The sequence below is a fragment of the Taurulus bubalis genome (assembly GCF_910589615.1).
Source record: "Taurulus bubalis genome assembly, chromosome: 1".
Lineage (NCBI taxonomy): Eukaryota > Metazoa > Chordata > Actinopteri > Perciformes > Cottidae > Taurulus > Taurulus bubalis.
Window position 1 is genome coordinate 17,502,757 of NC_136589.1, and position 72,089 is coordinate 17,574,845.

Here is a 72,089-nt window from a genome sequence, read left to right on the forward strand (position 1 = left end):
ATGGAAACTTGTAGTTTTGTACAAAGAGAGTAGAAAAAAAACACCTGGATGAACAGGCGCCGATTAAAATACCAAAGTACATGTATAGAAGAGAAGAGAAGAACATCAGTGTGATAGAAAGCAATGCCCTTTTTTCTTTTTTTGCGATACGACTAACAACCTTTATGGAAACGTGTGTGAGCGTTGACCACATGCACCGTCCTGTAACTCGTAGCCGGCTTGTTCTGGATGTTTACACCGAGGTGAAAAAGAGAGATACAAATGCTGTATATCAAAAAAGAGCTCACTGACCGGCAGAGGTTCAGTGACCGGATAGTGCACATTCACAGGAAATATTTACGCACACAAAATATACATTCGATCAAAATATGTATATATATTTTTTTTTTTTAAGACTAAAAACACATCAACAGTAGAGGAAAAAAAATACCTCACAACAGTACTTTCCGTTTGTTTTTTAATCCTTTTTAGTTGTTTCCTTCTCGCCATCTTTGGAGGAGGGGCATTAAAGGTTCAGTCCCAGTTAGTCTCTTTCAGCCCGTCACCCCTCTAAGGTCGTTTCCATGACCCCTCGGTTGGCGAAGATGTAATCTGTCGGTTGCACCGATGGACAGTTGTCCCCGGCGTGTTGTGACCATGGCTCTGGGTGGATGTAACTGGGAGGGAAGTTGTCACAGTTATGATTCATTGGGAACCAGTTTGACTTCTTTTCATCAACAACGTTTTTCGCCAAATATTTTCAATATTATTTGCTTTCATTCCATCTTTCCTTTCTTTTCCTTCCAACCTAATTTTTTCTTATGTTCTTTTCCTCCTGTCCTTATTAGCCTTCATTCCTTTCCTTCCTCTATACCATCATCTTTTTCTATCCTTCCTTTATTCCTACCTCCTTTTATTCGTCTTAATTTATTTCCTTGCTACTTTTCTTCTCATCTGCTCTTCTTCCCTTTTCCTTCTCCCTCTTTCCCCACAATTCTTTCCCGCATTCCCTTCTTTTCTTTTGGCTTTCCTTCATTCCCTCTTTTCCTCCCTTGCCATAGTACTCTCCTTATTTCCTTCATTCTATCCTCCCTCCTTTCTTTACCCTCTACTTTCTTTTCCATCATTCTTTAACTGATCCGAAAGCATGAAAATCCCCAAAATTCGTACTAATGAGTTTTTACCTCAAACTAAAACTCTTCTTCTCTTCACAAAGGCCGTGGTTACAGTCGTCTTTTCAATAAGATGTATTCAAACGGTAACGTCAGATCGGACGACACTTCTATAAAATCATCTCCATATTCCATTTCAAATCAAGTACAATGAAAACGTACAATGGCAGTAACTTACTCATTGCCGTCCATGTGAGACACCACTAAACTGGACGACTGGAGGGGTGGAGCCTGCAGGTGTCCGTCCAGCAGGACCGGGTCCTCGAGGGGTCCCCGCGGGCCGTCGGCAGCCGGCTGCTGGTGGGACGGGGTCTGGGCGTACTGGTTCTGGTCAGAGTAAGAGCTCGGTGAGGACGACGGCTGACTGCCGCTGCCGGTCATGTTGGCGTCCAGCATCTCCAGCAGGAGGTCGTACACCAGCACCACGTTCTTCCGCTTCATTGTGGAGAGGTGGTCCATGCCTTTGTTGCTGCGGAGGGAAGCGGAAGTTCAAGCATTTGGATTCACTTTAGTACAATACAGATGATGTGACAGGAAGTGGCTCGCACACAAGAAGCAGATTGCTCTGCAGCATCATTCAGCCTAGAACTCATTCGGACCGAGTCCTTCCACAACTTCTAGACTTATTTGTTCGTTAATCTCGAATCTACTTCTGGCTTTTGATTGAATTTATTAACTTGACATATTGTTACTTTGTTACTATGTTCATTATTTTTATGCTAGTGTGGTTTTGGGATGGATTGAGAGCTTTATCATCCTCGATTGAGAGCTTTATCAACTTTATCATTATAAAACAAGGACGGGTTTATTGCTTTCTTAAAAAGTCTTTACCTAAAGATCCTCCAATCGTTTCAGGCCAAGTATTCTTTGCTGGTATTCATGCTGGTTGAGCATTAATGTAGGAATATATGTTGTGGGAGCGTGCTAATCCCAAAGACAGACATAACGTTGGCCGCCGATTAATAAAAGCCTCTGTCTGCTTTCTCGATTCCCTCCTCCGTGCGGTTTGCACGGTTTCCTGCCGCCTGCTGGCTGTACCTGACGTGGCGGATGTGGGAGAGCAGCATGGTGAGGTGTCCCAGGCGAAGCGTCTGCTGCTGGTGAGACAGGCCCAGCTTGGAAATGGCCCAGACTAGAGCATCGATCACAGAGTCCAGCAGACGCAGCAGCTTGTTCCTGCTCTCCAGCTCCTCGGCCGTCTGAGGGGAGCTCGTACACAGATCTGCAACACACGGAGCATTCCTCATTTCTATTCCAGGAGACTAGTATGGACCTTTCATTTATCTTTGTACATCATCAGTTGTGTGTAGGCAGGGGCGGTTTTGGGAACGGGTGAACCGGGCATGTCACGTGGGGGGCGGCACGACCACTTAAAAAAATATCATCTGGGCCGCGAAGCGGTTTTCCATTATCTATCATATCACTGTGTGGGGAATTGGCAAATTGGCGCCCCCTGCAGCTGCAGGTGACCCTGCTTGGAGCCCTGAGCTTGTTTCTCTGCTACGAGCCGGTCCCATCTCGGGGTGACGGGAGAAAAAGACCGAGCCCCGATGTGTGTTTATGCCCAGTCTACTGACTGTACTCCGTAACTTAAACCTTTATGTGCACTCTGTAACTTCATTAAAACCCGCTTCACAAAGACAGGATGTTGAAATGGAGGCAGGGTTTCAGAGCTTTTTTGGCGATCTCAGTAACTCTGCCTTGATTTTAATCCAGAACACCGATTTGTAACGGACTTTTATGTTTCACTTTTGGGGTAACGTATCACGGAACCTCTTGACATGTGTTAAGAGGTTACTTTGAGGCTACGCACAGAAGGATGTATCCGGTCTTTTTTCAAAATAAAACATTTTTGCGACTTTTTTTTCTTCTTTTTTTCTTTATAAATTCTTTCTCTGCGGCCCGGTACCAAAGGACCCACGGCCCGGGGGTTGGGGACCGCTGCTCTAATGTAATTAGTGGGCTTAAGTCAGTAGATTTCATATGATGACATTATTGATGATTTTGCATCAAGGAAGGCCAGAAAGGTTAAGTTTTAGTTTCAGTTTTGGTTTGTGTTTTCTGTTCTTAGTGCAATAGTGTAATAATTAGATTTTCTTTAGTGTGTTTTTACATGTGTGTTTATTTATTCTATATTGTATTTGTATATAATTCTTAATATTTTATATTATTGTATCTCTGCTCTTGTTCATTTTTTTCTATATCTGATTGTATATATATATATATATATTTGGCACTTTTATGCAGAATTGTGTGCATTGATTCTCTTCAGTGTGTTATTCAAATGTTCTAGTGAAGGATTTGTGCAATTGAGAAATGTAAGTTTATAAGAAAAATCCCGGCGGGGGTCTCGCCCGGGGCGTAATTACATGTAATAGAAAACGTAATGGTTTCATGGTATATCACGGTATTTTTTTCCGAATAAACACATTCATTTATTGACGCCGAAAAGGACCGCCGCCATCGTTATTCACCACTCACTCGCACTGGCCAGCAGCTGTATGTATGTTGGTACATAGGTTGTGTTAGGAAGCTAAACTCAATGCGATGCAGAAACATTGATTCACGCATGTGTTACCTCAAGACTGGATTACTGTAACTCCGTATTATCAGGCTGCTCCGGTAAATCCCTTGGATCTCTCCAACTGATCCAGAATGCTGCAGCTTGAGTACTAACGAGGACGCGGAAGAGAGATCACATTACTCCTGTACTAGCTGTTCTCCACTGGCTTCCTGTAAGATCGAGAATCATGTTTAAAATCCTTCTCCTTACCTACAAAGCGTTAACTGGTGATGCACCATCATATCTTAAGGACCTTATAGTGCCATATTACCCCACGAGAGCATTACGCTCACTGAATGCAGGGTTAGTTGTGGTTCCCAGAGTGTAAAAAAGTAGGTTGGGGGCTAGAGCTTTCAGTTATCGGGCTCCTCTTCTGTGGAATCAGCTTCCACTTTCAGTACGGGGGGCAGGCACGGTCACCTCATTTAAGTGTAGACTTAAGACTTTCCTCTTTGATGGCGCTTATAGTTAGGGCTGTTTCAGGCTTATAGTTAGGGCTGGCTCAGGTTTGCCCTGGTCCAGCCCCTAGATATGCTGCTATAGGCCTAGACTGCTGGGGGACATCTTAGGATACACTGAGCTCCTCCTTTCCTTCTCTTCCTCATTCGCTCCTCCTCTCCTCCTCTCCTCTTCTTTCTCTCTTTCTGGATGAATGATTGTCTCTTCAATGCATATTACTAACTCTACTTTCTTTTTCCATGGATTCGTGGCTGCCTGGAACCTGCTGATGGAACCGGTCTGGAACCAGGCCTGCCAGCTGCCATGGCCCTGCTTTCTCCTCCCACTGCCCCTGGGATGCCCCTCCTCTCTACCTCCTTCTGCTTAATGGATCGTGGCCATCTGGATCATGGACCATGCCTACTACTCATTATATGAATAAATTCTGTCACATTCATTGAATGTGCTGTAACTCCGTTACGTTATTCATTCTGGCCACATGACATCTATTGCTTCTGTCCATCCGGGGAGAGGGATCCTCCTCTGTTGCTCTCCCTCAGGTTTCTTCCCCTTTTTTTCCCTGTGAAAGGGTTTTTACTATCTTTATTGGTGGAGTTTTTCCTGATCCGATGTGAGGTTCCGGGATAGGGATGTCATGTGTACAGATTGTAAAGCCCTCCGAGGCAAACTTGTATTTGTATTGTTGGGCTATATAAAATAAACTGAATTGAACATGGAGGGATTTAGGACCATGCGGAATGTAGTTCATTCATATTAGTGGTGCATGCGCAGCCATAATTGTCATTCTTCGTAATTGTCATTCTTCGGCAGGCAGCAACATTTAATGTTTATAGTTACAGCTGCGTGTACAGCGGTCTGGGCTACTTACGTCTCACGGATAGAAGTTGACTCATGGTTTGAAAGAAATGACATCGCCAAAATGCATGCTAAGTAAACCCGCCCACTCAGCCGCATAGGAAGAGACTTCTTCCTGCTCAAGAAGAGTCTTCCTGTGTGGGCGGGCTTTACCCAGCATACATTTTGGCGATGTCATTTCTTTCAAACCATGAGTGAAGTGAGTATGACGGTATATGACAAATCCATACCGTACGGAAATCAACCGGTATAGAGTTTAAAATGCCAACACTGCTCAATAAACGCCCCTATAAATGCTTTAAAAAATGCCATTTTAAATGATGAGATAACGTTGACATTTTAGCCTGAACGTGAGCTCAGGATGGTTTGTCCTCCAGAGTCCACAAAACACAAAAAACGATCTTGAATCGTTTGTTTTTGATATGCCTCTGAAGCGCCGATCCAAGGGAAGCGTTGGCCCGATAGAGCAGAGCCAGAGTTCAGCTATCGTCCACTGGAGATCGGCGATAGCCAAACCAAAAGGCTTCGGCAAAACCGTTGAGGTATCTGACTTTCAGGACTGGACCAAGCAACAAACAGACTCTTGTTGTTTGAGTTTCTTGTGCTGGAGGACAGAAAGCGTGACTTATTGGTCGAGATGCCAGAGTTCAGACTTCAGTAGAAACGGACCAGATCGAGCGAAAGGTGAATAAGAACACAGGATTTTCTCTGCAGGGTTCTTTTTCCAGGATGAGGTCCGTCCTCATCACTTTAGCGATGCCATCCTTCAAAACTGTCACAATTTATTTAAATAGTGTTAAATGTCTCTGCATATAATATAACGTTTGTGTCGCTTAAAACACAAACGTTTAAATGGTGCCGCCATTGTTCATGCATAGACTGTGGCAGTACCCCTCCCTTGACCAGGGGTCAGTGTTCCGTTAGCTGTCTCTCCTCCGTCTTTCTGGATGTTGATCGTAAAGCTTTAAAGTCTCTTCTCTGTTTCCACACATGGCGACATCGCAAATTACTTACACTTTATTACGTTTGGCATATTACATATTTACATTTTATATTTGTATATATTACATATTTCTCCGCATTTTTAACCCATCCGTAGCAATTTAGGAGCAGAAGGTGAGCAACTTGGATTCAGTGCCTTGCTCAAGGACACTTCAACGTGCAAACTTTGGATCAAAGACCAGGCATCGAACGGCTACCTTGTAGGACGACCACTCTACATGAGCCACAGCCGCCCTGACTTAATTAACATTACCCGTTAAATAAATGTGTGTATTTATGACTTTTCGATGCTGCAGCCTCGGAGTTGTAACAACGATGGAAACCCAATAAGCTTTCATGTGGCACCGCAACACAACCCGTGTAACAATCGCAAGTCGAGACGTTTACACACAAACAAAAACTAAATTACAAGTTTACGGTTGGAGTGTCTTTAATCCAACAGCGACCGCTACTCGTAAACATCTGGCTCATCGGGGACGCCAAATGACACTGTGATGGACATTCCAGATGAAGAAGACGGGGAAGCTGTAGATCACCCGTCCACCCACCGGGACCAGGACCGAGCCACGGCCTCCATCTGTCCAAATACATAAATCTTAGAATCCCTCCCTGTTCCCTTTGACGTTTTCAGACTCGATTTCACTTCTTTCGCAATTTGTTCTCTTTTTCTTTTTTTGTTCTTCTCCTAAGGCCAGCTGCATGGAGCAGAGTCAACAGAGAGAACAGAGTCTGGCAGAGAGCGAGCATCTGCCGTAGAACCGAGTTAAACTCTGCGGAAAGGTCGATCACCTCCACGAGATCGGCTGGTGTGTGAGGGGTCGACTGGGCGAGAGCTCAATTGGCCGACTGGGCGAGGATATGGTGAGCGCTTGGAACACTTGAAAGGTTTTAAAAAACAAAAAGCCGCACTGCAATAAAGCCTATCTTCAGAGGTCAGCCCATCCAAACGCTTCTCTATCTATAGAGAATGAACAAGCGGACAGTTCTGACATTGCAACTTCTGTGTGAGGGTCGCACGTTTATTAATGAAGATGTGCAACTCTGGAGCACGTGGCCTATATATATATATATATATATATATATATATATATATATATATATATATATATATATATATATATATATATATATATATATATATATATATAGGCCACGTGCTCCATATATATATATATATATATATATATATATATATATATATATATTATATACATATACACAAATATATATATATAAATAAATATGCACAAATATATATATCATTTTTATATATATATATATATATATATATGTATAAATACACACAAGTATATCAATATATATATATATATATATATATATATATATATATATATATATATATATATATATATAGTGACGGGCGAGTCATTGCCGAAGCTGACAAACTATGATCATTATGGGTTTTAATTCTTCTTTTGTCAATACCCAAGTGTATATATATATATATATATATATATATATATATATATATACATACACACACATACACTACCGTTCAAAATTTTGGGGTCACCCAGACAAATGTTTAGCAATTTCTCTCATGGAATAGTCTTCATCTCTAAGAACAAGAACAGACTGGCGAGTTTCACATGAAAGTTCTCTTTTTCTGGCCATTTTGAGAGTATAATGGAACCCACACATGTGATGCTATACATAGGAAAGCCAGTTGTAAAGCTTCTCTCACCAGCATAACTGTTTTAATATAATTTTAATTATAATTAAATATATAATATAATATAATTTAATAACATAATTTCACAAGGGTTTTCTAATCCTCCATTAGTCTTCTATGCGATGAGCAAACACAATGTACCATTAGAACACTGGGTGATAGTTGCTGGAAATAGGCCTCTATACACCTATGTAGATATTTCATTAAAAACCAGACGTTTTCACCCAGAATAGTCATTTACCACATTAACAATGCATAGTGTATTACTGATTAATTTAATGTTATCTTCATTGAAAAAAACAGTGCTTTTCTCTGAAAAATAAGGACATTTCTAAGTGACCCCAAACTTTTGAACGGTAGTGTGTGTGTATATATATTTTGTAGACTTAATACTTACAATATGCAATACTGCTGTACTATACTGAATATTGTTTTGCTACTACTACATTTCACTTCATAATATTACACTTATATGCCATAATATGTATAATGTACAAGCCTTTTTATTTGACCATATTATGTCATACTGTTATACCACTTTACTTTGAGGAGACGTCACTGTTAGTCTAGAATTATAATTAACTAGAGGATACACTTTTTCCTACACGTAGATCTTAAACCCTTAAATATAAACCCGGCCACCCTACGGAGGAAACTCATTTCGTTTTTTTTATTAAAATAAAAGTTTGATAAAATCTCCATTGTCCTCTCCTTAAATGTAGTGAGGTGTCAGTAGGTAGAACTGCAGTGCCGCTGACTCTCCTGCTCCTGACTAACGTCACACGCTGCCACGGACTCTCCGCTGCCAGTAATCTCACTCGCTGTCTCTCCAACAACGTTTGCGAACGTGTTAGCTAGCTGACTAGCTTGCTATTATTAAACTGGTGGGAGGGAAATGAAGCCGCTGTAGACATCTTAACGCTGATTGGCCAAGACTCGACACGTCAAAGATCTTCTATTGCTAATATGATCACGACCTCAGTTTTTTTTCCGTGTCCCACTCCAATCTCAGAAACGGCAGACAGTTGACCCCCCCCCCCAAACAAAAACTCTTCGGATCTATGTGATTCACGTGGATGACATATTTTGGTTTCAAAACGGCGAATTTCACCGAAAGGTGAGGGATTTTCATGTCTGTATAAGTTTCATTCAAGTGGCAATAGACATATTATATACATAAAGGTTTTGGCTGCCAGATAAGAAACCACTTGATCCTAAATAATGGTGTTTTATTTTGCTCTGGTCAGATTTGTTTCCTCATCAGATATGAGACGGGTGTCTTTGACCCACCTAGTTCCAGATCATAGTGGAAGTAACCACAACCAAGCAGAGGCACAAACTTATCCGGGTTACGCGAGAACCCAATGCATCGACTGGACAGGATCGACAGGATTTGTCGCTTGCTGCAAACTAACTCACCCGTCAGCAGAGAGGAATAAAAGCTGCGTCAGCAGAACTCACTGGAGTTGAGGAGGATCATGGCCTTGAGACAGACGTACTCCTCCCTCTGAAGCTTCAGCTCACGGAACCGGGAAGTGGCGGCCAGCAGCATGTCAAAAATCTCCATTATGCCCTCCACACACTGTCCCTCCTCCCTACAGACACAGAGAGATGGTGAGAGGAAAAGGAAAAGAGGAGGAGAACATCATGGAGGGGAAGAATAACTAGATCCCTAAAACACCTTTTTAGCTGAAAACCAGGGTATACTGTTTGAGTATTTAGGAGGCAGCAACCTCCGGTTCTGACGAGTGAAGCCGATGCTTCATGTGTTAAAGCTGCATTCTCTCTTCTGACCAACACGGGGGAGCGACTCCTCTGGTTGTATAGAAGTCTATAGAAAATTACTTCTCTCTTAATTTATTCCCTCAGTAAACATTGTAAACATGAGTTTATGTCAATCTCTAGTTTCAAGTCTTCTTCAATATAGCATGATGTTCATTTAGTAAATTATGGTAATGTAGAGTCAAACAGACAATACATTAGGGGATGCTTTATGGGCAGGGCTACGAGGTGATTGACAGGTCGACACAGACGTATACGGTGTCTCTACGTCACTCCTCCTTAGTCCTAATATGGTCATTTCCTGTTCACTGGTGGTAAAAAATAAGTTGCAAAAAATAGTCATACTTTGCGACGGCCAAATCACCAAACTCAAGTCTTCATAACATCTCCTCTTTACTCATCTGATAATATTCATAGTTACCACAGCAAGGCTTTCATGTTGGCACTAGAATAAAAACACTTGAAATGTACCCGGTACTCTACAACTTCCTGATTGGCAGCTGTGTAACACACCATTAAGTTTGCACAGAGAGAAAAGCGACCTGACGTCAGAGCTTTGCTTTGCTGCTGTTTATTATTTATTATTTTGATGGTTGAACAAAAGATGCAAAACAGACTCTGAGGCTCTGGATCACAACCTGCGATGCAAATATATGCGGCGAATTGGAGCCTCGTCAAACCGGTTCCCAAAGCTGCTTCCTACATGTTGATTGGCTACGACGACAGCCTCTCGAGGAGCCAGAGAATGGATTAGCATCCAGTATGTCTCCACAGAGGACACCGAGGCGTGTTATGAGAACACGTCAAGGTCAACCTAAGCCGGTGGTGATAGTTCCCGTGGCAGTTGGGGAAAGAAAGGTCAAACATTTTAGAAGAAAGACCTTCTATTGTCCTCAAATACATTTATTCTTATTATCTCACTCTGTGTTCTGCTCTCTGCACTATCAGGATCACTCCATTTATTGTTCATGCAAAAGCCTGATAGATCTCCTTGTGGTCCACAAACTATTAAAATGACATCAACAAGCCACACACACCCGCACGCCAAATGTGGATTAATCCGCGACTGAAAATAGTCCCTAACAAATGCACTTTTTCATCCAGTTTGAGGGAACGTTAGCTAAAAACTACTAAGTCCAGCATTGCAGGTAGTAGTTGGCCTTTATTTAAGAAGATATTTAAAGAGTCACATCTTCAGCAGGAACCAACGGGCTCGGAGCGGAGAGGAGGCCCCGACAGGAAGTCTTTCTGGTGGATTTGTAAAGAAAAAAGAAAAGAAGAAAAAACTATAGGATACCAGAAATTTACCTAACAAATAACACGTTGTTATACATATAAAACCTTCCACTCTCCCAGTAAAAGCAACCACACACACACATAAAGTGTTTCACTGTGTTTGTGCATCACCTTCCTGCAAAATGAATCAGCAGCTTGAGTCGTCGCTCCACTGCACTTTGAGCCCCAGAGACTTAATATTGTTTTAACGTTTCGTTAGCGGCTGCTGCTCAAGGAAGTGTACTCGGGTTCAGAGGGAGATCCAAGCTGAGGGTTAATTACGGCTGTTTACCGTGAACACAGAGGGAGAGCCGAGTGCCAAGAAAAAGGCAACCGTTGTCTGGCTGAAGTTGAAGGTCAGCGCGGACGGGAACACGGTGAGCGATAAAACAGCTTTTGGCACAAAAAACGAGCCGCCTGCAGAAGAAGGGAGATACATCTGCAGCGAGAGCTGCTGATATCGGCCCCACTTCAAGGTCTTCATGCAGCTTGTTACTCAACAGTAACAGCTTGTTGCAACAATGCAACAATTTGGGTTTAAGATGACTCTGTAGAAAATAATAAATAATAGAAGCCTTTCATTTATCAAGTGGAGAGAGAACCGAGCCTTTCAGGCTTCATTTTGACCAATGGATTTCCATGACCTTTCCATGACTTTAAACCAAATGTCCATGACCAAACATTTTGTGAAATCTCGGTGTCAAAAAGTTCCCTTTGAAACAGTGAAGAAGTAGAAAGTTAAGCAATACTTAAGTACCTCAAAACTGTAGAAAAGACTTTTGATACTACTCATGTACTTTGTAGTGGATTCTACTTGCTGATGTTTCACAATAAAAGCTTTCCTGGAAAGCAACATGCTGAAATACTTTGAATAAGAAACAGTATTGATGAGCCATCTTTGTGAGAATGTATTTTATTTTATAAAAGCAAGGCAAGTGAAATAACAATAACTTACATTCAAGGGTTAATTACGTGAATGCCACAAAGTTATTTCGTCACGTTTAGATATAAAAGTACATTTTAGGTGAAAAATTCAGCTCCTTTTTCTAGTCTCACCGTTTCCCATTGGAATGCAACCCCCCCATACTTTTATTTATTTCAGTGGCCAACTGCTCTGGTGGGCAATATGCAATGCTAGCTGTCCCCTCACAGCGAGGCCGCTCACTGGAGAGAAGAATAACTTTATATGTTGTGTTTCACAATGTATATGCATTAGTGAGACGATGACATTAAGCCAGAAATCAAGTAAAACATTGTGCTTTTACTGCACATTCATTTGAAACACTAAAACTCTCTGTAACCAAATTAACAACAAAACAATTCAACCTGCACAGCAAATTCATAAAAAGCTGGATAACATATCAGCTACTTGTGCACGAGGCTGTGTCATAACATACCTCATCATATGCGTCGTGTATGATGAGGTATGTGATGACGTATGTAAGGACATATAATGACTTATATAATTACTTATATAATGACTTATATAATGACTTACATAATGACGTATATATAATGACTTATGTAATGACATATATGAGGACGTACATAATGACGTATGTGAGGACGTATGTGAGGACGTGTGTGAGGACGTGTGTGAGGACGTGTGTGAGGACGTGTGTGAGGACGTGTAAACGGCTCCTAGCCCGCTCACCTGTTGAGCTTGAAGTCCGGAGAGAAGATGAGTTTTCCGGGATGGTCCACCGACCTCCAAATCAGGCCCAGCATGAGGATCTCCAGCCAGCAGCACTTCAGCAGGTGGATCTGGTCCGCTAGACTGAGCTCTACGAAGCCTGAAGAAGAACACCACAGAAGAAGAAAGGACCAAGATTAAACATAACCTTCATATCCATATCCGTAGGGATGGGTATTAAGTATCGGTGGGTATTAAGTATACTTAAAAAGAAAAAAACACACACAAATGACGATTGACGACATAAAAGAAAGGCTTTTTTTTATTGCCAAGGCAATTTTTTTCTTCAAATTGAACAATATATTAACTGTTTAAAGTATACTATAAATATAAATAAATACAAAACCCTTGAATTCAAACTACAGCCTCAAACCTTTTAACTTCAAACTATGAACAATATATTTAAAAAAAAAACAGACACAAGCAGACACTGATGCAACAGGACCCCACTCAGAAACGGTTGGATTCTACAAACTCTGCTGCTTTACTGGACTACACGTCATCATTACTATCAACTGGGAAAGCTTTTCTGAACCAGACAGAGCTGCTCTTGAGTTCGTCAAACACCAAATGCACCGAGGAACAAACACGTCTCCTAATAATCTCCCTTTGTGTCACGGCTTGAAGCGTTTCTCCTGCAGAGCTCCCAGCTGATGTTCATGCCGGTGTTGCGGATTAACAGGCGACCATGTTAACTGGCGACTTTCATCCAAAAGCGTCTATTGTTGTCGTCGTTACGGCAGATGTTGAGAATAGCAAGAGAACACGTAGCTGTCCTCCTGAATGCCGTATTGTTTAATTCTGCAGTTCAATGTCTAACCTTCTTGTATAAAGTCTCTGGTTAAAACATACCGGACTAGACGTTGTTGAATCTTTTCAGGGAAAGTATCCACGCGAGTGGAAACGTCTCTTGTTGTTTATGTGTTGAAACAGGAAGTCAGCAAATTGCCCTTCCTTTGAAATAAAGTTGGTAAAAATAACACATAATTGACTTTAGAGTCTGTTTTGTGCAAACATGTGTCATATAAAATAACTCTGTAGTACAGGAAAAAGAAGAAGAAAAAAAGGTCAGTGGCATTATCAATATGCCACGAAGACGTTTTGAATGGTCTGATTTTAAACAGCTGTCTATTTGTTGGAGAAACCAGCGATATTGTAAACTGCGGAGCAGTTAACGTCAACATGCTCCATGGTAGTCGGCAGTTGGTCACAAGTTGATCTGGTTGCTCTCTGCCTTTTAAATGCGACTGCTGACTGTTGTACATCATTTGATTGTAAACCTACAACACTATGTCTATCGTGGCATATTGATAATGCCACTGACCTCAGATCTTTTTCCACCCAATGATATGAGTTTGAATCCCGTAAATTTAACGTATATCTATCTTTTTTTTCTTCGAGAGAGAGAGAAGCCTGGGTCGGCCTGCTGTACCTGCTGCCACCGCGACCCGACCCCGAATAAGCGGCTGAAAATGGATGGATGGATGGTTTGACATTGAATTGCAGAATTAAACAATACGGCATTCACAAGGACAGCTACGTGTTCTCTTGCTAGTCTCAACATCTGCCGTAACGACGACTACATCAGACGCCTTTCGGCCCAAAGGCCTGTTAATCCGTAACACCGGTCAGCTGCAGTTTCTCCGCACCGACGTTGACCTCCATCAGGGAAACAGATGTTTCTAGCAGGGAGTTTAGATGTTGTTTTGTTGCATTGGCCGCACGTCGCGTTGTTCGAATCTTTTTTTGCGAAATACAGCCCCACTTTTGACCGTTTACCGTTCGGCATTTTCTCTGTTAAAAGGTTGATGGCGATAGGCTAGCGTTACCTGCTGCCAGGGCGAACTCATCAAAGTAGTGTAAAAAAGTATTTAAATCGGCTCAGGCACCGAAAGGAAGCACTGAAATCAGCGTTGCGCTCTCATTTGATTACATGAAAATTGGAAACGTCTTGCACTTAGTAAAGTCTACACAGCGACTAAGACCTTGATCAAAACAATACATATGCGAGGATATATAATCACTTACAAATAAATATTTCTAAAACAAAGATCCAGATTGCATCATCATGTTCTCATTGTGCCGTGGCTTAAAGAAGAAAAACATGTTTTATCAAGTAGAAACAATAATAGAGAGCCACAAAATAAAGAGCCACAAAACATTCCAACGCAAATGGAAGAATTTATGTCCACACACACACACACACACACACACACACACACACACACACACACACACACACACACTTACCCGGGATCTTTTTAGCCCAGCTGATCATGAGCACCAGTTCCTTGTCTGCCAGGTTGGTGAGGGACATCATCATGCTGGCCTGGGTGAAGGGCTTCTTCAGGTCCTCCATGAGGTAGATCTCCGGAGGCTCCGCCTCCATGATGCGGGAGATGAACTCCTCCGGGCTCATGGACGAGTGGTGTGCGTGGTTGGCCTGAGGGAGCGGGGCGAGAGGAGCCTCCAGGTGGAGGTGCCGCTGGGCCCGAGGACCCAGCCCCACCCGGACCAAACCCCTGCCTGTCGGGTCCCGAGACTGGAGTCCTCCGCGACGGTGTCGGGCTCCTCGATAGCTGCAGCGCTCACGCCTTACACCTGGAGACAGTGAGAGAAATAGACATGACGTGATGTGATGCATGAAAGGTGTCATTGTTTCATATGGAGGTGGCAACCTCCGGTTCTTAAGTGTCTTAAAGCTGCATTCTATCTAGTGTCCACCAGGGGGCGACTCTTCTGGTTGTATAGAAGTATATGCTTCATGTGTTAAAGCTGCATTCTCTCTCCTGACCACCAGGGGGCAACTCTTTTGGTTGTATAGAAGTCTACGCTTCATGTGTTAAAGCTGCATTCTCTCTCCTGACCACCAGGGGCGACTCCTCTGGTTGTATAGAAGTACATGCTTCATGTGTTAAAGCCACATTCTCTCTCCTGACCACCAGGGGGCGACTCCTCTGGTTGTATAGAAGTATACGCTTCATGTGTTAAAGCTGCATTCTCTCTCCTGACCACCAGGGGGCAACTCCTCTGGTTTTATAGAAGTATATGCTTCATGTGTTAAAGCTGCGTTCTCTCTACTGACCACTAGGGGCGACTCCTCTGGTTGTATAGAAGTATATGTTTCATGTGTTAAAGCTGCATTCTCTCTCCTGACGACTCCTCTGGTTGTATAGAAGTCTATATAAATGACTCTACTCCTCTCTTGATTTATTCCCTCAGTAAACATTGTAAACATGAGTTTATGTCTCAATCTCTAGTTTCAAGTCTTCTTAAATACATCATGATGTTCATTTAGTAAATTATGGTCATTTAGAGTTAAACAGACCATAAAGCAGGGGATGCTTTAGGGCGAGGCTACAAGGTGATTGACAGATGTTGCCTCACTCCTCCGCATTCCAAATATGGTAACTTCTTGGTTGTGTTTATTGGTTGTGAAAAAAAAAAACATGGCGACGGCCTTAATCCAAGATGGCGACTCAAGGCTTCAGAATATAACGGGTGATGTCATGACGACTTTGTCCACTTCTTACATACAGTCTATGTTTATGTGTCCCCAAATTAAAAAGGAAATAAAAAAAGTGATAGCACATATCAGTGGCTACAAACGGCTTCAAAACAAGACTGAAAACCTGAATCCACTACGTTTCTTAAACACTTGGAAGAGTCTGTACCGTAACAAACCAAGGGTAAATCAACACAGCTCGATGTGTTGTGATATAAAATAGGACACACTTCACAGAAACCCCAAGGCCAGAGACCACTTCCTACAGAATAGCGATAGCCGGAATTTCCTGGAAATCTATGGCGCCGAAGTTTGGCGCTTCCAAGGGCAGAAGGGCCGCTATCTGGAATCACATAGACGAATCTACGAGGAGGACGGAGATTTAAAGGTTCTTTTAAAATCGAAAACTCTGGACATCAGCACGCTAGACCAGAAAAGAACTGCAGTGTTTGAGTCATCTTTAAAGTGGAAATAGACCATTTATTTAACTTTAACTTATCATTTGAAGTAAATGTTGATTGCACAATTTAATAACTACAGGATAACGACACCATCTGCGTTTCGTTGGTTTCATATGAGCCTCACTTTCACCATGTGGTCCGGTGTTCCACCATGTGGTCCAGTGTGCCACCACGTACGATCTCCTGGGACGACAGAAGCCCGTTTCCACCTTAAAAACGAACCTATTTTTTAGGCCTCCGCTCGGAAATTGCATACCCAAACTACAAAAGGTACATCTCTGCAACCACAAGGGCTATTTTAATAATTTTGGTGTTATAATAAAGAGAACACTGTGTAGATACCAGTAAATATGTTACTGTTTAAGAGTAAATAAAGATGGCATACAGAAAATGAATGAAAAAGTTTTGGTTCGCCTAAAACAAAAAAAAACACAGTATGAACCCACAACCTCCAGGAGTAGAGAGCCGAGGGAAGAAGTTGTCTTCAAGTGGGGGAAATCTGTCAAACTAGTCGACTGCAAGAGGATTTTCATGTTTTTGGGGGGGAGATTAAAACCAGTAAGTGAGCTTTATGAGAGTGATGTCCATCTTCTCATCTCAGCTCACCTTTTACTTTAAGACAGCCATAAAAATAAAAATAAAGAGCCTGTTTGCATTTCCCTGGAGAAATAATAGCTGAAATGTCTCCTAACTATTCAATCTCAGAAGCAGACAACAACTGCATCTCTGCATTCATCCTGATGAATTATTATGCATTGGTTTTTAAACGTTTCCCACCATGTGAGTTTTTTGCACTCGTTTCAGAGCTACAAGATGACAACACATCCAAAGGACCCCATCAAGGTCAAAGAGGCGAGTACCTACCACACTTCATCATGCCTACTTCGTAGCATTTACGGAGGCGGCAGGCCTGGCAGCTTTTACGCCGGTTCTTGTCGATAGTGCACTGATTGGTGGCGGGGCAGATGTAGTCGTTGTGCCCTGAGGAGAGAGAGGACAGAAGGATCACTGGATGAGGAGAGGGAGCGGAGATGGTGAAGTAACGGACGGACAGAGAGAGAGACGCCGTACCTTGGATGCTCCTTTTGAAAAACGCCTTGCAGCCCTCACAGGACCACACGCCGTAGTGGTAGCCCGAGGCGTAGTCGTGGCACACGGCGCAGAAGTGCATGTCGGCTTTCCCCGCCGCGGAGGAGCACAAGGAGGAGTTCACGCCTTCCATTCCCTCCCCGGTTCTCTTCCCCAGCGGCTTGTTACAGCTGATGGGCGAGCTGCAGGAAGAAACACAGACCATGTGGGGGTGAGGAAAAAGGACAACTTGACATTTTGGGAATTTTATCCTGTCATTCAGCCGCCATTAGTCTCTTTGGCTGAAAGTGTCTTCACAGCCGCGTATCAGTCAACTGGGAAATTGCATCCAGAAAACTGCACATCATTCATCACCCGGGAAAAAGAATGGCCGTTTAAATATCCATCATCCATCATCCGTGGCCCTGTGATTATCAACTGCTACAGCAGCACAGATAAAGACTATAAATATAAAGTATTGCTACGGAGGAAGAGCTAAATCCTAAATCAACAGTAACTTCTGCTCATCAGTCGCAAACAATCCAATTTCGAGGCTTCTTAACATCAGTCCACAAACCAACTGCACTGGTCTGAGTGCAGACCTTCCCATCAGCCAATGGAATGGGCATCCTAGCTGAAGAACACTTAAACCATATGATTGGTCAAAAGGCACACAACAGCAGAGTCCAGTGACGATTGCAGCAAAGCTGCGACACACACTTAGTTAGATTGCACTGCCCAGTTTTAAGTTTTAAGAAGCTACTCCAATCCAAAAATGTCTTTTGCCTCAAAGCGTGTTTTATGGCAGCCAAGCTGCTCAGCTTCTAGAGGTCCATTTACAGATAAGTAATGGTGGAAGCATTTTCAATTCCCTACCATTTTCCACCCAGACTCACTAACTGGCACTCACTAAACAATTGTATCATCACTTAAATAGTTACTGCTATACTTTGCCCGTCAGTGAACCTACCTGCCGGCCAGGCTGTGGGCTTTGGCCTCCAGCCAAGGGGCGTGTGTGCTGGGCTCGCTGTAGACGAGCGGCTGAGGGCAGCGCAGAGTCAATGATGGCATGTTGGGGTGGCCGCCGGAGGGCCAGAAGGCCGATGGGCTCAGCGGGGAGCACAGAGCCGACGGGCTATCGATGACGGGCGTCCGGGCGTAGCTCAGCACGGACGGACTGTAGAAGGCGAGCGGCCCGTGACCGTGGCCGTACTCGTGGCTACTGTCCGTGTACGGGGAGGGGATGCAGACGGTCTGGCCGTCCATGCCAAGGGGAGGGCTGTATACGGCGGGCGGCAGTACGCGGGAGCTCGGCCTCTCTGAGGTCTTGCTGGAGTCCACCTCCTGCAGCTGCAGCAGCGGGTCGACGTCCAGCCGGGGGGAGGAGGCCATGTCAGGTTGGAACCTGCTCTTCTCAGTACGACGACAGAGCGGATGGTTCCTCTATTGCATGTTCTAGTGATGGCAGGTCCTGTGGTAGAGGGGGAGGAACAATATTAAATACAGATTTAAACCACAACACACAGACGGTCAGCTCACCAGAGCCCCCGGGGGAACTGATTCTGTGATTTTCAGGTATAAAAACTAAATTGAAACTAAGGGAAATCTGGTTGAAAAGTCAGATTTTTAAATGTCAGAGCACATTTCAGTGTAAAAGAGTCCTGACTACATGTCCCAGTGGAATAGGTCCTTCTATCTGATCGACTGCCACAAGGGGAACAAAAGTAGAGCGTGACATCTCGTCGATAGCGGATATCGCTGATGTTTCTTTGCACCATCAAGTCAAACTTAAAATGTGTCAAAGACTTGGATTCATCACCAAATACCGGCAAAGCCGATGACGCCGTCTCAGATGGATTATTTAGTTTTGTGCTTGTTAGCAAACGCTAGCGTGCTAGCACACTAAGCTAAGATTCCAGGGCTCTCAAGTGTCACGCATTGAGCGTGACTGTCACGCATTTCGGTCTTAAGTCACGCCCTCCCGCCACACAGTGTATTTCTCACGCTGAAAAAAAACTCTAGGCTATTTAATGTGCTGCAGCGCGCAAACATGACCTGGTCGCGCTGCCCTCATCATGGAGGAATTAAGCACGTCTCCCCCGAATCCCCTGCCAATCAATAAAAAGAAATGGGCGACACGAATAGCCAATCAGAAAAACGTATCTGTTGTATCTGGGTGAAATGTAATCCCGGTGGGAGGGGAGGGAGGGAGGAAGGGAGAGAGAGAGAGAGAGAGAGAGAGAGAGAGAGAGAGAGAGAGAGAGATGTCACTCTTGCCTGTCTTAAAAACTTGAGAGCCCTGTAAGATGGAGAAGATGGCAAACATACCGGATGGTAGCATACGAGCTAACATAAAGTATATAAACCCTTCTTAGTAATATTTCAAAACTTTTATTAAAATAAACTATATTACTTAATCCATTTCAAACTAAAACCACGCACTCTCTGCAAAGGCATTTAGTCAGATAAATAAAAAAAGGGACAAAATGCTACAAAGCATTCGAGAGAGTTGCTGTATAATTTGATTATTTGCCTCTCAGTAAACATGGAGGCAGTTTGATTGGCTTCATTTGTGAAAAAAAAAGAAGAAAAAAAAGACACATATAGGAAATGTGAAGCATGAAATTGAACACCACTGAGTTTCTGTTGGCGTTGGAGGCCGCTGGTGTGGACAAAACACTCACTTACATGATTTATGAATGAATTGATTTTCTGTGAAGTGAGAAAGATGTAACGAGGCAGATCTTTGTTTCACGGGTGATTTCCTCTGGACTGCGTCGGGCTTTTCCACAAATATTGACCCGCTGTGACTCAGCTCAGTTCATTGGGAGTTAACCTGGTGCCGCATGAGAACACAAGATTATGGGAGGTTTTCCTTTGCCGAGTGCATCGCAGTCAGAGGGTTCACATGAAATCCTGCCACAGACACGTGTGGACAAGATCTGAGGAAAAGAAAGAGCGTCGACAAAAACACATTTATTGCCCATTTTCCACCGAAAGCGTCTATTCCAGGAAGCTTTCTGGGAACTGGAGAACTTCACCTGCATTTAAACCGAGAGGCCCGGGGGCCAAATGCCATTCCAGGTTCTAGGTTGCAACCTAAAAGCACAGAAAGTACTTTCTGTGGTCACTGGAGCAGGAACCCATAGTGAGAACTGATTTGCTCCTCAGAGGCATGAATACGACTCCTTTATGAAAATTAAGAATGTTCTACAAATTAAGCGCCAAAGCCATGACTACCGTTTCTCCTCGACCACCTCCTGATATCACGAACCCCCCCGAGCCAAAAATAAAAATGTCTCTGTTACTACGACATAAATCCATTTAATTTAGGGTTAAGAAACCAACATTACTCTATTAAAGATCAAACTTAAAACAGATGAAAATAACAAAGACAAAGATTAAACACACGTTATTATATTAACTTTGTTCAAAGCTTTTTTGTCACAGTTGAGAAGGACATAACTCTAATAAGAACATGCATGTGGTCTGGGGCAGTGGTTCAACTGATCTGGCTGCAGAACCCACCATCACCCTGAATGACAAGCCGCGACCAAAGCGAGGAACATTTTCAACTTCTTAATTTGATTTAATGAAAATATGGTGTCGTTTGAACCTGAGATAGTGTCACAGTATGCCAAACACAGAAATATTTCCTTTCACACTCAATTAAAAACCCAAAAGTGCTTCTTAAGGATACAAGTTAATACAACACACATAATAATGTTATAACTTCAGCCTTTTTGAACATAACAAAAAAAAGGTTGGGAATGAAGCAAACTATCACAAATAGTCCGATGTGCAAACTCACGCAAGTGAAGTGTGTTGTGAACGCAGCATTGAGGAGTGTGTGAATATTCAATTCAATTCAGTTTATTTTATTTCGCCCAAAATCACAAATTAAAATGTGCAATCTGTACAAATAACATCCTGTCCCGGGACCTCACATCAGATCAGGAAAAACTCCCCAAATAAAGATAGTAAAAACCATTTCACAGGGAAAACAGGAAGAACCCTTCAGGAGAGCAACAGAGGAGGATCCCTCTGCCCGGATGGACAGAAGCAATATATGTCATGTGACTAGAATGAACAACGTAACAGAGTTACAACACATTACATCAATATGACTGAAATTGAATAAATTGCACTCTGCCGCATTAAAAAATCCCTTCAAATGACTGAAAACGGGTCCGCGAATGACTGAAAACGGGTCGCGAATGACTGAAAATGGGTCCGCAAATGACTGAAAACGGGTCCGCGATTTCATGGCTTTCAAGCCGTCGCGCCTTGAGTTTGACACCAGTGGTCTAAAGTATTTGCAAAATCAATAAAAAGATTTTAAAAAAAAACCCACAAACTTCGATATGAACGCAAGAGCCGCATGAAACCAGGCAAAGAGCCGCATGCGGCTCGGGAGCCGCGGGTTGGCCAGGCCTGGTCTAGAGTTTATTAATAACTGAAACCACTCAACATCACAGTAAGAGTTAACCAAATGTGACCAATGGTTGCTTAAAAAAAATTATAGCAACAAAGTGACAAGTAATATAATTGATTAGATTGTAATTACTACAATGCAAGTTGATTCAAAATAAAACCTCAATTCATAAATGTTCTGATAAAATATTAAAGTATACCAAGTGATTCACAGCTGATTGTATTCAAACTAAATTACTAAATAATAAATAAATACAATTTCTTGAATTCATAGTCTTTTTTTACTATGTAAAAGGTGATTATTATTTATCGAGAAGATATTAATTAACGCCAATAACAGTTTTTACAGAGTCCAAACAGCATCAAATGTTCCCACAGCCCTAATTTATTTTATTAAAGCTGGTTCACTTAGCTGCTGTGTCGAAGGCGAAGAAAAGAACTCCGTATTCATCAACAGTGTTTTCATCCATGAACATTTGTTCCCCGTAGAAGAATATAAAAACATAAAATCATCTCCAACCCTTGTGACCTCATGCAGCTTTCTTAAATACGGTAACCAGGCGGTAACCAGACAGTGCCGGAGCCATCAGCTATTTAATCAGTGGAAGAAGTGTGAACCTCTGACCCCAAGAACCACAGGTAGAAAACACACAGATGGGATGTCTGGGCAGGCAACAGAGAACAGGTAACTGTCATCTGCAGTGCAGTGGCCATGAAGCTACATATTTAGGCTTTACAACTGCAGTAAATCCCATTAAAGTGAGCACATACGGTTGATGAATAGTGGCCGCAATGCACAGGTATAGCATGATGATTAATGCAAAAAATGGACTCCGTAATGTCACTTCCACAGCTTACTGACATTAGCCACATTAGCCACCAAAAGCTAATTAAACCTGTGTGTTGCATTGAGCAAAAAGGTACATTGTGTTGCTTATGAATTCAACTTTTCTTTTGTAAAAGATACAATGTTACATGTACAATGGAGTTACTTTTACCGAAGTGGCCTTAGTCGTAGTGACACCTCGATTTCAGCGATTTGCCCATCTTGGATTTAAGGCGGACGCCATCTTGTTTTTTTGCAACCAGTAAATAAAAGTGACCATGTTTGGACTGCGTAGAAGAGACGTAGATGCTGTATACATTTCTGGTGTTGACCAGTCAATCACCTCGGAGCCCCGCCCTAAAGCATCCCCTGCGTTATGGTCTGTTTTGAACATCATGATGTATTGAAGAAGACTTGAAACTGAAAGAGATTGAGACATAAACTCATGTTTACAATGTTTACTGAGGGAATAAATCAAGAGAGAAGTAGAGTCATTTATATAGACTTCTATACAACCAGAGGAGTCGCCCCCTAGTGGTCAGGAGAGAGAATGCAGCTTTAACACATGACACATATACTTCTATACAACCAGAGGAGTCGCCCCCTAGTGGTCAGGAGAGAGAATGCAGCTTTAACACATGACACATATACTTCTATACAACCAGAGGAGTCGCCCCCTGGTGGTCAGGAGAGATAATGCAGCTTTTACACATGAGGCATAGACTTCTATACAACCAAAGGAGACTATGCTTTTACCGTATGGCAGAAAACTAAACTTACAAAATAACTATAACTTCCTCTCTTCCTGAAGTCTAAGTTGACAACACCTACATTAAGCAGATGTGATAATTAATCAAAGTGGCTACAAAGCATAGCATTTAAATACATATTACATAACCCAAAGACTAATCTAAAACTTAAGTAATTAATTGCTGTACCAGTTACTTTGAAATTCTGAGGTAATGAGGGGAGTTTGAAAGCTCAGATGATGTCATTCTAAACCATTCAGTATCTGTGAAGTGACTGCAGAGTGGACAGGAGACACCGTGCCAAACAGTCGCAAGGTCGATCCCATCAGCAGTCAACATGTGAATCACACATGTCAGGTCAAAGTGGCCTTAATAAACTAAATGATGCGCTCATTTACCCGCTCGCTCTGAATGCACGATACAAATTTAACTCATTTAGGGGCTGGAACTTGATTATAATTTTTTCGAGACTGAATGTCAAAACTGTCCCATTAAAAAAAATAATAAAAAAACCCTCTTCCCAAATCCATCGGAGCAATGCAGCCTCGTTTGACCTCACTTTGGAGGACACAAGCCACGTGTCCGTTGCAGTGTCCCACGAGTAATTGTGTGTCAGCCACATGACGTTAAATCACAGGGATAGCAGATAAAATTGTGTTATTTGTTATTAATTTGTTATTAACTTAATAATGACTCATTTAAATGATTTATGAATGAATTGATTTTCGGCAGCGTTTCTGTGAAGTGTGAAGACGTAACGAGGCAGATCTTCGTTTCACGGGTGATTTCCTCTGGACTGTGTCTGGCTTTTCCACCAATGTTGACCCGCTGTGACTCAGCTCAGTTCATTGAGAGTTTTAGTTTAACACACCGTTTGCCATCAAGTGTTGATACAAAACACCACAGCTTGTACTGTAAACTCAGGTATCATTTTCCGGTTTCCATTTTTAGAGCAACTTCTGAGTGACTTGGAAACTTTGAACGCACCATTTGTTTCGTTCTCGTTAAGGCTGTTTGGTTGAAGTTCACGGTTCGAGGTTCCCCTAAATTGAGACACAGCTCATATCAGATTAGATTATCAGATAAGATTATCGGATAAATCTGAAAGACGCTAAGAATCGACTGTCTGGCCACCATTAAACACCGGGGCGGTGGTGGCCTGCCACGATGCTTTGTGGGCGCACTACATTTTCACCATGTTGTCACCATTCATATCTATAAAAAATAATGCTTTTATGACTTCAGTTTTAATTAGAGCACAAAGTTCTCCATAAATCCGGCCTCTGAATTTTGCTCTCAACAGCACATTGATGCATTTAACTTTAAAATGTAAAAAATAAACCTAGCATGACCACAAACCACCTCAAGAGCCGTTTTCCGCCAAATACATACAGAATGTATTCCACATGCAGTCCACCTTTGAGCTGCATGATGGAGCCTAAATGTTTGTATTGTTCTGATAATTGTGGCCTACTTTTAAACATTTAATCTCATGTTAAAAAGGTTAGCGAACACTTTGTTTAAATGATGCGAGAACATTTCATTCACGTTTATCATATAACCAAAGAGGAAAAGAACAAGGTAGCCGTGTTACTAGCATTTATTTTGGTCTCATTTCAAAAGGTATTTAACATTTGCTTACGTTTATTAATAGCACATGAACAAGTTGTGATTTATCTAAAACATCTTCAAACGTTTAGCCGGCCCTTTTGTTGAGATAAATAACATGAGGTGATGAGGAAATGGTCGGGAACGTTCGTTTAGGCACAAATTCTCTCTTCTCACGATCTATAGTTGGGAATCGGGTTGTAATGGTTGGACATCTCTAAAAAGTTTGAGGTCTCGCAAAATCTTGTGTGAAATACTGGACCTCCAACAGTACAAAGTCAGTACACATTGTTTGACCACTAAGGGGCTAAAAACAACAACAATAACAACTCACAATGACGACAATGGACTCAGTCCAACTTCCAAGCCAACAATCCTCCAATAAGTAATGTGGGTCCACATTTTAAATCTTGTTAGAACCACGATGAAAGAAACAAAACAGCAGTCAAAATCAATTACTAATAAATCTGAATCTTCAATAAAATGTGAAGATGTTATTTTTTGTTTAAGTTTGTTCTCCAGCTCTTCCACAACCACGCAGGAATATTTATCGTCACTTGGCCGTCATTGTTCTGCTGCTGCTCTGATGTCTATAAAGCACTGATAAGATAAATGGAAATGTTGTCGTGACCGTGGAGATTGAACAGAGCTAAACTCACATAATCAAGGTTTATAAAACAGAGAGGGGGGTTTTACAGACTGGCTGCGTGTCTGAGAATCAAACGGTTTAAAAATAACAATAATAGAAATAATTATGGTAAAAACCACCTGCTGAAAACCTGAATACCTTTTCAGATTTACCAGAATCAAACAGTCTGGATTTATATAATTAGAGTTACAGTCTGTGATTGACATGTTGCTTAAACAGCCCGACACACACACACACACACACACACACACACACACACACACGCACACACACACACACACACACACACACACAAGCCAGAAAATGTCAACTGCACAACCAACTTAAGAAGATTTAACGCTTTACTTACTTCTATACGACTGCGTGGCACAACAGTTGGGATTTTATACATCGACTGTGTTAAAAAAAAAAAAAACAGTTTCGTCAGAAGGTTTTGAGCTTTGGACGCCGCCGCTCATGGCAGCCGTCCATGGCAGCCGTCCATGACCAACAGCAGGCGGGCCGGGGGTCAAAGGGCAACTCCTGTTGTGTGGGAGGTTGTTCTGCACTTTTATTTAAGTTGAAATGTTATTAAGTCTTAAGATCCTTCTTTTAAACTTATTTTCAGCATAAATATATAAATATGATCAAAAGTCAAGTGTCTGAGCAAGATTCCCCAAAAATGACTCCTTGATTGCTCCCCGAGTTTTTTTAAATTGTATTATTGTGTGCCTTCCCATCAACCTACAGACTAATACTGCACATCTTTAGAAAGATTACGACCTAAAGCGTCTAAATCTACAACAATATATACAATAAACACAAGCATTGACATGTTACAAGCATATTCAGTCCAAAAACCGTGTTTTTCGGTTCCGAAATTGAAAAATGACCTACTTTGAGCTGATCCTTCGTCACAACATGACAAACAGCATATGTAAATGCTCCCCTACTTTCGCATGTCTCGTCTAACGTGCTTTCATAAGAGTCTGAGGAGACTTTGCAATGGGATATCGCAGGACCTTGGAACGCCCCAAAAAAGCAAAATAAAAAACTTCTGGTTTTGCTCCATAATTTGGAGACACAAATACTGGTCAGAAAATGATCTAGATTGATTTACTAGATGTGTCTTTGTTGTAAGGGGTACTTATGAATGTGTTAGTGAAACGTTATAATCGCTTAGGCATGTTAAAGAGTTAAAGGATTTATTCAAACTTAACAATCTTTTTTTTGTAATGTAAATTCACACGTATCTTCTCATAAGGGTCACAGTACTTTCGCAATTTAAATGACGTAAATCGGAACTGTGGATGAGGAGAGAGCACAGTTTTAGTTTTGAAAAAACACAATTCTCCTTTTCAGGAGAAGAGAAAAAAGAGCGTCGGGTTTATAAGGATACCATGAAAGAATCTTTAAAAAGTAATTTTCATTCATTAAAAGCTCCCTAGAACGAGCCAGGTTTAATTCACCGGTTTGAAGGAAAACTAGTCCAAGTAATTACACAATTTAATTTGCACAAAACTCAAGAACTTTTTCTTATTGATATTTATTTTTTACAAAACAAGGAACAAATATAAATTGGGAAATATAAATATTAAAAACAGTCCATCTCATCATGTAACCCTTCATAAAAAAAGGGTCAACCCTAATTTGATAAAATGCTTATTATTTAAGTTTTATTTTAATTATTTAAGTCACTTTTATTATTAAATGAGTTATATCACGTGTCTATACGCCATTTATTTAAAACACTGCATATTAGTAATGATTCGTAATTTTAGCTCTCGTACAGAAATACATCTTTCTAGACCACGTGGTGAAACGTTACGTACGGGATAACGGTTCACGTGGCTTGTGGTTCTTGCAGCCGACCCGCTTTAGTCTCCACGACGTTCGCTTGGCTTTGCTTGTAGAGCGCCGCTGTGTCCGTAACAACGTAGAGATGGACGCTGGGTCTCGGCTCCAAGGTGTGCAACATGGCGCGACAGCTCTGGAGGAAGAGGAGGAAGAGGAAGAAGAGAATTCATTTTTAAATTTCTGATTATTGAGTTTTCTGCATCGAGTCGAGAGAATCACAATGCTTCTAAGAAGAAAACGTATATCTAAAAAATTATCATCAGATAAATAGATAATATAAAATAGAATTGGATATACGACTGTGGATAACAATCCACGTTTTTTCTTATTATTGTTTTCTGGCTTTTTTTTCTAATTTCTATATTTCATGATCATTAAATACTGACCTTCCTGGTTACTTGTTGCTTAATTAAAAAAACTATAAATAATGATATCAATTGAACTTTTTCCCTACTAAAATCGTCTGTGGTATAAATGTAAATGCTGGATGTGTTATTCGTACATTTGAGTGCATTCATTTCCAAATATGTTGGCAAGAACCGGCACTGCATTGTGATTCATGAATGAACAACAATGACAGACCTGGGACCCTCCAGAGAGAGAAAGTGCAGACCCTAATAACGCTGCAGAAATATCAACTAGATATCACACATATACACATATACACACCAGTGGTGGCTGGCCAATAGAGGACCACGGGGCCTGGCCCCACCCACCTTCAGCCACCAAAACATATATATATATATATATATATATTTATAATATTATTAATTATATATACAATTATAATAATATTAATAAATTATACAAATTGTCAATATTTGTGTTTATGAGCTATGGAACATACCCAGTAATATTTGTAAAATAGAATATCTGCTAGTGCACCTCTGAGCTGCCCCCGTGCTCGTGCACGTCGTGGGGATCGATTTGGCCCAAGAAAGACGGGTCTAATACGCAGTTTAGCCAATCACTGAATAAAGATATAAACGAATGACATACAATTTATCCAATCAGTGCAATAAAAAACACTTCCGGGAGGGCCAAACTCAATTGGCCCCAGGCTGCGCAGTCCCGTGTCTCTGTCTCATCAGGGCAGACGAGGTGCGCGCGACCCATTTTAACAACATTACAGCGGCGAGTGCGAGCACAGTCAAGCACGTTCTTCACAGAAAACCAAACGCTAACTCGGTATAATCTCTCCTCCAACACCAGTTTGACAGAAGACCTTTGGTGGAGAAACTACAGGTGAAACACCTGATCCCAGAACAGCCTGACCTCAGCATGAGACAGCAGACTCGTGTGAAAGGGAAGCAGCTTCTGTGCAGACCTAAACTACACCAGCCCGGTTTGGCTAAACTAGCTGCTGGATGCAGTCGTGCTAACGCAATATTTTACTTTCCATGCTTGCTTTTTTTAAATCAACATGGACCGATCCAGCATGGACAGATACGGGATTAAGGGACATGAAGCACTTGTCGGAAAAATTAAGAAAACATGAGAACACCAGGAGGACACGCATGGATATAGCTCTGTCAAGCTACTAAGCAGGCACGTTCGTATTAGCGCTGTAGTAGCACTTTAGTAGCACTTAAATGGCACTTACTGATAGCACTTTGTGGTTTAACTTTATTGAAGAAATTGTACTTTTCTTGATTCTTGTTGTTCTAAGTTTGTACTCATGGTTGAATTGCACTTATTGTAAGTCGCTTTGGATAAAAGCATCAGCTAAATGAAATGTAATGTAATGCTTTTATTTTGAAGGCGGCTCGCGACGATATAAAGTCTTATTGTATGTCAAACACTACGGAAAATATGGTAATTTGTTTATACAAATTATAAACAGTAACGGTATTAGCACTCCGCGGAAGAGGCACAAGGTTAGTTAAAGTTGTAATAACTGTGTATGTTTCAAGGAAATTGGCGTGAGTGTTGGCTCTCACTTTCTGTGTGTGTGTGTGTGTGTATGTGTGTGTGTGTGTGCGTGTGTGCGTGTGTGCGTGTGTGTGTGTGTGTGTGTGTGTGTGTGTGTGTGTGTGTGTGTGTGCTATTAATGCAAACATAAGTATCGTTTTTGTGCCTTTGTAAACAGCTCTTGCGTTGGCTTTCGGAAGGGTATGAGACATGATGTATATATAATATACTGAATTGTCTTACAGTTTTTCTTGATCGCTAAGACACATTTCTTGAAACGGTCACCCATTTTCTCAAAACTGTAAACACAAAACCTCATCTTCAAGCACTATTTACAAAACCTCTGAATCCTCTTGCAAAATGAAACTTTCACCTCAAAACAGATTTACCTGTGCTCAAACTCAAACACTGCTCTCAAATCATAAACAAAGTGATCAAAATAATATTCAATTCAATTCAGTTTATTTTATATAGCCCAACATCACAAATACAAGTTTGCCTCGGAGGGCTTTTTACCATCTGTACACATGACATTCCTGTCCCGGGACCTCACATCGGATCAGGAAAAACTCCCCCAATAAAGATAGTAAAAACCCTTTCACAGGGAAAAAAGGGGAAGAAACCTGAGGGAGCACAACAGAGGAGGATCCCTCTCCCCGGATGGACAAAAGCAATAGATGTCATGTGGCCAGAATGAATAACGTAACAGAGTTACAGCACATTCAATGAATATGACAGAAATGATTCATATAATGAGTAGTAGGCATGGTCCATGTTCCGGTCAAACACGATCCATGGCAGGGGGAGGACCGGACCATTCGCAGTTTCACTGTACCGGCCGTGTGTACTTAGACTTGCATGGCTTAATCTTTGAGACAAGCATATGCTACTGGCAGGATCAAACAGGTAGCCTTTCGTCTAATATACACTATCAATATAGTTCTCAGGGAGAAGCAGCTCAAAATTGATCAGAAATTACTACTGTGCTTTGCTCTTTGCAATTTCTTTTGTTCTTCTTCCTCCTTGTACCCTATTTTTACAGTACTGTACCCCGCATCTCATAAACGTGTTCTTTGTCTCTGTGACACTGTAATTCTTGTTCTTTGTTGATATGAACCTGCAACCAGTCAAAATCTATTGAGCAGTCAGCACTGTTACTGTAACAAATAGAAAGCACGATGTTCAAGGCCATACAATTTGTTTATTGTACATTATACAGCCTACAATGCACTGTAGGCCTACTACAGTAAAAGGGACAAAAATCAAAGGAGTCAACATGTCATCAATGTTCCTATTCGTCCTCCTCTTCCTCTTTCTTGTCCTCCTCCTCTTCCTCCTCGTCGCCAGCCTCGCATACGCACTTGTCCTCGTCCTCGTTCTCTCACATTGTTTCTTCTATCCATTCTCAGACTTTCTCCTTCCCACCTTCAACCTGTTTGCTCTCTAAACTGGCTTATATTGGTTGGGTCACATCATTTGATACAAGTGAAATCAATTTTGAGTGATTGTGTTTCATTAATGACATGTTCTCTATTTGTATTTGATTGTTGCCCCTAGTCTTTACCAGTATGGATGACATGTGCATTATGCCGTGTTCATTTGGGTTCATAACATCATCCGTAGCCGCACACAGCTCGGTGAATTTCACCGACTCCTCCAGGAACTGCGTCTCGCCTATCTCCGTAAAACGATACTGATTATGCCATCCACCATGGAAATAACCACCAGTTCTGCTTTATACTTTTTGTGTAAACTCCACATATGTTGGAACATCAAACTCCATGGTGTCTGGGTTCATAATATTATTCGTAGTCCCACAACAGCGTCTCAATGAAGCCGCTACCAGCACTGGTTCAGGCGGAGCAGCAGCAGTTTGATTCAGCAGTTTGATTCAGCAACGGCAGGACGGCGGTGATGACGGGCGGAGCTTCTCAACGCTGATTCTCAACGCTGATTGGTTGCCGCAACATTGCGTCACGCGATTTCTCCGCCAGAGTTGGGAGAATTCAACTCACGCCGCGTCCTTCGCTTTGTTCGCCCCAGGTCAAACGTTCTGTTCGCGTGTTGCGTGTTCCAAAGTGTTGGAATAATATTTAACTGCAAAGTAGTAATGCGTGATACCTTTTTTTGCATTAAATCATACTGGGATTAGATGGCCCTACCAAAAAAAATGCCACCAGCCGCCACTGATACACACATATACACACATGACATGAAGAAGAAAACGTAGCTCAGAGGGCGCGATAGAGAGAGAGAGAGAGAGAGAGAGAGAGAGAGAGAGAGAGAGAGAGAGAGAGAGAGAGAGAGAGAGAGAGAGAGAGAGACTTGCAGGCCGGTGTGTTAAAAACCTGTGTATTTCTTGTGTATACAAAATAAAATAAAAAAGGAGAATGGAGCCCTACTCTCCTCAGAACGGGGCTGCGAGCCAACAGCACATACCGAGACACAAAGACCCCCACCACCACCTCCCAGTGAAACCATTAGCCAGGCCCAGCTCCTCCATTCTCTCAGCCTCACAAAGCCAGCAAGGAACTGCTAGAGGAAAAGAGCTGGGGTGAAATGAAGAGGTGGACAGATCAGAGGAGGGGAGGAGGAGCAGGAGGAGGAGTGAAGAGGAGCAGGAGGAGGTGCAGGAGGAGTGAGAGGCTTCAGCAGCGTCGACAGGTCGATTACGTTGTCAGGATTTGGAGTAATTGTACCGTTACCGTCTACCTGACAGACAGGAAGCTCTCTACTGTACTCAAGATACACACCACACACACAATGTACAAGGTACATACCACACACACAACATACAAGGTACACACCACACACACACAACATACAAGATACACACCACACAAGATACACACACACCACACGAGATACACATGCCACACACACACACCGCACGGGATATACACACCACACGGGGTACACACAAGATACACACCACACGGGGTACACACGAGATACACACCACGCGAGGTACACACAAGATACACACCACACGGGGTACACACAAGATACACACCACACGAGGTACACACAAGATACACACCACACAAGCTACACACCATACGAGATACACACCACACACGAGGTACTCGCAAGATACACACCACAGGAGATACACACCAAGCGAGATACACACGAGATACACACACCACACGAGATACATACAAGATATACACCATACACACCACACCATACACACACCACACGAGATACACACCACTGAGTGAGTTTCCTTCTTATGAATTTAATATCTTCTTTAAAAGTCAATATCAGAGATTGAATGATTCTATTACAAGATTTAAAATAGCTAAAAATGCTGCAGAATCTTACAAATCTGGATGAATGTATCAATTCAATGATCACCGATCCAAAATCATCAATACAAAGATGTCACCAGTACATATCATCATCTTTTAGTCACGCTTTTATTTTGAAATTCCCACCGCATTCACCATGCCAAACGTCTTGCTCGTTAGCCCCGAAGCTTCAGCTCAGGCTCACTTAAGGTGGACTAACCTTTAAGGTGGACTAGCTCATCAGCATTTATCAGCAACCAGACTTTCAACAACACGATGCCGAGTTTTTATTCTTCTTATTAAATAAAGAATAAATGTCTGGACGAGCCCAGCAATAAAGCTGCCAAATCATATTTTTGTTTCTTTTTGTGAGTCGATATAAATGGAAATGATTGTGTTAAATGGGCCAATGAGCAAGACGCCTTTGACCTTTGACCCAAGGTCACACCTGCAGGGATTCATAAAGGGTCATATTTCTTCATCTATCCATGGGAATCAGACATAAGATGGTATCAACATACAGTTTATACAACTATAAGACAACATACATTTTATTAAATTTGAGATAAACGTTGATGACAAACTAGAAAGCCGACCTATATGCAGATTTCATATATAAAGATATATGTACCAAAATTAAAGATCTCTTAAATTGGACCATTTATATGTCAAAGGTCCAAAAGGTCTTGGTCCATAAACCAGCTGCAGTAACGTGGGTCAGAAGTGTGTATTTATGAAACCTGTTGCAGCAACACGACCTGCAGCTGCTGAGGCCTTACACACACACACACACACACACGCACACACACGCACACACACACGTCATGTGGGCATCAGGTGTGTTTCACGTCAGCGACCTGCAGCGCCCGTCCACAGGTGTGCTTCACATCTATTCTTTTACATGGTGGAGAAAAAGGGTCCGTTCATGTTCTGACCTTCATGTAGAACCACGTCTGACCTTCAGGTGCTGCCGGGTGTTCAACCAGTTTCACAACAGCTGGAACGTAAAGCTCTTTGTTTTCTACCCATTAAAACCAGAACATCACCCACAGCGTCACTAAGCTTCAGCTCCAACACTGTGGCGGCTACAAGGTCCTCAATAGACGACAATAAAGATCAAACCCCCTGAACATCAAACATCAAGCCGACTGCTCATCTCCTGAAGCACCACAGCTACTGAACAGAGATGTATAGTTCTACCACTTTGACAGAAGAACTACAGTTTGCAGGCTGCAGAAGATTTAGGTATGCATTCAGGCACACCTCGTAAACACTGAGGAACTCAAGCTGTGGTTGTGGAGTAAGTCCCCTTCTGCCTTCCACTGAAGTGGATCTTCTTCTGGACAATTAAAGGTGGGTTTCCAATTGATGTAGATCGTTATTTAACAGTAGTGAAGTTATGGTTCTGACATATTAAATACATGATTTTAACTTGACTATGAGGACTAATCAAATTGTGAGCTTAAAATCTAAATTGAATTGTATATTATGGAGTTTTTATAGAACAAATATGGTTGTTTACATTCATTTGTTTCTCATTGAAAACCATGTGCACCCTTAAACGGTTTAGAACATATGCTGAATGGTCTTCATGCCTCAAACATTTGCGATGCCTTTTTTAAAGAAATGCTTGGAAACCCGAATCCTTAAAATCAGCGTTCAGTTTTCTTCTCTGCATTTTTTTGCAAAATAAAAACTCGTACTTCACTAAACGTACAAATAAACTGTTGAAAAATGTCGATGTGCGATTTCCCCATGAGGCGGAATCAGAAATAACCATCAGCGTATTTGCCGGTTGCTTCTCCGTCATCGTCTCCGCTCTACACCAGAGTTAAACATCAAGGTCAAGGTGGAATCGTGCTCCAAGTCCCGACAGGAAGCAGCTGTGAGCGTCGGTGAGCATCAAGTTCACGTCGACCAACAAACAGAGCTTCACGAGCAGCGAGTCTGACAAACCGAGAGCGGCTCAAACCAGCAGCCGGGGGTCTGATACCCCGTCAGGATGTTCCCCAGGCGAGCGGTTACACGAACACTGAGAGAGAGCGAGAGCGAGAGAGAGAGAGAGAGAGAGAGAGAGAGAAGGCTCCGGGTGATCACACCCTGGTATCGCTGCCTGCCTCTCTCTCTCTGCTGGCCAAGAAAACGCCCGGCGAGGGGCGACCACCGCGGCGCCGTGTTTCAGTCCCGCTCCGTCCTCGGGGTGTCTGGGGGTGATGGACAGCCCGCAGGACGGACCGGAAGAGGAATCCGGAGTCGTCGGGCAGCGTGACCTTGACGAGGCGCCGGGCGGCCGGAATGCTTTTCAACGTGGGCGAAACCCCGACGGACGGAAGGGGACGAGCTCAGAGCCTGACTTCTTATTTCTGGTAACGGCAGGACTTCCCTCCATCCTCCCATCCTCATCCTCCCCATCCTCGCACACGCAGACACTTTCGACTCCCCCTCAGCTCAGTTATTCGCAAAGTGAAAAAAGAAAAGAAAAAAGGAATCTGGTATTTACAGCAACAGGCAGATTGTGATTATATCGGTGTCAAGGCTGTGCAGAGCCGAGCAGCAGAAGCAGATAGAGTCTCTTTGTTGATGAGATAAAATAATCAGCAGCGGCGTCAAAAGATTAGAGCGCAAACCAAATATCCATTTAAAACAACAACAACACACAGCAACGCTGTAATAAACTGTGAAGGAATGTCATGTGATAAAAACCTCAAATAAAATTAAATAAAAACCACATTAAAGGTTTTGCAGCCAGACTTCTGGGAAGGAATCTAATGGGAACATCACACTGATTGTTTTTGTGAAGGAAACTGAAGTGACAGATTGAGTTCTGCAGTTTCATCTCCTGGACGGAGATCGGCTGCAGAGGAAGACGAGGTTTAGAGCTCACAGTGACCAGAGCTCGTCCTCCTCATGCGGCTGCACGCTGATATCACACGCTTCTTATTATATTACAACTCGTTCTGCTTTACAGGAAGCTGCTTCCCATGAAATTATCTCAATAAAAAAATCTATTTTCAATCATTTACAAGTAAGATTCTGTCAGAAAATACTCAGCTTGTTGTGGATTTAAGATATTAAAACTGGGAGCTAGAGATCAGCGTTCACCTCCCTGGATTGTCCCGACTCTTTTCACTCGGCAAGTTTCTAGAGACTGTAACAAAAAACTGAAATACAAATATATATATATGTTTTCCTTTTTGCTGGATGAACCGTCGTCTGGACTTCTGGATTCACCTTCAGGCTCACGGTCTGGACTCGTGAGGAGCCACATACAAACAGAATATCTGATATCGGACTCTCTGGGAGACATTTATACACACAAGTACAAATATGACTCCGTTTCAAGGTGACATGGAAGAGAAGTGTTCATAAATATGGACATTTTAACACCTTACTTTATTCTGCTGAGGAGGAGGCTGGTCAGACTACAGGATCCAGAACTGAGACTAAATGGGTTTTTTATTTTCTGTATTCTCTCTGTGGAGGGTTATAGTGTGTCTTTAATCACACACACAACAACATTATCATAATCATATGCATTTCTCTATTAGTGCTGGAATAAACTATAAAAAATAATAAAAGGTGTCTTGGGTAGTTATGAATTGATTTTATAACGATATCTTTATTCCTGGGCGGGTTCGGCTCTGCTTCTTCTCCGGAGTCTTTGTGCTTTCTCTCCTCACCGGTTTACGTGGACCCTGGTCCTGGTCCTATCTGGACCCTGGTCCTGCCGACTCCTCCTGCTATTATCATTATCATTATTAGTTGCATTGCTATTAGTATTGCCAATACCATTACTTACCATTACCATTACCTTGTATTATCATTATTATTATTGTTATTATTGTAACTTCTTCATCATGCTATACTCAATATATTAATATTTTTTGTCATATTTTTGTCATATTCATTGAATGTGTTATAACTCTGTTACATTGTTCTCTGGTCACCTCCTGATAGAGGATCCTCTTATGTTGCTCTCCAGAAGGTGTCTGCCCTTTTTCTCCCCTTAAAAGGTTTTTTGGGGGAGTTTCACCTGAACCGATGTGAGGTCAGGGTCAGTGGATGTCGTATGTGAATTTTTTTATTTTGGCCAATACAAAATAAATTTAATTGAAATTAATTAAACTAATGTTGTTTTGCAAAACTGCAGTTCCTACACACATTTAGTCTGTTTGCACGCGCAACAGGGAACAGTTAACATAATCAACCAGATGTATAGTGAGTCTAACAGCTGCAGAGCCCGCGGTACGTCAATGAAGCGGGAACACCTGTCGGAGTGGAAAACGAGCGCTCCTCTCCGCTTCTCTTCAGGGAAAAGTGAAGACATAAAGAATAATACATAAAATAAAACAACACATGTCACCGACCTGTATGTCGCAGGCAGGAAGGTGAGCAGCGGGATCAGCTGCCGGTCCGGGCTTCCTGTCTGTCCAGCGCCGCCGCAGACAGTCAGGCAGCCGGAGAAGAACCGCAAGCCGCGAGCGCGTAAAAGTGGAACGACACGCGGAGCCGCGCGGTTATTCCCCCGCGTTAGTCCGCTCCATTCCCGGATTTGTCATTCATATGTCCCCTCGTGCCCTGTGCGGTTCTCAAAGTGCCAGGTTTAAGGTTCGGCCGGTTTGGAGACGTCACTGGCCACGCCCTCTTTGGAGAGCTGCCCAGCAGCGTTGCGCACGGGAGGAGGGTCACAAACTTACCCCCGAGAATAAAACATGAAATATAATGGTCCCCCAGTAGACGTGTGTCATATAATAACAACATATAATTGTTTGAAATAACAATACAATCAGATATGCAGGGCATTACTCCCCTCATCCCTCATCCGCTCTGAGTTATTAATGATTAAACGAGATGGAACACAATCAAAACCACTCAGGGCCAAAAGCACGATCTGTATCCACAGAGGACATGTATGTTCTTATAAAAATTTAACACAAAGAGAAAAGAGCCAAGCGGACCTGACAGTGGAATAAAACAATGAAATAAAATAAAATCCTCAATTTCCTGCTTTGGACTCATTTCAGCCTCTTTTATTTTCTTGTGCTGCAGTTAATGGCAACATGTGAGCCACGGTAATGCATTTTAATTAAGTAAATGCACAATAAGAACAAAATAGTGTGTGTATATATATATATATATATATATATATATATATATATATATATATATATATATACATATATACATATATACAATGCAAATATCAAAATATATATACACTAACCCTATTTAAATATCTCGCTGTGGATATTTGCATTGTCATGTTTATGTTGCATGGTCATTTTAGGAGCTGTCTTTTATTTTGTTTTAATCAAGTTTTAGTCTTTTTATGTACAGTTTATGGTTTTAATAAACGTTTTCAACTGTCAAAGATTAGATGATTTAGAGATGTTGAAAATAGTGGGAGGAGTTCGTTACGGCGACAACAATTTACACAGTTATTTTCACAAAGCCTTGGGAGCGACTTCAGGTAAAAAAAAAAAATTAAAAAAACAACAGTATATGTCAAGACAAAGGCTCATCAAACACAAAAGACCAAAATACATATTTCAGTGAGAGTTTGAAGTCCGGGACGGGGCTCTAATCACGTTGTCTGGGAGGATTTACAGCGCCTAGATGGCCCTTTTTGATTAGATTTCCACCGTCGATTTATATTGTCTAACCTCCTCTCGTGCGCTATAAGGTCACCCAGTTTTATTTCAGCCGTAATCTGCGTGCAGGCTCAGGGTTGCACAGTCACATATATTTCACAGCTTGAAATGGGCACATTTAACTGAGCAATGCTTGTTTGACATTTTTAAAATAGTTTCTAAGGCCAAGAAAAAAGTGACAAAAGGGTAAGTCGGACTGATTTCTGCCCTTTTGCTGAAAGTCTACTGTCAATTTAATGGAGGTGCAGAATATTTGTAATGCTAGCAATTAAACCTCATTTTGGGCCCTTTGAACCCAGAAGATGGAGCAAAAAAATGTATTTGCTCTCCAAACAGGTGGTGCTGGACGCTAGTGCAGCTCTCTGCCACTAAACAAATTAACTGTGACATCTTTTTAATGCGATGACCTCATTAACTACATCTGTACTATACCAATGTTTAGTGCCAACACAGGAAGCGGTGTTGATTTTGTTCAGTGAGGAAGTCTGACTCTGACTTTGAGCCCATTGTTAGTGTCCCGTCACAGACCAGTCATTAATTTTCCCCTTTTTGTCACCTGTAATTATCATCGTTCCATGAGCTTATTCAAGTTTCAGAACATATAGTCACAAAACTACAAAGAGAAATAAATAAAACACAAAGAGCCCCCAAACAACCACAAAGAGCCACCAAAGTAATGCAAAACTGCAACAAAGAGACCACCAGGAGACTCTACACTAGAATTATGAAAGCAACTACAAAGATACTAAAATACCACAAAGTGACACAAAAGAACTACCAAAACACACTAAATAACCACAAAGAGACACAAAACAACTACAAAGACAGACTAAATTACCCCAAAAGAGACACAAAACCACTGCAAAGAGACACTAAATAACCACAAAGAGACACAAAACGACTACAAACACACACCAAATAACCACAGAGAGAAACAAAACAAAATACATACTAAATAAGCAAAGAGACACAACACAACTACAAAGAGACACAAAATAACTACAAAGACACACAAAACAACTACAAAGACACATCAAATAACCACAAAGAGACACAAAACAACTACAAAGACACACCAAATAACCACAAAGAGACACAAAACCACTACAAAGAGACACTAAATAACTAGAAAGAGACACAAGACAACTACAAAGACACACTAAATGACCACAAAGAGACACAAAACCACTGCAAAGACACACTAAATGACCACAAAGAGACACACAACAACTACAAAGAGACACAAAATAACTACAAAGAGACACAAAACAACTACAAAGACACACCAAATAACCACAAAGAGACACAAAACCACTACAAAGAGACACTAAATAACTAGTAAGAGACACAAGACAACTACAAAGACACACTAAATGACCACAAAGAGACACAAAACCACTGCAAAGACACACTAAATGACCACAAAGAGACACACAACAACTACAAAGAGACACAAAATAACTACAAAGAGACACAAAACCACTACAAAGAGACACTAAATAACCACAAAGAGACACAAAACCACTACAAAGAGACACTAAATAACTAGAAAGAGACACAAGACAATTACAGACACACTAAATGACCACAAAGAGACACAAAACCACTGCAAAGACACACTAAATAACCACAAAGAGACACAAAACCACTACAGACACACTAAATGACCACAAAGAGACACAAAACCACTACAAAGAGACACTAAATAACCACAAAGAGACACAAAACCACTACAAAGAGACACTAAATAACTAGAAAGAGACACAAGACAACTACAGACACACTAAATGACCACAAAGAGACACAAAATAACTACAAAGAGACACAAAACCACTACAAAGAGACACTAAATAACCACAAAGAGACACAAAACCACTACAAAGAGACATTAAATAACTAGAAAGAGACACAAGACAACTACAGACACACTAAATGACCACAAAGAGACACAAAATAACTACAAAGAGACACAAAACCACTACAAAGAGACACTAAATAACGAGAAAGAGACACAAGACAACTATAGACACACTAAATGACCACAAAGAGCCACAATAACTGGAATAAAAGCAGATAAAAAAAGGCCAACAAAAAAAAGTAAACAAAAGGCTGAACAACTATAAAGGTTATGTGCCTTGATGCGGTATTGGGGCCTTTGCCCAGGAGCCCAGGGGACCAGGGGCCCGTTGTCTCACAACCCGCCCATGCTGTTGTGTCCCACGAGCCAATCGAGCCGCTGCCATGTTGAGAGCCGTGTGGACGCAATCGCATTCATGCTTTGAATTTATTTTTATTTTGCAGCTTTAACCAGGTGTTAGTTGCTCAACCCAAACATGCTTGTACTGCTCTAATTGCTGCCTTTGAGCATACATTTTAATTTGCCATGAAACTACAAGAGTGAGTTCTTTCAATTAGAATTTGTTTTCCACCCTAAAAGTAACATTGGACCTAGATGGAGAAGAAAAAGAAGAAGATCCAAGTTAAATAAACAACCGAATCTTGCAGCAGCTGCAGGTTTGTTTTGAGGAATGCTTGAATACTTTAAACGTGACGTATTGAACAAAACCCTCGGAAGAGAGAGAGAGAGAGAGAGAGAGAGAGAGAGAGAGAGAGAGAGAGAGAGAGAGAGAGCAGCGGAGCGGCAACAAACAGAATTTTGATTGAAACCATCTTTGTTTTCTTCCTCAGATGATTCATTCATGATCCTTCAAAAATACAGAATACTGGTTCTGATTCATGGATTCTTTCTCTGCCCACTTCAATTATCTTCTGATAATTCTATTCGCCGTGCTATAGCTGCTGACACACACACACACACACACACACACACACACACGCACACACACACACACACACACACACACACACACACACACACACACACACACACACACACACGACGAAGCACCAGTGGACAATTTGCTTTCTGAGATGTCCTGAGTGAAGGGAGGAACTGTGTGTTCCCTCTTGTGTCCTCTCTTTTAGCCTTTGCTCCAGTAGCATGGAGACCATGGAGGGGGGGGGGGGGGGGGGGCGGGGGAGGAGGGGGAAGAGAGACATAGAGACAGAGGGAGGGAGAGAGTGAGGGCGAGAGAGAGCGAGGGCGCGAGAGAGAGAGAGTTAGAGAGGGGGAGAGAGAGACAGAGGGAGATCCAGAGAGGGTGATAGAGAGAGAGAGAGAGAGAGAGAGCAGGAGATAGGTGATAGAGAGAGTTAGAGGTAGAGAGGGGGAGAGAGAGAGAGGGAGATGTAGAGAGAAATGTGCCCTCCCCTTCAGACTTGGGTGTGTGTGTGTGTGTGTGTGCGTGTGTGTGTGTGTGTGTGTGTGTGTGTGTGTGTGTGTGTGTGTGAGTGTGTGTGTGTGGGTGTGGGTGTGTGGGTGTGTGTGTGTGTTACATTCTCAGGCTGCTTCATCTCTCTCTCTCATCTCTCTTAATAATTGCTCTGAATGAGCTCCGCTGGTCCTCTGGTCCTCGACTCTGTAATGACGGACTGGGAGAAGGGGACGGACTCCCAATGCTCCCAGTAATAGAACGAATATTTCCACTGCATGCTCTGCGAGGTGAATCACAGGTGAGGAGGGAGGGTCCGCTAGATATTAGCTCAATAAAAAGCCGTGTATCTTCTGAGAGGACCTGGTGAATCGAGGAGAACCAAATGCTTCATCTCATCGGGCGGAGGAGGGAAGAAGAGCTGCATGTAAATCTCTCCTGGCTCATAATTACATTCTGGATTCTAGATTTATTTTGAGGGGGGGGAAAAAGCAGAAATAATTTTAATTTTAATTTAAGTAGTATTTAATTTCATTGGAATTCATACATTTTTACCTTTGCCTTTACTGGCACATTCTAAGGTAAAGTAAATACAATGATCCATATGTTAAGGTGATATTACACTAAAGAAAACATAGAAATAATATTATATTGCATTTTCTGCCAATAAATCCCACTAAATGCTGCACGCTGGCTCTTTAAAGCCTCATAATTAGGCTCTGTTTTAAATGTTTTAATATCTTTATAAGGCAGTGATTAAATATTTGTTCGGGGGGAAAAAATACCTCAATGCAGCTTTAAAACTTCAAACATGACACAACCTTTTAACAGCTTTATAAAACAGCCACATTCTGCATGTTTAGGAATTTTCTTGATGACAAAAAAAGAGTTTTAGGAGTGCGGACGTTCTTCCCGTTGTTGGTGCAGGCCCCTTGTTTCTAAATCCTACATCATATCAAACTAAATGTCACAACCTTTAATTCAAGAAAATAATTAATAGAAAAAAAATGAAATGAAAATTTAGCTGTGATAATAAAAATGTCCCCATGGTAAGTCATAATTATGAGACAGAAAGTCGAAATTATGAGATAGAAAGTTGAAATTATGAGATAGAAAGTCGAAATTATGTGATAGAAAGTCAAAATTGTGAGATAAAAAGAAACATATATGAGATAGAAAGTAAAAATGATGAGATAGAAAGTATAAATGATGAGATAGAAAGTCGAAATTATGATAGAAAGTCGAAATTATGAGATAAAAAGACACAATTATGAGATAGAAAGTCAAAATGATGTGATAGAAAGTCGAAATTATTAGATAAAAAGGCACAATTATGGGATAGAAAGTCGAAATTATGAGATAGAAATTAGAAATTAAAAGATAGAAAGTCGAAATTATGAGATAGAAAGTTGAGATAGAGATAGAACGTTGAAAACAGCTTTAGTGGCCGTTCTTTAAAAAAAAAAAATCAAACTTTGTCTTTGGGAAAATAGGCTTCCATATATCAGAGCTGCCAACTTTTCAAAAAACCTTGGAGTGAGATTTTGTCGGGGGTGACCAAAATTTTGCCGCGCAAGCAGCCACACACTTTGGTGGCACAAATATCAGAAAATTGGATTTAATTTGCCGTTGTACCCATGTTGTACCCTGCATGCTGGTGGTTTGTGGGGCCCAAAGTCGTTGATAGGGGCGGCCTACTGGAGATTGACAACATTGGTTACATTCTGTGAAGCAAAGACATAGCTGATGGTTCACCCCAGGACATTTTGGTTTAAGTAGATGTTATGTCATGCATTCTAGTGGATTTTTGGGTGGTATGCTAAAGCTGTAGCCTGGTACCAGCCGAACCTAGCCCCGCCCACAACATTTGAGGTCTGGAAGTTCGGTCTGGCACTGTTCCGTTGGGGAGAAATGATCCAAAATAAAAAATTGTTCGGACCAATCACATTGTCAGGGCGGGCTTCATACAATGATGGACAGATGACAGTAACGTAATCAACCACGTCACCAAAGAGCGCTTGGGAACCACATGTCATTAACAAACCTTAGTCCAGGGGTGGGCAATTCATTTTCCCAAGGGGCCAAATGAGAAATTTGGACCGTTGTGGAGGGCCGAACCAATAGTCTAAACTTAATTCAATTAACTCAATATGAATGTTATTATTTTATTAAAAAACTGTAAATTATATGATTTTGAGCTGCTACTGGTAAGAATGCATGTTACAATAAGGCTATGAAAATAAGTAAAGAAAATGTAATTTAATTTTTTAAGATTTTTTTAAACCTTACCTTAAATATGTATGTTAAAGACCAGCAATTTATTTACTTTAAACAAAAGCAATAAGTGCTTTTTATGTTTTCAAGTTCAGTTGTTCTTACTCGGTGAGAAAAGTCCAGTCTGTTTTGGCTTAAAACAAGAGCATGAAGTCTGGTCGAATAAGGTGCAGATGAAGGACAGCTGACAGGTATCAGTGAGAGAGGATCTGATCTGTACATCTTCTGAGCAGGCCTCCTGTGAGGAAAGTTCTCCTCTTTGAGAGAAGAATAAAAATCCAGAAGTGATCCTGACTTAAAGTGCTCTGCCATAGTGTATCAGACCCAGAGGTGTCAAAAGTATTCACATTCATTACTCAAGTAGAAGTATAGATACTAGGATTTAAAAATACTTCTGTAAAAGTTGAAGTATCAACTTAAGCTTTTCACTTAAGTAAAAGTGTAAAAGTACTGGTTTAAAAACTACTTAAAAGAATAAAAGTAAAAGTAATGTAAGGGGAATGTTTTTTTTCCATTAAGGACAAACTCTTAAGCTGCGTCTCAGGGGCCTATAGTGCACTACCCCACCTCCCCCAAAACAATCATTTTTATAAAGGCCATAATGACTATAATGTTTTAAAATGTTATGTTGAAAAATGTGGGATGCACTAGGCTACCCGTTTCAGCTGCATATATGCCCATTTAAAATGATCACATTTTATTACAACGCAAATACATTAAAGTACCATATGTGTACTGAGCATTAACATGCGTTTCATGGAGCGGAAGACATGATAACTAGTTGCCTATAAGTATTGTAATAGTGCAAAATAGGCGGTGGCAGCGACTCCGACACAAACACTTAAAGCTGTGGTTCTCAAACTTTTTCTGTAAATAGCATAATTGTGTGACTCATCTGTCCTTTTATAAATAACAGAATAAAGAAAATTGCAATCACTTTCAAGTAAATCAGATTGCCCCATCAGACAATGTTTTGTGTAAGTTCTATCTGTGCAAAAAATAACTCATATTTAGTTACTACTAAATAGCTCATTGTGGAAAACATATATTTGTTTTATTTTTTTTGCCAAACTAAACAGAATGAGTGCAGATATGTGAGCCATCACGTTGTATCAGTATTAGCGGCTGCAGTGAGCTGCTTTCCTCGACACATATGTTATAAACGGGGTTGTAGATTTGATACGGCCTCTCTCAATTCATGCTCAATATAGAGCTTAGATCTATTTTTTTATTTTGAGAAACGCAACAGCAAGAAAAGACGAGCTCACGGAGCTCACGGCGTCGCGTCAAATCGCGCATGCGCAAGCGTAACCTGTTAACGGCGCACCATAATCATTTCTCCGAAAGTACAGGCATTTGTCCATGTATTTATTAATGACTTAGTTTTATATCCGTGTACTTTGTGCTTTTGTAATATGTGAAGCCAGCAGCTCATTGTTGGTAGAAGACACGAGCACTTTGTCTCGTTTCACCTGGAGCAGGAGAGCTGCTCCGGGTTCAGAGAGCTGCTCCGGTGCGAGGAGAACTCCGGTTGCTCCTCACTGGAGAGCTGCTGTTGCATCTTCACCCTGGGAGCGTTTAAAACGCAGATATAGTGGTCTACTTTCACGCGACATACTTTTCGACGCTCTCTGTCCGCTGGTGTATGTGCTCAGCGCTCACCTGTGTGCGCGCGCACGTATCTGTGGGCAACGGGGCGGAGAGGTTTTTTGTGTGTGTTTTTGAACGATGACAAGCCGGAATGAAAACAAACCAAAATGAAATAGTAACGAGGCTATTTTTAAAATGTAGGGAGTAGAAAGTACAGATATTTGTGTGAAAATGTAAGGAGTAGAAGTAAAAAGTCGTCTGAAAAATAAATACTCCAGTAAAGTATAGATACCCAATATTTCTACTTAAGTAAGGTAACGAAGTATTTGTACTTCGTTACTTGACACCTCTGATCAGACCGCAGGTCAGATCCGCGGCGGCTTTGCACGATTCATTTTCAATCTGGAGGCAGAGACTGCAGCGCGAGGCTCCTTGGGAGGTGGGGGTCTCACGGCAGCACCCGCTGCTCGCTGAGGACATTTACTGCAGAACAATACGCTTTCACTTCAGTCTCCAAGTCGACAACACTGCCCGTCGTGAGGCTGCGTAAGCGCGCGCGTGCACACACACATAAATAAATCGCTTTCAAAGTAAAAGCAGTGCAGTTTGTATTGCATTCATGGCGTGCACCTTATTTATTTATTTTTCATTTTTGATTGATCTCACGCGGGCCAGACTGGGAGAGCCCGCGGGCCGTAAGATGCCCAGGTCTGCCTTAGTCTCTGCTCCTCCTGTTGCTAACTTCGGGTTTCTTTGGGGTAAATAGGATGTCTATGCAGCGAATAGGTTTACAGATGCGCTCCTTAGCGGCATCTATCGTCGGGGGGTTTGAAAAGGAACGAACCGCGCTGTGTAACACGATCCCGTTACGTCACCCTAAAAGCGTCTCTGAGCTCCGTCGGCCTTTTAATTGTGCTGTTGGAACGGAGCCCGTGGGAGAGAGGAGCGGAGAGGTTACCTTGAACTCTACCTCCAGTCTGTGGAAATCCTTCTTGTCTGGGAAATTTAGGGCTTTTTTTCTGAATTCCCTGGCAGGACACGGGCTGCTTTCAGGTCCTTGACCACGAGACACGAAACCCCTGACGGCAGCTTTTCATCAGAAAAACTCCCCAATGGGCGAGAGCCCATGAAACAATATGCTACATGAGTTCCATGACAGAAACAACATGCTACATGAGTTTCATGACAAAAACAACATGCTACATGAGTTCCATGACATAAACAACATGCTACATGAGTTCCATGACAGAAACAACATGTAACATGAGTTCCATGACAGAAACAACATGCTACACAAGCTCCATGACAGAAACAACATGCTACACAAGCTCCATGACAGAAACAACATGCTACACGAGCTCCATGACAGAAACAACATGCTACAAGAGTTCCATGACAGAAACAACATGCTACACAAGTTCCATGACAGAAACAACATGCTACATAAGCTCCATGACAGAAACAACATGCTACACAAGCTCTAAGACAAAAACAACATGCTAGACAAGTTCCATGACAGAAACAACATGCTACTCAAGCTCCATGACAGAAACAACATGCTACACGAGTTCCATAACAGAAACAACATGCTACAAAAGCTCCACGACAGAAACAACATGCTACACAAGCTCCACGACAAAAACAACATGCAATACGAGCTCCAAGACAGGAACAACATGCTACACGAGTTCCATGACAGAAACAACATGCTATACGAGTTCCATGACAGAAACAACATGCTACACAAGCTCCATGACAGAAACAACATGCTACACAAGCTAGATCTCACTGGCCAAAAAAGTTAATTAAAATCTGAAAGAGAAAAAGAAATTATCCAAATTTAGCTTTTTTTGACATCGTCCAGCTGCCACCAAATGTGGATTAATCCGCCGTCAAAAGTAGTCCCCAACAAATGCACCGTTTCTTCCTGTTTTAATTTAAAAAATGTTCGCAATACTACAGCGTCCAGTTATTTTGGGAAACAATGAGGCAGATATAGAATGAGTCTCTTGTCCGGACTCATCATGGAACTGATCCTGGATCTGTGAAGCCAAATAACAAAAGCGTCAGAGAAAACAGGTACAGCAGAGTTTTGTTTGTAAATTACTTTCATCTCCATAAATAATCTTCCATAATGATTTCCTGTGAGAATGATCTTAAAATTAATCAAAAAAGCAAGAGACACTGAAGGAAGGGTCGACTAAAACTCACGTAGAAAAAGAATTTACTCACAAAGTCAAGATTTATTTATCTTCATAGCCACACACACACACGGTTGAGGGAGCAACGACGGCAGACCCACACATCCTCACATAAAACCGTGTGTGCTTTTGGGGAATAAGTGCTGGAGAAGGAAAAAAAGATTAAGTGAACCATCATATTTTATTTTTTCATTCAGCCGAGTTCACTCAGAACACATTCAGTGAGATTTCTGCCATTTGATGCGCAGCCACAGAGTTTAGTTTGCCTTTGGAGTGAGATTTAAAGAGATGCTGTCAGAGGATGAAGACGAGTGTTTCATTGAGTTGTGACAAACTCTGCAGAGGGCATAACCCGACCCGGCTGCAGGTATTCCTGATTTCATTCAGCTGTTGTTGGTCAAATAGGGTCCAGTTTTATTGATTGTCTTCATTAACGTGCACACACACCAAGCACAAGCACCGTCAATACTTCCACAATTGATGTGCCTCATTTAGAATAATCAAATAAAAATCAACGCACATTTTAATTTAAAAATGAAGTAGGCGAGAGCCGACAGCTGGTTAGCTTAGCTTAGCTTAGCATAACGACCAGCAACAGGGAGAAAGCATTATCTCAGTGTCCTGACCAGCAGCTATAGAGATGGAACAAATGAAATGTAACAACAAAGTGGCAGGAAATTGTGGTGAGCAGGAAGTGACAACGTGAAGATCTGGTTCAACAACTAATCCAGTAAACACGAAAGGAAACGATCACAGCAACCAAAAATATATATAAAAAAATAAAACCCCAATAACACATCACGTTGTAAAAAACGATTGACTCGAGGACTCAGATGACCAGAACGTCTAACTGAAGAGTTCAAGCGATGAAGATCAATCCGATCGGTCCGCGTCAGGAAAACAAGGAACCACTATGCGGCCTCGGTTCCTCCTCATGACATGTGACAACCGGGTTGCGGTGCCCCTGGGTGGGCACGACAACAACCCAAATCTGGTTAATTCACAAGCGTCAGATCTCTCGTATGTGTCAAACAGGTGCATCATCCACCGAACGCCGGGTCGCTCAGAATAGAAGCAAAGCCCCACATTTATAGCTGAGGGTGTTTTTCGTTTGTTTTTTTTTGCATCGTTGCTGCGCTGCTCGCTGCACTCTGCACTCTGCTGCCATGGAGACGGGGAGGATGTTTACCCAGCCGGGGGCTCGGGCGTGGAGGACAGAGAGATTCCACGTTTTATTTTTTTGCCTCTAAACATGGCGTTAGCTACTCCTTGTCTCCTTCTGAGCTTTTTGCCTCATGGAAAGATAAAAAGTCCTGGGGAAGTTGACATTTGAAGCGTATAGCTGCTGCTGGAGTCTCAGGATTAATCAGTTGGATCAGTGCAACAGATTTAACTTCACTGGAAACGCCATCGGGGAGTCTACCTCCAGGTGTGTGTGTGTCGATGAAGATGGAATGTCTGAGTAATGACATGACCCAAGTTTGTGTTTCAAAAGCAAAACAAGCAGAATGATTTGTGTTCTCTAGCGTCTTATGACAGCGTGCTCATCTTACTATGTTTCCGCAGTAGTAATCCATCTGGATGGATGACAAAAAGAGAATCGAAATGACCATAAAGAAACAAAAAAGCACTGCAAAGACACAAATAGACTCACAAGGACTATAAAAGGGGCAAAAGAACTGCAAGGAGACACAAGACAACTGCAAAGAGATGCAAAATGAATGCAAAGAGACACAAAACAACTTCAAAGAGGCACAAAGCTACTGCAAGGAGACACAAGACAACTGCAAAGAGACACAAAATAACTGCACAGAGACACAAAGAGACAATAGCAACACAGACATGGTCTCATAATCATACTTAACCCGTTTTTTTTTAGGATTTAGCTCGAAATAGCATACCCAAACTAAAAAGGGTGTATCTCTGCAACCACAAGGGCTATTTGAATAATTTTAGTGTTATAATAAAGGCACCCCTTGTGAGCTTTTGGTCAGATGTGTAAATATTAGTATATATGTTGCTGGCTAAGAGTAAAGATTGAAACACAGAGAAAATAGGATGATTATCTCTTTGAAATGATGCTTCACTAAGCCCTAAAGCTCTCCCAAATCATAGCACAGTATGTGAACAGTCTCTCTGCAATGTTTTCACTTGAAAAAGTGAAGCAGAACAAAGTCAGAGAGGTAAAGTACAGAGAGAATTCAGGCGAGGTGCAGTTGGCACATTGTCAAGCTTGCTGTTAAAAGAGCAACCAAAATGTAATTGACGTCTGATTACAGGTGACATTTGTATGCTAAGTTTGTCAGATATATTTAAATAAATAAACATTCATATTTACAATCAACATTTGTAGCGATAAAAGGACTTGCAACGTAGTTCAAAAAGTACTAAATATTTTATGAAACATATACATAGTGTGTTCTGAAAATAAAATTGTGTCACAATCTGTCATTGTATGACGTTAAAAGGAAGTTATATTAAATTAAAGGGGACAACTAGTGTGTGCGTGTGTGTCTTTCTCTGGGACTCTAATTTCATGAATGTGTGTCATTTATGTGAGAAGAGTGACTCTAATGAATCCCAGCAGAGTGAATCCCAGCAGAGCTGCAGTCCACTGCTTAAAGGGCCACTGCAGGTTTTACCGCCATCTAGTGGTGAGGCTGCAGATTGTGCCCAATGGAAACTTCTGTTGTGTGTGGGAGGTGGCCGATGAGAAATGTATTATGCACGAAAGAAAACACTTATGAGAGGTTCAAATAAATCCTCCTAAATGTTACAAACTGGCCCTTTAAGTGATGACGAAACACAGTTTAGACATGTTTTTCGGTTATCACCTGTGTGTGTGTGTGTGTGTGTGTGTGTGTGTGTGTGTGTGTGTGTGTGTGTGTGTGTGTGTGTGTGTGTGTGTGTGTGTACGCGCAAAAGGTCAACAAGCATCAGTATCTCCCTAGTTATTTGCCTTCTTTAACGTGGTAACAAAGAGGATAATGATATATATATATATATATACACATGAATGATGTCATGTAGTGTTCAAGCGCTTTGAGTGGTCGGAAGACTAGAAAAGTGCTATACAAATACGAGTCCATTTACCATTACCAATTGACTCTTCAACTATTACCAGTTTTTCAAACTTCAACTGGCACGTCAGCTTTAGCTTTCATTAACAGTTAAACTATATTTTTCAGCTGCTTTCTTCTAATTCTTTTTATGACGCTTTATCGACAGTCGCTGCTTCCACTCAGCTGTCTGCTCACTGCTTCAAACAGGAAACAACAATGGCCTGCTTGTAAATGTCAAGTCAAATCAATCGTGTTTGAGCGCATGGTTCAAGTTTTCGAGAGCCAGAAGTGTTGCGCTGGACTTGCACCCGCTCGCTGGAACGCTCCCATCAAGCACTGCTCTCCAAGAGGAAATGTATAGAATGCAATTTGAGTTGCCCTCCGTCGATAAAAAGAGTGCCGTTTAAACATGAAACTAAACTTTCAAAAGCTTTCACTTATTACACTTCAACTGCTTTCAACTGCTTTTGGCTGACACTTCAAAAGCATTTCAGTGCTTTGAAATTACCTGAACTTAAAATGTAAGTTCAATTGCTTTCACTAATTAAACTGAACGTGTTGAGTCTCTAACAATTCATCACACACTCCCCAACACCTTCCAGTGTTTCGGCTACGACGGACACTTTAACTGCTTTCAGTGCCTCAACTGCAACTCCAACACAACGTCTTCACGTGCAAAAACAAGAATTTTAAGTCTTTCACCAAAACTGTTTGCACGTGCACTTTTAAATGTAAAACATTTCCTGAGAAAAAGTCATTTTTTTAATGTCTTTTCCACTGAATTTAGAGACTTTAGAGCCGAGCCGTAACTTTTTCTTACTTCGTGATCTACAGTCACGAAACTTTGCAGATTTCTTCAGAGCGGCTTATCTCGGCTTCATCTCCGCACACAAACTCAGCCAACCATTTAGTCTCATTAATTCCACAGGGGCTGACACAGTAAACACAGTTTATTGCAGCAACCGGAGAGGAATGTTTGCTCACTTTTAATAAACGCTCTCTTTAAAAAAAGATCCCGAGGGCTTAATGGGAGAAGCGGCGGTTCAAGACTGCAAGCAGAGCAGGCGTCTGCTCCATGGAGATCTAATACCCTTCGTTTGACTGAGGCTTTGCAGGTGAATCTACTGTCAAAAAGGTAGAGTTTCCTTTGTTTTCTTTTTAATCTATCTGCCTTTTTTATTTGACATTTCTCTTTCTGATTCCTTCCCAAATATCCGTCTCCAGTCTAAGCTGACGGACTCTTTAACGCAGCGAGCAGGCGTCTCCTCTCCAGTGACACTCCAGCTCTGACCTCTGTTGGCACCGTCTCAGACAATGGAGCCGGGGAAGGTTAATGTAAGTTTGGCGGTGGGAAAAGTATATTCTGAAATAAAAAAAGGTTTGGAACTCCTCTTCCTCCCCTCGCCGTCCTCCTCTCCACCTCAGCATTGTTCTCTCGTGCACAAAAGGTTCTCTTTTCAGCGCCCGGGTGTGATGGAGATTGAAACCAAACAACAAAAGGAGGAGGCCGTCCAATCAGGGAGGAGTCCCGGTGCCTCTCTGGAAACCACATGTGGTCTGCCGGCTTCATATCAGAATGAAATGTGAAATGTGAGTATGGATATGAAAACATCTTGTGTTATTAAAATGAGCATCAGACGCCGAGGTTCATCCTCACGAGGCTGAACCATGTTAATGAGCTTTGTGTGAAAACGGAAAAACAGCTCATTTCATTAGTTTATAATCAGTGTGTATTCTCTCTGATCTCCTCTTTTATCTCTCTGATCTTCTCCTTTAACTCTGATCTCCTCCTTTAACTATCTGATCTCCTCTTTTATCTCTCTGATCTTCTCCTTTAACTCTGGTCTCCTCCTTTAACTCTCTGATCTCCTCTTTTATCTCTCTGATCTTCTCCTTTAACTCTGATCTCCCATAAAGAAAACTAACAAATAATCAGCAGCCTCCTTGCGAGTAAACACGGAAGTAAAATGTAAGAGAAACTTTATTAACCTCCTTCTGGTCTCAAACAGAGTGTGTGTGTGTGTGTGTGTGTGTGTGTGCGTGTGTGTGCGTGTGTGTGTGTGTGCGTGTGTGTGTGTCTTAATGGCACCATCTGTTGAAAACAGAAGCTTTTCTCCTCGGTTTTATTTTTTAAATCATCCTCCATGTGACGAGGTAATTTATTAGCTTTTAGTTGAGTGACAGACTGTGACAATTAATAATAATAAAGCAGCAGCCACCCTCTTCTTCTTTGTTAATGAATAATATTTAGTTCTATGTGTGGAATCGTTTCAGTTTTATGGCTTGTCTCTTTAATACGTACTTTACTTTTGCCTTTAATTGTTACTTACAGTTGTTTTTTAATTAATAATGACGATAAATAAACTCCCCGAGTGATTAATATTGACCCCAAATTTCAAAAAGTGGACACAGTTTACATTTGACTATATTTTATGGCTACATTTCTAGTATTATTCAACCATGGACTCACGCAGGACTTTTACTCTTAATTGCTAGTATTATATTTTAATTAAATTCTTAAACTCTTGTCCATCTGGAGGAATAGTTATATGTTTCCTGCCAGAATCATATGAATAGCTACCGGGCGCTTCACGGCTGCCCACTGCTCCTTAATTATGGGTTAAAATGCAAATAATACTTTTCTACTTGTGGGACTAATAAGGGATTTAAAATTAAAATTAAAATGTAAATACCACAAAAAAAAGTATCTTTGGAAATTTCTTTTCAAACTTTTTCCCTATTTATTTTTTCCATTTTTTCACATTAAAGGCTGTAAAAAAAAAAGAAAGTCCATTCCATTCCGAGTGACAGCCGCTCAGAGACAACTGATTGCTTTGAATTGAAACAGTTTGTAGTGAACGAGTGTTTGGAGGGCGACTCGACACCATGATGATGATCCTCTGTTTCAGAGACATGAATGATGAGCATGAAATATGACATTTCTTCCCTCTCTCCTAAAATGACATGCAGCCTTATGTTTATTATTTTCACCTGCAGCATCCTCTCTGGATCCGGATCCTTTACTCCCTCAGTATCAGAGACTATATATAGAGGGTCTGCTGGACTCGGCTGCTTTCTAGGAATCGCCTCTCACGGCTTCCCAGAATCTCTCTGCAGCATCATGGGCTCCCATAAATATTCACCTGGCTGATGGAGCTGCTTTCCTCTGAATTATTGACAGAAACATATGAAAGACCTCATCATCAACACCCTGCAGCTTTGGAGCTTCAGGTTCAATCAGAAACAAGTTCCAGTGCATTCTAGATCTATATAATTAGTCAATAAACCAATTAAAATACCAAAAATAACAATGAATGTTACTTCTGACAAGTATTGTTTGTAAGTTTAACACGTTAGTGAACGCTCCCCTGGTCTTCACCTGCAAAATATATGAATGAAAATAATTACAAAATGACTACAGAGACATAAAAGAACTCCAAAGAGACCAAACTAACTACAGAGATGCAAAACAGCTGCAAAGAGACACAAGACGGATAAAGAAACACAAAACAGCTGCAAAGAAACACAAAGAGACTCAACGATGAGAAGGGACCCACAACTGTGACAAAGACACACAGACTCAACGATGAGAAGAAACCCAAAACAGCTGCAAAGAGACACAAAGAGACTCAACGATGGGAAGAGACACAACATAACCAAAAAGAGACACAATGAGATTCACACAGAATATGAAAAGAGACAAACACACTTAAAAAAGACCCAAAAGAACCACAAAGAGACACAACATAGCCACAAAGAGACTCTTGTGTCACATGATGTTCGTTCCTGTATCGTTCAAAGAAAAATAATTTCTTTTAAAGTCGCTTTGGTCAGAGCACAAGGGTGAGGAATGTTTATTGCATTGATAAGAGATTTAAATAGTTAGAGGTGTCAATGTTACAGCATACAAGTGGCAGTGTGGTGATGTTGTTTTGACAATTTGAAGTGCCTCACTCTTATTTAATTATATTTTGTTGATTATTCCTCAGCAGAAAAAAGTCCCGAACGAACCCAAAGTGAGCCGCTGTGTTTTAAAGACTCGTCTCATCAGGCGGAGCCTGAACACACCACAAGGTGCCTTCATGCTCATCAGAGTACTCTGACCTACTGGAGCTTTTAATCATCCGGAGGAATCAAACCAAACCAAACACAAATCTATTTCTCATCTGAACTTTGGCTTTTATAAACGTGTTTAATAATATTGCAGCTGAATTTAAAGCAGCCGGGTTTTCTTGTGTGCGTGCGTGTGTGTCTGTGTGTGTGTGTCCTCTTGGTGCATTTGTTGTGAGTCTCCAGGTGCTACGTGATGTCTCTTTGTGCCAGCAGGTGGCAGTAGAGTTTAGGCAAAGCTTCTCAGGTCACATGGAGCTACACACACACACACACACACACACACACACACACACACACACACACTCACACACACACACACACAAACACAGTCAGCAGGCACACACGCACGCACACACACACACGCCCCCAGCTTGTTGTCAGGTGTCAGGTGTCAAACTAGCAACACATACACACTTGAGGGCGTATCCCACAACACCTGAGACGCTGAGAAACCCCTCAGAGCTCAGAGAGGAGAACAGGACGCACAATTACACTGTTTAATAATAATAATAATAATAATAAGAGAATAAGTAAGTATAGCAGAGGAGAATCAAAAAGACTTTTATAAAAAAAATGTTTAAATCATATACAGATTTTCAGAATTGTTGCCAAATAGTTTCCTGTCGATCTAATTCATTAATCTTTATTTTTTACTAGAGACCACAAAATATGCTGCTCAGTCTCACACATATTTGAAAGTTGGATACTTTGTAAACAATTTTTTAGTGGATGTACATCAAATGTTGTAGAAGACGGGTAACTAACTCTCTCTGGGTTCCTGTACTTTATTTTGAAATTCGTCCACATGTGTGTGCGTGTGAGTAAGTGAGTGTGGGTGTGCATGTGTGTGAGTAAGTGAGTGTGTGTGAGTAAGTGAGTGTGTCTGTGAGTAAGTGAGTGTGTGTGAATGTTTGCGTAAGTGTGCATGTGAGTGTGTGTGTGTGACTGTGTGTGGGCGTGTGTGTGAGTAAGTGAGTGTGTGTGTGAGTGTGTGAGTCTGTGTGAGTGTGTGCGTGTGACTGTGTGTGGGCGTGAGTGTGCATGTGTGTGAGTAAGTGAGTGTGTGTGTGAGCGTGTGAGTCTGTGTGAGTGTGTGTGCGTGTGTGTGTGTGTGTGTGTCCGGTACACATAGATGCATGAGATTCCTTGTTGGTAGTCTTTGAGGGTCTTTCCCCCTCTGACCTCTGCAGCGTCCCTGTGAGATAGAAGAACAGCAGCAGTTAATCTCAGGCCTACCTGCTGTCGCCGGGCCAACGCTGCAGCGAACGCCCTGATTGGCTGTCGGCCTCCGGCCCCATTGTGGTGGCGCTCCTGTTGTCTCATACCTCAACAGCTCCTCCTGTAGGGAAGCTGTTGAGCTTAATGTTTAATAAGCCACTGGACACCTGATCCTCACCGGAGAGGCTGCCATGTGTGTGTGTGTGTGTGTGTGTGTGTGTGTGTGTGTGTGTGTGTGTGTGTGTGTGCATGTGTGTGTGTGTGTGTGTGTGTGTGTGTGTGTGTGTGTGTGTGTGTGTGTGTGTGTGTGTGTGTGTGTGTATGTGTCCTCTTGGTGCATTTCTTGTGAGTCTCCAGGCGTGCAGCATCATTCTCTGGTCAATGTGTGAACCGGATGCTCTCTTGTAATGGACTCTGTTTTCAGCTCGTGTTTCTCTTCAGAACACAAGACTCCTTTAAAAAAAAAAGAGACTTCTATATATCCAGAGGAGTCACCCCCTGGTGGTCAGTAGAGAGAATGCAGTCTCAGTGTAGTCCTGGTCCTCTAGAGACCTCAGTGTAGTCCTGGTCCTCTCTAGACCTCCACCAGTAAACAGACCATCAGAGAGAAGATGGTCTGTTTCTATAAAGTTCTTCACCTTTTTAGGACCATGCTGTTTCTGCTCGAAAATGTCATACCCAAACTAAAAAGGGTGTATCTCTGCAACCACTAGGGCTATTTGAATAATCCTGGTGTTATAATAAAAATGTATAATTTGAGATTTTGTTCAGATGTGTAATTATCAGTCTATATCTTACTGGTTATGAGTAAATGAAGATGGCACACAGCAAAAAATTGAAAGTTTTCAGGTCCGCCTAGAAAAAAAGCACTTTCAGGATGATTATTTCTTTGAAATGAGGCATTCGTAAGGTCTAAACTTCTCCCAAATCATAACACAATATGTGAACATTCTCTCTGCAAAGGTTGACTTTGAAAAAGTGAAGCAGAACAAAGTTAGAGAGGGTTTAGAACAGTGAAAATTCAGACGAGGATTCAAATGAGCATTTGGGCACATTTGGGCACATTTTGGCACCATCTGTGCCATTTGAATTTTATCATGTACCAAACCATATATTGCACTTGTATATTACTTATGGTGATCAATACATCCAAATGCAGCATTTTCTTATGATTTTTTTTATTTTTTATTAATTATAATTCATAAAACAACCTATATTTTCCCATTAAAATAAAACAAGCACACAAATTAACTGAATTAACAGATTTTATTTTTATCCAAAAAATAATTCGCAAGTATCTCGTCGTTGGTCAGGTACCATCTGTATCTGGCCGCCATTGTGATCAAATATTTGCAAAAAGCACTTATAAAACGCGCAAAAAACAAAGCTGCTGCTGTAATCTACTGTACCGCTGTGGTCCTCGTGCATAATGGCCAGGGTCTTCTAGCAGGCTGCTCCTGCCGGGACCTGATGGGTGCGTGCTCAGTGGGGGATGGGCCGATTTCAGAAAACTACACCTCTTTGGAAAGGTCAGAGCCAGTAGAATTGAGGGCTGCTGCTGAAAACAAGATTGACAGCACTGGGAGCCAATAGAATCCAGAAAGGCGTCGTCATTTGTGAAAAGTGAAATCCGAGAAGTTGAAAGTAGCTTCCCTAGACCTGGTCCCACGTTGCCTCTGCATGTCCAGGAGGGTTTTTTATGAGACACAGGGTAGAGGAGGAGCTTACATCAGTGTGGATTTACCAGGTAAAATGCGTTTTCATCTCCTAAATCAACAAAGGTAAGCAGCATTTGCTGATTGTAAAGCGATAAAGTGAATCATGATGCTGTGTTATTTTGCTCATATCTCCCTGATGCTTTGGTGTAGAGGGATTTGGAAGGTATGTCTGGAATCTGTGTGGAATTGTCGTGCTTTTGGCCACCAGGCTTTTTCTGATAGCACCTAGCTAAGGGGCGCTGGGTCCTGAAACGTGCTGAGTGGTCTGACTTCTGACATTTTTTTTTTTTTATACTTTTATGATTATCTTTCTTTCTGTTTGAGTTTTTTGTTAAATGGCTTACTGATTCTTGTAGCAAAGGCTTTGGGGTTTAATTTGATGTGCAACATCAATATATTTTCTTGTGATTTATATGTTTTTTTTGCAATCCAAAATCAAAAGAACCTTTATCAGGGCTACGGATTTCAAAAGGTTAAAGTTCCTCATCGGAGCCACTGGGTCAGATTCTGGTGAGACCAGATGACATCATGCAGGTTCACCAGAACCTCCTTCAGTTCAGACTCCAGCAGAGACCAGTCCACCATGGACAGACCCAGATCCAGCAGAGACCAGTCCAGGGAGGGGGGCATGGGAGAACCAGAACCAGGACTGTCAAAATATTTTTGTTACTCAAGGACAATGAAATACAAAAGACGAGCAATATAAAGTTAAATCTTGTCCTTGGAAAAGAAGCGTTTTCAGAGACTTTCAGTCGCATCTCATGTCTTCATCAGCGGATGGATTTTGTGATCAACTGGGTCTTCTTCATCTGGGTCTTCAGTCACGTGACGACAGGTAAAGCTCGTCCTGGTCCAACGTGTCTTTCATGTCCAATTTTTGAAAAAGCTCCACAAAGAAGATAATAAGAGAACCTTGGACATTAGATACGTCACATTCAGTCTGAACTCATAGCTCCAAACTCAGCCAGCAGATCACACACACACACACACCACAGCTGTGTGCAGCGGAGCAGCTGGACGCACACCGAGGCTCCGGTCGTGGGCTTCAGCCAGTTAAGCGTTACGCATCAACCAAATGCTGTTTGACTGGCGACAACAATTACGGCTTTTACTCATCAGCCTCCTGTCCAGGGACTCGAGTAGAGTTACAGGGCGGCTAAAGCCTCTGATGTATTATTCATCTACTCATGTCAGATATTACAGGGCAACCTGCTGCACCACGGGGTCAGGAAGTGGACACTTCCGGAGGTCCAGGACGGTCAGGGTCTCTCCCTCACCATGCATCTGTCCCCGAAAACACCGTCGTCCCTCTTCTACAAACATCTCTTATCTCCGTATATAACGCAGGGCCATCCGAGGCGGTTTGCGTGTGAAGTTGAGGGTCACATTCGGCGCCTCGAGCGAGTTTAAGCTCAGCGTAGAGAAGCCGGTGGGAGGCGAGCACCACAGAGTTTTTGATTTAAAAAAAAGCACATTTTAACGTTCAGGGATTTTCAAGGAGGTCAATTTGTTTAGGACGTCTTAAAATGTAGTAAACTTGGCCGCCAGATGAACTAGCCTCCAGTATTCAGTGTAAAGGCCTTTGTGCGTTCAGAGTGACGCTGACCCCGCCGCTGACCCCGCGGGCTTCTGGTGACGCATGACGACCAGTGGCGGTGCGTCAATAGAGGGCACTAGGGCACCGCCCCTCTTAAAATGTTGAAGATAAAATAATTATAATATATACTGTCAAAAAACATTATATACCAAATAATTTAAATACGAAATATACCGTGTTGACGCGCTAAATGTGTGTGGGAGACCGTAAGCCCCTGTCAACAACCACTTAAAACCAGTTAAATGTGACCAAATATAATATATCGCCGTTCATCATCACTGAGAAAAGCCCCTCCCCCTGTCGGGGCGCCGGCCAAATGTGAGTCTATGGAAGCGAGCAAACATTTCAGGGGCGTTATGGCGAGGACAGCTTCTCATTGGCGGATGAAACGCGAATCTTCGGGCGCACAAAAGTGCGCTCTAGCCAATGACATCGTTTCTTATTGCAACGTGAATGCACTATTCGTCGAATCAGAGACCTTTATCATTCCCTCACATCCTATATAGCTCCCACGTATCTACGCGAGCAACACTAGCAGAGACTTTGATTATGTTAGTATGGCGACTGAAAACTCTGTAGTATCTCTACGCGAAACACCTTTCAACCGACGATCATATGTTCATATATCATATATAAGAGGCTGAAAGAGTTGGGACCCGAACGTCCGGATTTAAAACTTCAGCAGCAAAGCACTGACTGCGGGAGGACGTACACCCGGAGCTTCTCCTCAAGCTGATATGCTAACCGGAGCTGGTTAGCTGAATGCTAAGTGTGGAGCAAAGCAGTGGCTCTGCGCAGCCGAGGAAGCGCCGGGCTATGAAGGAAGATGAGCTTGGAAGGATTGCTGCAGAGGTGTATGTCAAAATCAGCAGATGCGTGTGCATGTGCGTCTGTGTGTGTGTGTGCTATTAATGCAAACAGAAGTATTGTTTTTGTGCCTTTGTAAACAGCTCTTACGTTGGTTTACGTAGGGGTATGAGACATGATGTATATATAATATACTGAATTGTCTTACAGTTTTTCTTGATCGCTAAGACACATTTCTTGAAACGGTCACCCATTTTCTCAAAACTGTAAACACAAAACCTCATCTTCAAGCACTATTTACAAAACCTCTGAATCCTCTTGCAAAATGAAACTTTCACCTCAAAACAGATTTACCTGTGCTCAAACTCAAACACTGCTCTCAAATCATAAACAAAGTGATCAAAATAATATTCAATTCAATTCAGTTTATTTTATATAGCCCAACATCACAAATACAAGTTTGCCTCGGAGGGCTTTTTACCATCTGTACACATGACATTCCTGTCCCGGGACCTCACATCGGATCAGGAAAAACTCCCCCAATAAAGATAGTAAAAACCCTTTCACAGGGAAAAAAGGGGAAGAAAACTGAGGGAGCGCAACAGAGGAGGATCCCTCTCCCCGGATGGACAGAAGCAATAGATGTCATGTGGCCAGAATGAATAACGTAACAGAGTTACAGCACATTCAATGAATATGACAGAAATTATTCATATAATGAGTAGTAGGCATGGTCCATGTTCCGGTCAAACACGATCCATGGCAGGGGACCATTCGCAGTTTCACTGTACTGGCAGTGTGTACTTAGACTTGCATGGCTTAATCTTTGAGACAAGCATATGCTACTGGCAGGATCAAACAGGTAGCCTTTCGTCTAATATACACAATATCAATATAGTTCTCAGGGAGAAGCAGCTCAAAATTTATCAGAAATTACTACTGTGCTTTGCTCTTTGCAATTTCTTTTGTTTTTCTTCCTCCTTGTACCCCTATTTTTACAGTACTGTACCCCGCATCGCACTGTAGGCCTACTACAGAATACAATACTACAGTAAAAGGGACAAAAATCAAAGGAGTCAACATGTCATCAATGTTCCTATTTGTCCTCCTCTTCCTCTTTCTTGCCCTCCTCCTCTTCCTCCTCGTCGCCCACCTCGCATACGCACTTGTCCTCGTCCTCGTCCTCTCACATTGTTTCTTCTATCCATTCTCAGACTTTCTCCTTCCCACCTTCAACCTGTTTGCTCTCTAAACTGGCTTATATTGGTTGGGTCACATCATTTGATACAAGTGAAATCAATTTTGAGTGATTGTGTTTAATCAATGACATGTTCTCTATTTGTATTTGATTGTTGCCACTTGTGTTTACCAGTATGGATGACATGTGCATTATGCCGTGTTCACACCGGACGCGGCGTGAATTATCGGCAGTTTACTCGCGTGAGTGAAACAGACGTGAAAAATCATGTCGCAAAGGGGGCGTGGCTTGTGTGTGTGTGTGTGTTAGCTCCAGACTAGAGCATCAAGGTGGCTCCTGGCCTTTTGTCTGTTGATGAGCCATCAAGACACACAAAACATAGTTTTTTGTCAACTCTGATTGTTGGCTTTTGTCTGTAGTATGAAGCCTGTTTGTAGTAGATATTTCCCCACATCTTATCCGTCTGTCTGTTCCTATATATTTATCTGTAGGTTTGTGACACCATACTTGGACACACCAGGGAACGCTTTGCCTTCAAAGACCACCTCACCAGTGCCACCTTACTGCAGGGCCCCCAGTTTAAATGTCTTTACAAGTAGTGGGTCCTACTCTGTCAAACACCCAATGTAAAATGTGATGTCTCTCTTTCTGAATCTATTCTGCTCTAAACCTATTTCATGTGAGGGTGTGGGCACCTCTTTTATTCTGTAAACCTCTGAAACCCAACCCAATGTTTCTTAAACCATTCTGCTCTGAACCTCTCATGCCTAAAGTTACAGTTTGTTGATAGTTGTTATTGGACAGTGTTGAGTACTGTGTTTTCTTGAAATAAAGCTTAGCTTTTTAGAATATTCTACTCAAAACCTCTTCTTCTCATTGTGGAGTGCTATTTAAACCACGCCGCTCAACTGTGCCCCCCCCACCCCCCTCAAAAAAAAATCACCAGCCGCCACTGATGACGACCCGCAAGATTCACGCCAGAGCCAACAGTGACCGCATCGGCATTGTGCCGTGAACACAATCTCTCATTTACCGAAAAGTTCTTTGTTAAATGTGTCTCCTGCAAGTCTTCCAAATATTAAGAAAGCAAAACTACATTTTTTATTTTTTATATGAACCAAGCTTTTGAAAGAATGTCATGTTGACTTAGATCTTTTCCGTGCAACGCCGTGTTCCCATAGTGGACATCATCACGGTGACATCATCACGGTGACATCATCACAGTGACATCATAACGGAGTAGCCCCCTGTGGTCAGGAGAGAGAATGCAGCTTTAACACATGAAACATATACTTCTATACAACCAGAGAAGTCTCCCCCTGGTGGTCAGGAGAGAGAATGCAGCTTTAACCAGAGGATGTATAATGTCATGTTCACTCAGATCATTTCTGTGCAACGCTGTGTTCCCACAGTGGACATCATCACAGTGGACATCATTACGGTGACATCATCATAGTGACATCATCACAGTGGACATCATCATAGTGACATCATCATAGTGACATCATCACTGCGCTGGCGTCCAGTAGCGGCGGGCGGGACCAGACGTCCTCCTGCGTTCCTTGTGAGACCCGGCATTAGCAGAGCGCCGGTTGGTTCTGATCCATTACTCTGCAGCTCAACAAGTGGTGGAGCGGGAAAAAAAACAACCCAGAGATAAAACCTGAGCGTCCCGGCACACAAAGCCTCAGGTATGTGAGGGGCAATAATAGCCCTGCCTAAAAATAAAAGGGCCGAAATGACAGTGGAGGACACCGTTACAAAGAGCTCCAGTGGACATGTAGGAGGGCCAGCACTTTGAAGAGCTTCTCACAAAAGACAGACCCCCCCCCCCCCAACCACACACACACACACACACCTCCGCCTCCACTTCCACCACCCACTCGGCTCACCCTCTGATCAGGTTCCCATTATCGGCGAGGCCACACAGCGAAGAGGGCAGGATGGGTTTGAGATGCCTGTCAGGAGCCGCTCGCCCGTGTCCGGCCTCCGTGGCTCATGTGAGGCGGCCGAATGACACACACACAGACACAGACACAGACACAGACACACACACACACATGCCTCGTATAGTTGTATCGACAATCCATTCTAAGCCTGATCCAGATTTTCACTTAAACTCTCTCCTAAATGTCAGTCTGGTTGCACCGGCTGATCATTTTCACCATCAATTATGTAATCCAGCATTTTTATTCCCCGTACTAATGACATGACATGGTTTGTCTGCCGGCGAACAACTTCGGTCGAGACTGAAATGATAAAACTACTGGATGGATGTTGTGCACACCCTCGTGTTCCCCAGAGACAGAATCCTGGAGACTTCCTCCTCTTCACGCCACCGGGAGGTTGACGTTTGAGGTTTTGACTGGATGGAAGTAAAACGTTGGTCCCCACTAAACTAAGCTAAACTAAGCTAGACTTCTGAGAGGCTTCTGAGAGGCAAATACGGTAGCTCGCTAGCACCACAGCTGGTCATCTTAACTGTGTGATAAAGGCTTCGTCAGCGATGCGTTAAAGACCAGAGAGGAAGAGTCAAACAGCCCACGATAGTAAAGCAGTAGCCGAGGTGGATTCTTCTGTCTGCGTGTGAACGAGAGGCCATAACCCAGAGGAAAATATACGATAAAAAAAATAATATCTGCATACGTGTAAAATACAAGTGCTTAAGAGTGTTTTAAGGCGAGTTGCCACTCACAGGAAGGCAAAGTGAATGAACTGGAACAACATTGTCCTGTGCTCGAACACTTCACTGCTCATTGTGTTCTCTCGGGTGGTAAACCACACCCTCAGAGGGATTAAATAAACTATTGAAGTGTTTTTCATACGTCTGGGCGGAGCAACCGACAGCGTGGTTGACTGACTGTAGTGGCCAAGTCTCAGTTACAGGTGTGTGTGAGGTGTGTGTGTGTGTGTGTGTACGTGTGTGTGTGTGTGTGTGTGTGTGTGTGTGTGTGTGTGTGTGTGTGTGTGTGTGTGTGTGTGTGTAAAAGGGGCCCGAGTGGTGGACCAGGTCCACATGTCCGGACATGTCTGCCTCCCTCTGTGGCCCACGGCTGGCCTCTGAAAGGATCTGAAAGGGTCTGGGGCAGGCACATGCACAGACATTTTGGGGGGCAGGTGCTCAAACCAAAAAAAGGGGCACCCATCGCCAAAATTATTTCTGAAATTAAAAATTATAATAATAAATAAATAAATAAAAAACACAGTAGGATATTTTCAACTTATATATTTATTTTTGTTAACAAACTAACTCAAATTAGCAAATTGAATAAATAAATGTATAACAGGCAAAAACACACAAAACAAGGCCATATTGTATAACCAAATGCAATCAAAAAATATTCTAACTTAAAACTTATCAAAACTCGGCTCTGGATAAATTAAAGCAGGGGTGTCAAACTAATTTTCACCCCAGGCCACATCAGCATCATGGTCGCCCTCAAAGGGCCGGTTGTAACTGTACAGTGGCGGGCCGTGGATTTTCTAACTGCCCACATCCCTGTCCAGGGACCTCACATCAGATAAGGAAAAACTCCCCCAATAAAGATAGTAAAAACCCTTTCACAGGGAAAAAAGGAAGAAACCTTCAAGAGAGCAACAGAGGAGGATCCCTCTCCCCGGATGGACAGAAGCAATCAATGTCATGTGACCAGAATGAATAACGTAACGGAGTTACAAAACATTACATGAATATAACAGCAATTGAATAAACGGCTGCCTCCTGGACGCCTCCCATTAGAGGTTTTCCAGGCTGATAATGGATGGATGGATGGGATGAATAAACGGCACCTGCTGCATTAAAAATTCTCTTCAAAATAAAAGCACAGGGTTTGTTTTTTTTGCCCATGCAAAGGCCCGTGAAAGACTGAAAACCACTCCGCGAACGACATTACACAGTAAATGTAACAGCAACAAACAGCTGGACAAGGCTTTGAAATCACGGATTTCGTGAGTTTTTTGTTTGTTTATTTTTTTAGGAAACGTCGGACCAGTTGCGACGTAATGTTTTCAGCGGCGCTAATGTTGTGGTTAATTTATCACCAAATAACGTCGGGGGATTGCACAAACACCGTCATTACCTGTTTGTCTGATGCTGCGGGTCAGAGAAGAAGTAGGCTGCACCCGTTTGGCGCTCAGCACTGCGTGAGCACTACGTGGAGGAGGAGGGGGGGGGCGCGGAGCATGTCGTGGTGAAATTCATGTCGTGGCGAAATTCGTGGCGAAATTCTCACAAGAACTCAAATAAATTCCCCGTCAGATATCAAAATACATTTGGGGGGAATTAATGACAGAGAGAGTCATTTTTATTCTTAAATACTGATGAATGAAGAAAATTGGGCTCCAGCAGAAGGGGCACTTTTCTCATCCAGGGCAAAAGGGCAGGTGCTTGAGCACCACAAGGGGTCTATCTGTGCACGTGTCTGGTCTGGGGGGATATGAGGGGGTAAGAATGGCCCTGAGCTCAACCCTCAACACACAGCACCACCAACTTTTAAATTTGTTCTGTTCAACAACAGCAATTCCATATTAAAAAAATAATAATGATCATCCTCGTGAGTGCTATTTGAAGGCAGTGTTTCTACACACAATATCATTTCCACATGTAACTAATATAGATTGCTCTGGGGTATAAAACTGTGTGAAAGTTGAAGATAGAATTAATACCTTCAACCGATTATATGTTTATTTCACTGCTGTTCACCAGTTAGAACATGGTAATGACAATAACTTTGCGTATAGACAGAGCGTCGTACTCTGAAGACCACGACCACCAGAGGGCGCCACATTAAGTCCCAAAGGGCTGAAACAGAAACAAATAAAATGCCTTTAGCTGACTAATAGCATCCGATTCCAGAAAAGTTAAAGGATTATGTCAGCAGGCTACGTCCACTAGGGGTGCAGCTGACAACCATGATGATGGGACGAGCTAGCTGTTAGCTATGTGTCAGCAAGCTACAGTAGTTAGCGCAACGAATATCAGCTCTAGCCCATTTGCTACAGAGGAAACCTGACAAATGAAACAGTAGTGCATTCCTGTGCTTTTTTTAAAATTATTTTTTATGAAGAAAAGCATGTTATGAACCTGAACCACGGTTCGTGTTAATATCAGATATTTAGCTTCTTGTCTCTGATCTTTCCTCCCTGCTGTCTTCCTGGAAGCGTTGCTAATCTCCAGTAACTTCTCACGCACCTTAAAGTGAATAACGCCTGGATTGTACGGCAGTGGGTGACATCATGCTTGTGTCACTCAGGGTGAGTCCTCCTTCTCCTCCTCGTGGCAGGTGCTTATCAGAACCGCCAGCCGGACCCTCTCCTTTCCAGGGGGCTCGGAACCGGGCCGGCCCGGGGGAGAGGAATAACGCAGCTCCCATTTTCAACACAGCATTGTTGTGCCTGGCAGCTCGCTCTCGGCAGATTGATATCTCAAGGGAGAGAAAAGTGTCATTTCCTCGAGCGCGCTGCCACCTCCTGAAGAAAGCCCGGGAACGCACATTTCCATCCCGTCTGTCAACTCAGCGCAACACAAACTGACCGCGTATTAACAATCACTGCTGCACCCTCTTGAGTTCCTGACCAGCGATAACACACATGCACACACCCACGAACACATGCGGTCACACGGCTCTGGCTTTTTGACCTCCAGCTCCCACACTTTCTTAAAATCCTGACTGCTGCATCTGTGTTGTGTTGTACTTGTCAGTAAAAAAATTACTTATATCTTTGTGTGTGTGGGGTTTCCTGTTGGAGAACTAAACAAAGGGAACATGGAAGATGCAATGCAGAAGAAGAACAAATGGAGTCGAGCTGAGTGTCGGACATAGAGTGCATAATTGGACATAGGTGTCATGACATCGCCCCATTGGTTTGTAGACTGCGATTTTTTTGAAGGGTATTTTGGCCATCACTATCTTGGCTTTTTTTTTGCAAACAAAATATTTGGACAAGTGATGACATGGTAGTGACGCCGTTTACATCTCTTTTAGCTTCTTTATCTATAAGACTCTTATTTATAGGACTCTAAATGGACCATAATTTACTAAATGAACATCATGCTGTATCGAGAAAGACTTGAAACTAGAGATTGAGATATAAACTCATGTTTACAATGTTTACCGAGGGTATAAATCAAGACAGAAGTAGAGTCGTTTATATAGACTTCTACACAACCAGAGAAGTAGCCCCCTGGTGGTCAGGAGAGAGAAGGCAGCTTTAACACATGAAGCATATACTTCTATACAACAAGAGGAGTAGCCCCTGGTCGTCAGGAGAGAGAATGCAGATTTAAGACATGAAGCATAGATTTTCCTACTCGGCATCATCGCCACTTAAGATCAAAATTGCCAGTAGATTTGTTTAGGATTGGATAGGCAACTCTGCACCGATGCTGTGATCCCACACACAGACTATGCATCCAAACCTATAAACTCAGAGACTTTTTTTACAGATTTTTTGGAAATGAGGAAGTGAGTTTAAAAAAAATCATCATCATCATCATCATCCACAGGTCCGATCTAATAAATTGAAACGGCTAAAGTACTGTAAACCCTTATGAGAAGAGAAACGATGGACTACATTTAAAAAAAAAGATTGTTATATTTTTATAATTACGTAATTCCGTAAGCTCCTCAACATGCCTTGATTATAACGTTTCACTATTTAACTAATTTAGTACCCCTAACAACGACAGTACCACGGTTGTAACCGTAGAGACTGTACAAATCTTCCAGTAGTGGAAAGTACTGTAGTTTTTTTCATTTTTTTCTTCCGTGTTTCGAGGTCCTGCAATCTCATTGGGCCTCAGACTCATCTGAGAGCGCGTCAGATGACACGCGCTGAAGGAGACGGTCATTTGAAGTACACAACGGTCATGGTGTGAGCAAGATTCAGGTCAACGTTGGTCATTCTGAACCGAAAAACATGATTTTTGGACTGGAAAGGCTTGAAAAAATGTCATTGCTTGTGTTTATTGTGATTATTACTCTGTGGCATGATGGGAAGGCATCGAAAATACAATTCAAAAAACCTGAGGAGCGATCGAGGAGTCATTTTTTTTTCAGACTCTTGACTTTTAAACATATTTATGCAGAAAATAAATAATAAATATTTTTATTTTTTATTTTAAAGACAAGGAGTTGCGGATTCCTTAGCTATCAAGGACACTAGGGTCTAGTATTCATATCAAGGTCATATGAGCTCAAGAACACCTAGGATCCCCTAATTAGGGGACCCTCGGGTTGATGAAAGTTCGAACATTATTCTTACATGTAGAACCAGTGGAACACACAACGGGGTAAATAAGGAGAATTTGATTAAAACGTCATTTATCAATCAAATTCAAGGTCCTCTTAGTTTCCAAAGTCACAATAGGTTGATAAAGACCTTTATGTGGGGTCCCCTCCCTCTGAGGAGACATATTAACAGCCTTCTGTGACTAATGGATGTAGTTGGATCTCATTTAAAGCAGGGAGGGTATCAAATCCACGCACGCACAAAGACATTAAAGGAAGTCCTCTGGGAGGCCGCAGCGTTTTGATCCCCGCCGCCCCTCGTGGGACGTTTAGCCGTTCATTATGTCGGTAAAAAAAAAGAAACTACAGTATCCTGTGCCTCTAATGTCCCTGTAATTTATCGAACGATACCCAGAGTTTTCTCGTCTAGATCGTCATCACGTATCATGTCACAGAGGAGAAGTGAAGTGAGTCTTGTTTCAGAGAGGAAGGAGAGCTTAATAACAATCCGCTTCACATAATGGTGCCATTTTGAGCTTCTTTTTTTTGAGGCACTTATTCATTGTTGCTTGTAATCTGAGAGATTTCCAGCTTGTTTTACGGGAGCATTTCATCTGAATAACCGTTTCCAAGTGTTGGCTTGAAGGATAATTTCACCAAAAAAGAAGAAGCAATGAATAGATTAAACATATATTTAACAAAAGCTTCCCAGAGCTTCTCTCAATACAAAGCAGGGCAGATTTTCCTACTCAACATAAGTAAAAATGTCATATACGAGATTTTAATAAAAAATGTATTTTACTTACATTTTACCTGTACACATATTATCATGCTTTCTATGCATTATGTCTGCATATTAACACCCAAGCTTTTGATAACTTTTTATCACGAAGGTTTGAGATTCTTTGAATTTGATCTGATTAAAATCCCATGGAGGAGTTTGTAAAAGCCTTTAAATTATTGGGCACTCTTTGAAATTCAAAATGTCAACTCTACGGTGTTATTGAAGGACATTCCAATACAAACCTGTAAAATAAAATACAATAAGTGTGAGAAAGATACATAAGGTGAAAGGAACATGTATTTCAGAACATTAGAACATCACTTTTAGAAAACACATGCTGATACTGGAACAGTCAACATACACATCATCAATTTTGACAACATTAGGCCACTTAGTCATGGTAATTGATAAAGCAGTTACGCTCCCTGTTTATGCAGGGTTCGACCTTGCAGACGCTGCAAACCACATTTGATCTCACAATGTTGCCTTTCCTGTTCCTGCACTTACAGGTCTGGCGTTTGACATGGAAGAGGGACAGATGGAACCGCACAGCGTCATATGAGGTGTGGCTGCGGCAGTGGCGGGCCGTACAGTCCACGTCAGGGGCGGGTCAGACCGGCCCACTCAATAGGGCGCGCTGCCCACTACACGCGCATTCATACAGACTGTCATGTGTGGACAGCAGAAACTCACTCTGCTATACGGCCATTTTTTTTACACTATTACGGAGGGAGGTCACACGGGGTGTGTGGATCGACCTGCGTAGCTATTTTAACTCTAGCTTTGCAGAGATTGTTTTTCATTAACGGTTACTTTATTTACGGTATTGTTAAACATGAAGTTAAACAACCATGTGGTTGTGGAGATAATTAAGGTGCCGTTTATAAAAACTTTTTAAAAAAGCACTGGGGGCTTGGGGCGCAGAAGGTTAACAGCGGACACTCCGTGGAGCAAGCCTCCAACCTCACCGTTGCTGCGTCATTAACGGACAATGCATGTTGTCCAAATCAACAACCAGTCACATTTAGTCTTAACAATCCAACAAAACCGCGGCACTAAAACACTGCACACACAAGACATCTCCGGAGTAGCTGCTGGCACCTTTGCGTGGGACCAGCCCCAGCCCCGGTTTGACCAGCAGCAACAACAGCGCTGTGCCTTGTTTATGATTAAATACGACTGCAGATGTAAAAACAGTGACACAACCAGCATTTCACTCACCACATGCCCACAACCCTCCGTAACCGTCTGTGCTAAAGACTTCATCAGTAAATCCACCAGTTTGTTTCTCAGGCTTCAGCCTGAGATTCTAGGTTCTAGCTTCTTCTTTCATTGACAGAAGTCACGCAGTCCCACTGGCCAATCACAGCGCATGTTAAAGGTCACGCTGGGCCACTGACCAATCATACATCCATGCCTTTTCACAGGCGCTGCACGTCAAAGAATACACCCAGCTTGTCAAACTAAAGATCTGATTTGTTGAAGTCCATGACAATCAACCACAACGTCCACTCAATCTGCAAAGTCCTGCTTAAACTGCTCTGCTTCCATAGAGACATAGGAGAAACAAATCTGATTAGATGAAACTATCTTTAAAACCAGCTGCAATGGAAGCAGTGCTGCAGGCTGAAGGCAGAGCAACAGAGGAAGACAGGAGCTGTGCAATGAGAACATAAGCTAATATGGAAAAATAAGTATAATACATGTAGTGTATTTGTGAAAAACAATTCAATTATAAAATAGCTATAGCTTTGTAATTCTATTTAGGCCAGCAGAGAAGGCTTAGCAGGCCCTGACGGCCCACCACTGGGCTGTGGTGTCCACAGACAGGCTTTTGGCGTCAAAGTACCTTGTAAAGTACTGTAAAGTATTATAAAGCAGAAGTCCCTAACCACCGGGCTGCAGCCGTACATAAAGAATGAATAAATACAAAAATGTTGATTGATTATTAAGGTCGGAAAGATTATTTATTTAGAAAAATTACTGGATACATCCATCCGTGCGTCTGAACGTGATATGTTACCCCAAAAGTTTAACCCACAATCATTGACGCTGTCTGTTTTCTATTTCTGAACATGTATATTGTGTAAATATATTTTTAATTCATAATACAACATGTTGTGATGGTCATTTTTCATTTTCACACACCCAATGAAGTGGGGTTGTGTGAAAATGAAAAATCTGCAGTATGAAGTCATTTTTCAGTCCCATTTTTATAATTTTGGTGAAAGGTGTGAAAGACCACATTTCTACTCAAAAAACAATAATAAAAGATTTGGTTTTAGACATTTATTTACATGTATCTACCATCTTTTTCATATATTTCACTGCTTTTGTGAACGTAAAACCTATGGTAAACCAATTTCCATCACCAAAACCTATATACCACCTGAGTAAAGTTATGTTTTCACAAGAGATATGAAGAATTTCCCAAAAAATCAAGATTCAGCTCTAGTCATATTTTCTCTTTACACTTTTGCCTTATGACAATGTTACCTCATATAGAGAGCTGAAATTGTTCTGCAATGTATGATGTAAAACATGGGTATGTATCTTATATGC

The 72,089-nt window shown here is 42.0% G+C and overlaps 1 protein-coding gene across 1 annotated transcript; it reads right to left on the reverse strand.

The window, feature by feature from the left end:
* Positions 1–541: 541 nt before the first annotated feature.
* On the reverse strand, positions 542–18,899 carry esr2b (estrogen receptor 2b; the record flags this gene model as incomplete). Its single annotated transcript, XM_079224009.1, has 9 exons — positions 542–656; positions 1,330–1,620; positions 2,190–2,373; positions 9,185–9,318; positions 12,435–12,573; positions 14,724–15,074; positions 17,304–17,420; positions 17,511–17,710; positions 18,478–18,899. The coding sequence occupies 9 exons, from the start codon at positions 18,897–18,899 to the stop codon at positions 542–544; spliced, it is 1,953 nt and encodes a 650-aa protein (XP_079080135.1).
* Between the last annotated feature and the right edge of the window lie 53,190 nt (positions 18,900–72,089).